Consider the following 60,948-nt stretch of genomic DNA (forward strand, 5'->3'; position numbering starts at 1 on the left):
GTACTACTACTAAAAAAAAAAAAAAAAGCTAAGGAATTGACCTTAAGTTTAAGGCTTTTCATCTTGTACTATTCTGCTGAATAAGGAATTGCACACTTTCAGAACACAGACTTGGATTAAGATTCCCAAAATTGTTCTGCAGATATGAAAGAAAACTGACTTCTATGCAACTGCTTTTGGTTACTGGAAGTGAGGTGCTTGTAGACAGCATGCTGCCTCTGCCAAACCCAGCTGAACCCAATTTTACAGAGAAAAAATTCTATGCAGGAATTTCAGACAGTTACAAGTGAATTAAAAGCGGTTTTAATTCTGAACATATTTAAAAACCTAAAGTAGATAAAATTACCTTAAAAATGGCAAGACTGAAGAAATTAGTCAAATCAAAAATGTGTTAAGTACAATTAGAAGTTTAGGTGGAATAAATGCACAGCGTGACACAAGAATGATAATGAGTCACTTTCCCGTTTCACAATCTATTTTTCCTACCTTCTTGGGATCTGATTACAGATCTGATCTAGTAATGTTATTTTTCTCATAATTTCCCCTAAATTAGCTCTAGATCTACTAAAAAAAAAATGTTCCAAAAGGGTCTGTTTGGTGGCTAAAGCCAAACAGAACCAACTCCTGTGAGAGCACACTTCTGTGCTCCCACCTGGTCCATACAATCACTTCAAGAGACACCTCACAGCTGCATGATGACATAGCCACTCCAACTGAGTATCCTAAAACTATCCCTCTGCCACAGCCAGGGTGCACCAAACTCAGAAACTCTGAAGAATTTGGTTCAACAAGTCAGACACAGTTTGTCAGGACATTTCAAATCTTTCATGATTCTTGCTCCTAAAACAAATTTTGAGTTTAATCAAGTTTCTGAGGAAAATACACTCACTTTCAACTAATGAACTTAATGGAATATTAACTTACAAGAATTGACTAAAAAAAGCCCTGTTTTCCTCTTCTTTTTTTTTTTTTATTCCATGGTGTTGTGAATAAAAGTTTTTCTAACTGACTCAGTCTCAAGATAAATTCAATACTTCAACAACACTCTTCAGAAATTAGCTGTGGTGACAAAACCAGCACATATTGCATGTATTAAAATGCTACTGAACTTTCTGATTGCAAAGGAAACGTTTTAAGATCCTCATTGAATCACAGGCACCTTCACTGGAAAAGAAGAAAAAAAAAAAAAAAAAGAAAAAATACTCTCTGTGAACTGCTGCTATCTACTGGAAATTAAATAGAAAGGCATTTGGTATATATATGTCTAGATTAAGAGTGAAACCAAGGAAAACAAAGCAGCATACTCCCTACAATACTACCCATAATATGTGCCTTGCTGACTTGATCTAATAAGAAAATAGTTTAGTTACTTGTGCTATTGCTTCAGCTAGATTTATAGACTGATTTGTCTGAACTCCTAGGCTTTGTGGGATTTTCATGTTTGTTTTTTTCTTAAATGGTCTCAGATGGTTTATTCCCACATATCACCTTCTCATCACTTCAATAAATAAGCTGCTATTTATACTAGGTGGTACAGTTCTTCCAACTAGGAATATGCCTCTTCTTTTACAAGACCCTGAGCATCAAATGTTCCAGCACATTGTGGAGGTGACACTTCAAATACCAAAAGATGCACCTCACCGAACTCCAGCTGTCACAAAGACTAGCATCAAGTTCAATGTTACCATTGAGGCTTCTTCTCTGAAGTCAATGGAGAAAGACAGACACCTCCAGAGTGTGATTCATCTCTTCTGTTCCAGGAGAGAGAAAGCATTCACTGGAAGTACCTGCCTCTCTCCTTTTGAGGTGACCAACCAGTCCAGAACGGATAGCTAACCCTCCGACACCTTCAGTTAAATGAGATGCCTCCCACCCTGACTGCCTGAAGCTGTACCTAATTACCAAGAAAAAAACAGGGCACACCCCAGGATTTTGATTGTTGATCTGGGATCTTCCAGGACTTGGTTTTCCTTTCTGCAGAAATCAGAGCAATGAGATGAAAGGAGGAAGCAGCGCTCCAGGGTCACAGCCTGAGCAGGAGCCAGGATGCAGTCTCTGACAGCCCCTCAACAAGATTAGCAATGGCAGCTTACAGCTGTACAACCTTTCACTGCTGGAGGTGTGCCTGCTCAGCGTGGTGCAGTGCTGCAGAGAGGGCCCCGAGGCTCCTTGGAACAAGCCAGTCCAGAAGCAAGGCAGCTGCCTTGACCCAGCCCTGTGTATCAGCTTTTCATCACAGCTAATTAGCTACTTTAATTCAGCACACTATCCTTGTTATACGGGCTCTACACAGTTCAAAGACAGCTTGGTTATATCTTCATTTTAGATATAGCCAGAATGCCTGGGAGCTCACACAGATTTAACTCGCTTGTACTTTTAAAGGTGCCTCTGCAACTAAAGGATTGGAAACACATTTTCCCCACATGAAAATTTATTTTCTGGAGCACACTTCAGGCTCAGGGAAGATAAGGGAGGAGACCAGTACAAGGACAAGCCCTGAACTACAGGGCTAGAGACAGTCTACCAAAACACAAGAAAAAGATATTTCCATATTCAGGAACCTCCACGACTCCAAGGTCAACCTGTCCCTAGTATTTATAGGCTCAGATAAGCTTATAAAGTAGAGGTGGAAAACAAGGGTCTCTTTCTATTCCTTCAAAAAATTTTGAATGCCAAAAATTTCAATCACGTGTTACAACTAGGTATAATTTTTTTTGGGGTTTTTTTTTCCCTTTTTGACCTATGTTTCAATTAAGAGGTTTTGAGAGGGCAGTTCCTTTGTGATCTCCAGCAATGACAGAGCTTCAGCTCCACAATTAGGTCTGGGATAGCTGAGGCATGGGCTCAGAATCACCAGAACCAGTGAGTTCTGTGCAGTGTCCCACCCTGCACAGCTTGATTTCTTCCAAAAACTGGTATAAATAGTAAAATTACCTAGGACAGTCAGTGAAGTCAGTGCACAGCGATGGTATATATGTTGTATGTCATATGATGTGTGCCCACACATCGTCTCTTTCTTCTGTTGGATTTAGCCTGCACGTTTTTTGGGAAAGAAGGTTTCTGGCTGAAAGTCAACAGTGCAAAGACTTCTTTTGCTGGTTTTTTTTCTGGGGTAGAGTTAAATTTCTTCATAGTGTGGGGCTATGTTAACAGTGTTGATAATTCAGGGATGTTTTTGTTATTGCTGATCAATGCCAAGGCTTTCTATATCTCTCTGATTGCCCCAGCAGCGAGCATGCTGGGCATGCATGAGGAGCTGGGAGGGGAAATAGCCAGGACAGCTGACTCCAACTGACCAAAGGGATTTCTGATACCATATGACATCTTGTTCAGCATAAAAAGCTGGGGGAAAGAAGGAGGAAGTGCGGGGATATTCAGAGTTGTGCTGCTTGTCTTCCTAAATCACCACTATGTGCCTTGGAGCCCTGCTTTCCTGGAGATGACTGAACACCTGCCTGCCTATGGGAAGTGGTGAATCAATTGCTCAGTTTGCTTTTCCTGTGTGCACAGCTTTTGCTTTACCTGTCACGCTGTCTTTATCTCAACCCACAAGTTTTCTCACTTGTACCCTTTTGATTCCCTCCCTCATCCCACCAGGGGTGAGTAAGCAAGAGTCTGTGTGGGGATTTATTGCTGGCTGGGGTTAAACCATGACATTTTCAGAGTATTCATGAGCAGACATCTAAATGACATGGAACCTGACTTTGATATATACATTTTCTCAGTTTCTGAGGGCAAGGAGCAGTTTAATACTTTTACAATATGTAAGGCCAAATGCTCCACTTCTACAGTCATGTTCATAGTGTGAAGAAATGAGTTGTACATTCCTCCTTCTCATAATTCCCCAGGTAAAGGGAGATCTCAGAAGAAACAGACCCTCAGCATCACCTTTACAAAAGGCTCTAAAAACAGTGATGGGGACTGAGAGGAACACAATATTTCCTGGCAATCTCCAGCTAGTATAGAAGATATGACAAAATCATAAAACACTCAGCTTCAAGCTTCATATTGCCCTACCACCAATAATGCCAGCTGAGCAATCCTCCTTTTTTCCTTTTCCACACAGCAGAAGAGAATCCATACGAGAAAGATTTGATCCTTTGTCCATTAGGAACAATAACAAAATTTGCTGGAGGTAGATGTGGGCTTTTGATGGTTCACTGAAGTTATTTCTGTGTAATAAAACTACCTAGCTTTGAATTCTGTATTCTAAAGATGATTTAAAGAACCAGTATTCTTCCATGGGTTTCTGAGCACAGTAATTCCACATTCTGAAAGCTTCCATTTTCACCATCACAATAAATATACCAGACCACTCACTGACATCCACCACTGAATATGCATAAGACTTCATCAAAGTTTACCTTGCTGAAGCCTGATACACTATGTCAATGTAATCCAAGTGCAGTTTATTTAGAACCTGTAAGAAAGGGTTCTGAGGTATATCAGCATGCTCTCTCAGCCCAAATAAGCTCAGTCACTGAATAGAGTAGCCTTGTCTGCTAATACACTCTTGGAAATAAATGTCAGGCATGCTTTCATCTACACTCAAGACTGAACCTAGTTGTCTAAAGGGACAACATAGCCTTTCACATACCACTCATCCAGAATGAAACACTTTCACCATGGTACATGAGACTGGGGAAAAAAAATAAGAAACTAATTCCAACTCTGAGAGGAACTCTTTTTTTTTTTGTTTTTAATTTACAGATTTTCACACATTACTCTCTCTGTCTTGTTTAAAATGTCTGATGGAAATTGGCTTCAGAGTTGATGACAGATCTTGATCTCATGGGACATAAGGAGACAACAGCTTGAGCTACAAATGAAAGTGCAATTAGAGTTAGTTACATCAAGCTTTAATTTTTAGTCACCCCAGAGTATCAATCACACATAGTTTATACTGGAAAATAAACACCAAGGAACACGGGTTAAACATGATGTAACTAAAAAGAAGTAAAAGGAAGCATCAGTACCTTTCTAAGCAGTTTGGGGTGGAGGGGTGATTCCCCATGAGAAAAATAAATGTAAGTGTGTTTACTGTCTTCAAGAAGGATGCTTTGCTCCACACAGAGAGTTGGTCCAAATCAGATTGATACGTAGTCCCTGAAGGAAACACTTAGCTGCACCAAATACAACTCAAAGTTTTTAAAACACAAATAAGATTTTTTTGAGAAGAGATATAGAGTTTGTTATAGGCCCTGTATAACTAAAATATTACTTCTTTGCTGTTTGGATAGTTCTAATTCTCACTACCCTCACATGGCTCCTACTAATCATTTATTGAGGAAAAACATGTGTTTAGCAAGTCATATTTCCTACACAATAATATGAACCCTAGTTCCTCAATGTTCAGGAGAAATGCCTAAGAGCAAGCATTTTGTTTATACAGAACTTGGTTAAAACTAAACATAGTGCAATTGCCCATAGTTGATGAGACAGCTCAAACAATCTCCAGCTCCCTTCTTAGTAGTGGGGGGAGAAAGGGGATTCAAAACGAAGAATTAGTTTCAGATTTTAAAATGAAATTATGTGAGCTGTCCAAACATAGTGTAAACACCACTGAATGTTAAGCCAAACAGATAATCTTCTCCTCAGGGAAAAAAAAAAAAAAATAAGTTCTAAATTAATGTTCAAGCATGGGATTAAGTAAGTAAAATTATAGTCTAACCTCTGTTCCACCAACTCCAATCATAAGCAGCCCAATTCTGCAAAGAAACAAGTACACTGCTTTCACACTGATTGCAATGAAGCCAGTGTTTGCTAGGACTGCATCTCGGGTTGTTATTTATACCACGTTCACAGTCAGCATTGACTGGCAAAGACACCAGACCAGACCTGACTCCCAGCTGGGCTGTTTGGTTTACCATCAGTTTAGCAAGACAGAAACAGGGAAGAACTCACTATCTCAATTTCTCAGTAGTTTCTGACAGTAGCTGCTGACTCCTCCTTTGCAGACAGTGGGACAAAGTCATTCCCAGTTTAATAGGATTGCAGAGTAGTTTCACTTGCAACCATGGTAGAATCATGATGAAATAAAAGAAACAGACCATAAACGAATCCTTCAGTGTGATAAATAGGAACCTCAGCCCAAGCTCCAGACACACTGTAGTAGCAGAACTGATGTAGGTCCAGAGCACCAGGAACAGCCTGAAGAGTGACGCTAATGTGTGAAAGCGTTTGCGCAGACATGAAGAGAAATCCTTTCTCCAAAGAGAACCTGGGTTAAAACAAAATGTTTTTACTGTGTGGTGATTATCCCAAGTGGCCTTGTACTAAACACCCTTCACAAACCATTTGGACCACTCAAGCCTTCTGAACTCTCTTTCCTTGCAGGTGCCCTATATAGGGTACAAGCACAGGCACACTCTCAGGGTGCTTCTTACCCTGAATAACCTTCAGTCCATGATCCTGCTCCAGGAAAGGATTTAATGGCATATATCTATGCTCTTTTAAGCAAAGCTGTAAACACAAACTTCTAATATAGTGGGATCTAAGTTATGTTTAAACACTCTGCAAAATAAGCTTTTTCTAGAAGAAGAATGGGAGAAAGGATGAACTATCAACACTCCTCCTTCCTTTTAACAGACAGGGAAGGAGGCTCAGGACCAGTCAAAATGCTTGTGGCAGAGCGTTTGGTACTAGTCTTACTGTTGGTAAGTTTAATAATTTCAACATCAAAATATTTTATGTATTAGAAGAGTAATTTTAGCATGCAACTGGATAGAAGAGTAGGCAATAAGGTGAAATGCAATACTCCAACAATAAGAAACCATGACTCCAACACTGAAAAAATGTGAAAGCCAATATAAATGTTTTACTATAGCATGCCCATTTTTTAATGTTTGGACTACTGATCAGATAGAAAAAAAAATAGCTATCAACAGACCAAGACTCTAAAAAATCAAAATAATCATTAGGGTCTGCAAAATTTTACTAAAATATTACTATTTTAAAAATTCTGAATTATGATGCCAAACATCTGTACTATTGTGTGTCAAGAAAGTGAAACATTCCTATCTGTGTAGTATCTCAGGTAAACAGAGAACCACACCAAAGGAAATAACTGACAAAACTTTCCAAGTACACCAATTAGCCACAGACATACTTTTATTATTTTTTGTTCCTTGCAGCCTGTTAGTAACATTTCTGATTTTAAAATAAATTGCTTCAAAACTTGGCTCCCTCCTTTCACTTCAAGAAAAATGGACAAGAATGGTTCAACAAAAATTCCTTCACATTCATTAAATAAATCTTTCTCTTCAGGTAGAACTCATAAAAGGACATTTTCCTTATGTCAAATTTTGCCACAAAAATGTAATTCTGGCTCAGTTACTTTAATTACCCTTCTCACCTGCTTGACCAGTTCAAATTATACAACTGACAAAACTGAGTCTTGTTAACTGAGCTGCAGTTTAGTTAGTTCAAAGGTGGCTGGGAACAATAGGTATCTTCCAGGACACGCCCAAAGAAGAGGAGAAACCTTCACATTTTGCTGGGGAAAGCCAGACTACAAAAGTTTTAGAAATAATTAAACCAGGCAGGAATAATGTTCCATTTTGCCAGATGCATTCAACATTTTTAAATTGAATGGCAGAGTTGCAAGCTCAGGATTTCTCCCTTGCTGCCTGCCAAGCAAGTCAGACCTTCAGCCCTTTCTTTTCACTTCAGTCTACTTAATGAATGGTAACACAACACAAAATCCCTGATTCAGTTCTGAGCCTATTTACAAGCCATCAGTCCAAGAAAGAGAGTAGATCCTGAGTTTTTTGCTAGTAAGCTAAATTCAAAATAAGCCCATCTTCGTCTTTAATAGACAGACATTAGCAGAGAGGTGTCATTTTCCCAGGATAAATACAATAGAGTTTTTTTAATAACTGGTGAAGCTGCAATGAGCTTCTACATAATATAACATCAAGTCTAAACATCAGTGTTGACATCCATATTAAAACTTCCAATTTTTAAAATCACAAATTATCACTTATTTTTAGCTCCAAGGAGTCAGTAAATGCCTAACACAAAATTCAGTTGCTTTGAAGACACAGGTCAGAGACCTTACTCAGGTAAGAGGGTGTACTAGCAAGCTAGGTGAAAAAAAAAATATTAAGCTTAACCTAATTTCTAAAAAAACTTCATTACATGAAAAGATTTCCAGAATGAAGCATTTGTACTTTTGTGTTGGAAGCATGTCTTAGATTTGTTTGCCATGTCAGAGAACAGATGAAGAATGACCTAACAGAAGGGCTAAATGGCAAATTATATTGTGTTGATCTCAGAAAAGAGAGACAACAATGTTTAAATCTTTATTTCAGGCCAAGGAAAGCAGAGATTCAGACTTTTATTGTGTACTTTTAGTGTCCTAAACACCTGAATAGTTCCTGTTCCATTATAGCAGGTTTTCACCTTTGCATTTATTATTGTCTAGCAAATTTCAAAGTATCTAAAGTGTTGCCTATGTTCAACCGAGACCAACAAGCAAGGCATATTTCAGATGGTGTTCTGTGCACTCAGAAGCTTTGCAAACACAGCTCATAGCTCACTATACCACACTCAGCTCTGCATAAGCAATTCCATTGACTTGAACAGATTTGTACCCAACTCCTCAAGGTCTGACTAAACAATGATCTCTAAAAGATTCTTGAGCAGACCTCAGAGCTGCTTCCACTTATAATTTTGTACCACCAGAACTATTCCAATATCCAGCATTAACTTAAAATTAATTGCACAGTACCACAGTCAGCTAGTTATCTAAATATACCTGAGGTAGGTAAGGAGTGAAGAATACACAGAAGAAATTCATCACCAATTCAGATGGATATCGAAAAAAATATATAATCAGTAAGGGACTGCATGAATATATAAGAACTTGGACCCATTTTGTGAGTTAATTATCTTGTATTTCATTATGAACAATTTTCAATCATTTCTTTTTCTCATATTGATTAATTGGGTGGAGGGAACAAGAAAAAACTTTTTAAATAGTATAAGTCTGAGCACAGAGCCCATGACCTAGTCCATAAAAATCAGTGATTTTTTTTTTTTTTTTTTTTTTTTTACTTTTCTTGACAGAATTATTCCAATGACAGACTCTAGCCAGCACCCAGACCATCTGGTAAATTTTGTCTTGGCTAGGGTCTAGGTGTGGATTTCACTGGTGAAACTCCCCACATGGATTTTTCTCACCATTCTCCAGCCCATGAGAGCAGCTCCAGCAACACAGCAGATCCCAGGCAGAGGAGAGCAGATTGCATAGCAGACCCAGACCTGGCACACAGCTTCAGGCAGAGCAGACCCTGGCAAGAGCAGCCAGCAAGTCACCAAGAATGGATTGAGGAGCAGCAAATAAAAAGGGAAGCTTCAGAGTGACCAAAAAATGGGGTGGCTCCAGTGCAAAACCAGCACAGGTGGAAACTGTGATGCTGTTCTCAAGCCAGGCATTCTGAGAATGTGCTTACAGATGTTGTGAAAGAGACCAGGAACCTTGAATGAATCTTGACAACTCATTGAGTAAATGACATATTTATTAGATAATAAGAGTAGCTCAAGAGCAGTAGGAGAAACATGCTGAAGGAGTACCCCTCATGATCAAGAGCAAGCCAACGGAAACAGTAGGAAGTAGATCCTTTTCTCATATTTCATCTTTCTCCCATGAGAATTTTTTTGGGTCTTAGAAGTATTTGGATATTTATTCTCCTTATTTGATAGATGCAAAGATAGCTGGAGTTACAAATTCCTCTTATACTGGAATTTTAGTTTTGTGCCACACATGAGTGTAGAAAAGCATGTAGTAATTAAAGACTTTGGGGCATCTACTGTCAGTCAAAGCCTCAAATCCACTCCATTTGTACAGTAGATTGGTTTTGTTGCTTCTTTTAATTTAAGGGCAATAAAAAGTTTTCTTTTAGAATGAATAACATGCAAGGCTTTGGAGCTCTGCATCCAAACAAGGCTTTAGCAGTGAAAGCATACACTCATCTTTTATTGTTGCTATTATTACTATCACTATTACTGTTATGTGATTTTCTTTCCTAAAGCTTTGTTACCTGCGTGAGTTCTACCCTTATCTATCATTGGAATAATTTATCAGTCCCATACCCATGGGAAAAGGAGAGGTTCTCTTTTCTTCTTCCTTGAATGTAATCTGCTCTAAGATAAAATATACCACCTGCTGTTTTCTATCAAATACTTATGAATAGGGAAAAAAATAACACTATATTTGATATTGTATGTCTTTGTGAATGTCACATACTTTTCCGTATAATATACAATTAAGCATACACACAAGAGAAACAAAACTAAAAATAAGGATCATGCTAAGACTGCTTTTCTAAGCAAAAACAGTAGCAAATGTAGAAATAGGTCATTTTCCAGCAGCTCCTGGCCCTACAGGTCTGCAGACAGGCTTCTGATGGGTGCTGGGAGCTCTCTGAGAGTTACAGGCAGAGGCAGGGATTGCTGGTGCGATGCAATGCTCAGCCCATGCCACAGTGGGGATCCCAGCCCTGCAGCACCTGCACATGAGCCAGCCTTTGGGCTAACACAGCCTCAGGAGCGCTCACTGACTGGGGTGCTCACCTCACTGCATGTGTTAAGGGTGGATTTGATGCTCTTGGAGGTTTTTCCCAACCTTAACTATTCTATGAGACTATGATACTATGATAACACAATGTCCACAACCCTCTGCAGCAGGAAGGAGGAGAAACAATTTAACAGACACTTAAGCAAACTAGAAAGGCCAGAGTGATTCTGGGGCTGAAGAAGAACTTTGACACATTCTGCATGCCATTTTGTCACAGGAAACATGCTGGACCATGCTGAGGATGCAAGCCTGTGCCACCGTACTTTCTTTAACATTCACAGACACACTCTGGTCCCCTACAAACACCTGCTGGCACTGAGTCCTTGTGCCTGACATACCAGTGCCCCAGCGTCCTTGGCCAGATGTGTTTATTCCAGAAAAACTGCAATCTTGAAGAGAGTGCTGAAAGCATCCCATAATTTTCCTGTTAAAAACCATCCCCTCAGCAAGAACACTCTGATAGCAGAGATCAGCACAACCACACCAGCATATCCATACCAGCACTGTGTCTAGCCTAAAGTCCTGCACCTTGACCTCTCTTTTGTCTTCAGCTTTCACCTGCCTGAATTGCCACCTTTCACTTTCTCTTACAGCTTTTTCCTTCAGCCTTGATCATCAATTTCCCTGCTGCACAAAGGATGCTGAGGCAGGGTAATGTGCACAAAGATTTATTAGCAGGATCCATGCTGATGACACACATCGACTCTAATAGACAAAGTAATCTAGAGGGAAAAAACAACAACAAAAGCAGAGAAGGGCAGAGAAAAGAACAGGAGAGAGTAAAATGCAGAGAGGGGGAGAAAAAACTCCCTGAAGGCCAGTCAGTAAGGGCAACTGTGGGGTCCCAGGTGAGCCTCATCCTCTGGACAGTGTCTCCAGGGATGATGAAGGAGAAGGACTTTTCCCCTCATCCTAAACGTTTCACTGCAACACACTTATTCCCGATGGACTGCTACTGCTTATGATGGTGTTTGCACAGACCAGAGTACACTATTATGATGCCAGCACTGTACATCAACTGATTTTTAAGCTTTTTTCCACTTATATTATTAGATAATGTTTACTGAGCATTTGGATTACTATTATCTACTTGTTGTACATGTGCTTGTTTTCTCTAATATAAATTAAAGTCTATTCATATTTTATTGATTGTAATTATCTCACAGTCTTTCCTAATATAGCTCTCAGCTCCTACTGAGGTAGCAATGCCAGAACTAGGCATCTGTCTGCAGATTAAAACAGAACAGAGCTTTCTGATTTCCAAAGACCGAAACCAGAATTTGTACCATCCTATCCTTGAATTAAACTAGTAGGCTCACTACATTTCTAGTTATCACAGGCAGGGCAGGTTTGTATACAAAAACAGACTCCAAACCAGCAGGGGTATCTCAGCAAGGAGGCCAAGGACTAAATGCACATGGTGAGTAAATTATCCTCTCATCTTCCAAACTGCTCCCTCTGGATGGCATTAATGACATGCATTAGTTGTGTGCACCAGCACAGAAAAAATGGAGGCATGTTTCTGAACGATAGATGATCACTTTATCAAGATGGAACAGGTGGACTACATAGGATGGCAGCAGCTAGACAAATAAACCAAATTGTCAAATAAACAATTTGTGAACTTAATTTCATTTCCAAGGATTAGCTCTAATCTCTCCATTTGGATTCTGTCCTCAGCTTCCATTACAGCAAGGTAAACTCACAATTGTTTGTGACATATGCAGCCTTACTGAGCCACTGACCATATTTCTCTGAATAAAGATAGGATTCAATTACTAGCATTCAAAGGTTAATAGGAGGGGAAAAAAAAAAAAGACAGAAAATTACTCAGAACATTCCAGAAAATGAACTGAATGTCAAAGACTGCAACCCAAGCTGTTACTTTCTACCATAACATATGATTAGGTGACTAAATCCACCTATCAACATTACAGATGCCTAAATGCACTGGGAGGCCACCACTGAACCTGAAAGTGAAGATCCAGAGCAAGACAAAACAAGGCAGACAAGCATAAGTACTCCAGTCCCTGAGAAAGTTACAAGTGATTTACTGACATTGGCATGGGAGGATCCATCCAATGGAAGGATAGTGGTCCTGCCCACAGGGCACCATCCTGGGAAACATGACAGGCAGTGGGGCTTCCAAGAAGCCCACTCATTCCACAGATGAAGGGAAATGGGTCCGTGCAGTCCATTCCCTGTGCTTATCTGGCAATCCAGCCATGCAAAGCACATGCCACTCCCCAGGAACAGGGCCTGAAATCTGTTTCCCTTGATTCTTGTGCAGAAGATGTTGACTTTCAGTGTTCCTTGACTCTTGTGGAAGATGGGTGACATTCCAACACCAGACTGGAAATTAGGACCACCCTGTGTATCCTGTGGGTTTCCTATATCCTCAGATGAAACATCCCACTGCAAGTGAAATCCGACACATGCTGGGGATGCTCCCTTCCCTTGGCTGCCAGTAGAGAGAGGAAGGAAGAATTCACATTAGGAAGACCAGATCCTCATTCAATGCTGGTGGCTTGTCTTATGTCAATTTCAAGACATTTCCACCCTTACTTAGAATTCTCAAAATTCATTTCCAAAGTGGTGATATTTGTAAATATTGATCTCCTGGGTTTCTTCTAAACAACACAAACTAAACCTGATACAGCAGTACTTCAGCAAATGAAAATGTTTAAGTGGTAGTGTCTTTTTTATTTCATGAAGAATATATGAACTTCATTTGGAAAAAGAACAACAGGACAAAAAATAGGTCAGAAAAATAATTTTAGAAAATTGGTAACAAAAAAGAAGTCTTTCAGCTCCCACAAAACCCCATACACACAAAACCATTAGATCTCACACTCTGGCAATGGAATAGTTTGCACTTTCAGGTACCTATAAAAAGTCAATTGTAAAAATTTTAAATACCTAGTATACTCTTAACTCAGAAGACTACTTGTGTGACATCTTTAAAAAAATTAAAATCTGTTATTCATTAAAACAATAATACAGAAAATGGGACAATTGATTTATATTCTAAGAGTCTGTACTTGCAGTTACAGACAGGGTGTATGATCATCCTGTACTCTAAATTTCACCATTACTAAAGCTTGGTATAAACCAGAAAGCATCACCCAGTTAGAAACTTTTATAAAGAAGTCTTGAAAAAGAATAAACATAAAACCATTTCCAACAAGCCTCCAGGTCCTACTGAGATGTGCACTAACCTTTGAAGAATCAATCTACACATAGTCCTCAGCCAAACTGTGCTAGTGCTTAAAACTAACAGACCCTCCCTAAAACTGTGTGATTTAAACTGTCCTGGTTATCTTAAACTTCTCAGACGACCTCCTACTGCACAGCATCACAGGAGTGAATTGGTTTAAAGCACATGACATTCTCCAAGTACAAAGTTACTACCAGAGCCTTGTTTCTGACCCAGAAACTGAGACTGCCTTTTTGTTACAGAACAGATGGTAGCAGGAAATCAGCACTAAAGCATGCATCTTACAACTGGCATTTAGCACTGTTTGTAGTTTCTAAATGTGGCTTTCCTCTAAATACATGCAACCAAAGCATTGTGAGAATTGCATTTTTGTCTTCTTATAGATTTGCAGCAAAATATACCAATATATCAGCAAAATTACTTTTTCTTCTAAATCTCAGGACCACAAACTCACTCTGGGGAACAGGAAGTCAAGCTGGGTTTTTTCCATCTTAAAATATTACTACCAGAAATAAAGGCTTCACAAGACATTTAAGTCTCAGTTGTGCTTCTGTAAATTCCCTACTTTTAAATCAAGCTTCTAGTTTTGAACACCACATCAGGTTAATTTAAATCTTAGATGGTTCTCAGGGCAAATATTTAGGTTTTGGAGTTGAGTTTGGAGGGCTAGAGGTTATAGGAGCACAGCTGATGCAGGGACTCGGGACCCTGATGCATATTGTCCTATGAAGGGTCTCTGCTAGTGGTCAGTCCCACTCAGCACACTTCAGTCTCTGAGCATAACTTGTTACAATGTCTGCTGGTTAGTCTTCAAACTCCTTTGGCCCTCAGACTCCTGACTCACACAGAATACAGAATCAACTAAGCTGGAAAATCATCTAGTCCAACCTAAGTGATGTAACACCACTATGTCAAGTAGACATGGCACTAGGAGCCACATCCAGTATTTTCTTAAACACCTCCAGAGATGATGACTCCACCATCTCCCTGAGCAGCCCATTCCAACACCCAATCACTCCTTCTGTGAAAAACTTTTTCCTACAGTCCAACCTAAACTTCCCCTGGTATAGCTTAAGACTACGTACTCTTGTCCTATTGGTGGTTGCCAGGGAGGAGAAACTGACCCCCATGGGTTACAACCTCCTTCCAGACAGTTGTAGGGAGTGATAAGGTCTCCCCTGAGCCTCCTTTCCTCCAGGCTGAAGACTCACAGCTCCCTCAGCCGCTTCTCACAGGACTTGTGCTCCAGACCCTTCACCAGCTTCATCCTTCTCTGGACACGATACAAAATTTCAACATTCTCCCTAAATTTAGGGGCCCAGAACTGGACACAGGACTCAAGGTGTGGCCTCACCAGTGCTGAGTATAGTCGAAGAACCACTTCCCTGTTCCTGCTGGCCACACTGTTCCTGATACAGGCCAGGATGCCACTAGCCTTCTGGCAGGGAACAGATGCTGAGCAAAAGCAGGCACACCCATGCTTACCTCTCCTTCCTAAGTGAACACTCGCGCTAAAAATTTACACAGCTCAGTTAGTATTCTCCTCAGAGCTTGTGGGAAACTGCTTCAGCATTGGCTTGGGGTCAGTGAATTTGGCAAAGTCAGTTTGGGATCAAGTGCAAGGTCTGGCCCACACTGGCAGCACATTCTAACCATTGCATTGAGTAGCATAAAGAACAAAGTTATTTCATGGGCAAGCAAGGGAAACTATTGCCAGACCTGCCTATGTGGGACATTTCATTAAAACTAATTTCTAAGTCCTGTCTCCAAGTCTTCAGGAAACCCATTAGCTTTAGACCAGCTCTAAAACACTGCAGCACAAATTCCAGAAAGCCCAAAAATTCTGTGACATAACATTTTTACCTGTGAAATGCTTCCTAATAAAGCAGTGTCTTGACTGAAGGGAGACCCAGAGAAATCTGGTAGACCTCCTTACTTATTTGGATGCACAAAGCTCCATAGCAATATCGGTACATTTCTGAAAAAGCTTATGGCAAGCCATGTTTATTTATTTGTTCGGGTCTACAGGTTCAAATTGCCTCAGCTAACTTATTTGGAACTAATGCCATTATAAATATTTGTAAATGTCAGAGATTATCCTCTTGGTTGATTTTGTATTACTTCCTCTTCAGTGCTTTAAAATGATACAGTGCTGTCCTATTTAAAAGTACTTTCTCCACGTACATGCAAATGCACCAAATTCAAGAGTTTCCTATTGTTTCCAAGTTTCTCAAATGGTGGCAAAAATCAACAACCTGATTCCAGAAAAAAAAGCTTCATTGTACTATCATTACATTCATTTAGGGGAAAAAAATGCAATAAATAACTTTAGACTGCAGAACTGGTAATGTTAAGGTTCTTATTGTCTATCAGGGAACAGACATAATTGAACATGCAATACCGTATACACTAAAGATCTGCTGCTGTTTAACCCGTCTACCCCAGTAATCAAAAGAGAAATGTAAATAGACCAGTAGCACTTTCTAAGAGAAAAGCCAAGTGTTTGCCTTGAAAAGAAAAAATTCTCCCCACTATTTCATCTCTAAAACCCCTTTTAGACAAATACTTAGAAAGGGAAAGATTACAAAAATTAATATAGAAATTACAAAAAAAGTAAGCCAGGTAATACAATCAATCCAGTCACAATCAACACCTACCATCATATAATGGATAGAGCTTTAGTGCTTATTATGCTCCATTTTTATTTCTGAGTTTTAGGTATATTATACTTTGCTTGAAATATAAAAAAATAGGAGCTAGAGCTGTCTAAAGACACAAAATCAACCCTTACTTTAAGTACTAGAAATTGCACAGTTCTTGTGTACTTATAATCAGTATGACCCTTACTTCTTAGAGAATGGAGCTATATACAAGACATAACAATAGGAATTCATGTATTCAAAGTTTTTCATTTTTCTGCTTTTGCTCCATTTTACATTCTTAAAAAAAAAAAACTAATAATCAAGGATGCATATCACTGTAAATACTTGATAGCACACTAAAACACAACATTCCCATTTTAATCCTAAGATAATGTGAGCAATAATCTAAACAGCAGGCCATGTATTTTTCTGTCAGACCACTTAAAGAAAATCAGATTTTACAAAAGCAAAAAGTGGCACTGGAACAAAGAAGCAAAGAAATTACTTTGAAAGAGCACATCCAGAAAAGCATTTCTATAATTTTCATTGGTCAAAAAATTGCATTAATGTTTGGATTTATCAGCTAAGGACTAATTTTGGTGATAGCACTAGATCCATTCTTATAATAGGAGTCTCACCATTTGGAAAGGTGAATGAGGTAAAAGACAGAACAGTCAGGGGAAGTAACTGAAATTATGTATTTGCCAAGACCATTGAGTTTTCTGTATTGAGCAAAACAACCTACTAAAGCAGCCTCACTCCAACACATAGTTCTTCCAAACTAGACACAGCCTATGCAAATCTTAGCACTGACATACTTTATTATATTCAGAAAGCCACTATATAGTGCATGGTAATTCCATATCTATAAAATTTTCCCATTTGAAAATTATGTTTACATTGGCAACACTCCTAATCTAGATAACCAGATGTTAAAAACAGTTCTTTGTGAATACAGTTAATTCCATACTAAAATACAGATTATATTATGATAGCAAAAGAATTTTTTTCCTGGTATAATACATCTCTTCCTTGGAAGACGTGAGGGGTTTACCAGAAAACCTTTTAAAATGATAACAGAAAGCAATACTTCTGACATCCAGAAATTATAAATATGCAAGACACAAAATAAATTCTTTATTGTCGCCTTGTGAATGAATGAGAATATGAGGGTTTTTATATGCTGGATGAGTTCATAATATCTCCCTTATGGTTTATTTGAACTTTTCCAGAGAAGAAAAATTATTTGCCTGGCCACATTTTATTACTTATAGCACAGATTAGAGAGAATCTTCCTTCCTCCCCGAGACATATTGCAGGTCTCTGTCAATGTCTCCTGAACACCTTCTTTTGTGGGAGTCTTTCTTCAAAAATGGCAAAGGTGACCCCATGTAGATGAGGGATGAGCTGCAACAAAAAAACCTTAAGCATCATTAGCTATGGAGATCACACTGTTTTAGGCAAATTACCAAAGATGAGCAAGCAGTTTGCTGGAATGTTCAAAGTATTCTCACCAAATGTAAGGAAAGTTAGTGATACATCTATGAGAAATGCATAATGTAGGATCAGCACAAATGCATACCATGCATACCAATTCAAATTGCCTTCCTAAATTCACAGAAGAGCACCTTCCTCATTTGTTTCTCTGTACAAGAATTGTTCTATACAGACAATAACTGATATTAAGAACTCTCCTAGGGCCGCTAGATTCAACGTATTATGTAAATTATGGAATTCATAACTTTTTTCCATCTAAAATGCAATTATAACTCTTATTTGTGATGTAGCAACAGAAAATCCTTTCCTGCAAGGAGATGATCCTAATCAGGTTAACCTGAATTTTGACATTGATTTGCATAGAAAAAATATTGGGACTCTGACTACTTATGCATGAAACAGCAGCTATCTGCCTCCAAGACATTTCCTACATTGGTACAGATCTGTCACCTTGCATGACTCTCCAAGCTTCCAAATCGAGCTTCTGAAGTGGTCTAATTTTCATATCACTGTTCCAAAGTCAGCAGCTATTACCCATAACTAATATAATATGACAACACTCCCCAATGTCTCACTCTTCAAATGCCCTTAGTCATTTCCATCACTCAATATTTAGAATTATGCATGCTGGGAAAATGTAGCTCATAAGTGTAGAGTCTCTTATGCACAAGAGATTCCGCTCAAACTTTTAGTCTCGATGTTTAGAGGTATTATGAACCCTGTGGATGCAACTTCTTCTAAACAAATACACTTCGAAGCAATGTTTTCTTCTATGGGGAACATCCTGGAAAATATCACAGAAGCCATTTTGGCCAAATTGCCTTCTGTTTGCCTGCTACCAATCACAGTCAGTTCACATTAGTTAAGCCATCCAGTTTACCTGAATGCCAGCAACGCACTAGAGCTAATCCTGAGCTCCGCAACCAATTTTGCCAACACGGCTCTATATTACAGAAGCGGAATATGAAAAACAATGAAGTATAATTACTGCTTGTGTTCCTCAAGGTGCGTTATCCTACTGACTTGTTCTCTCCCAGAATCAAACATTTCTTTTATGACAGCTCTTCTTCCATAGCAGAGTGAGTTAATATCCTAACACTGGGCTCAAGCACAAACAACCCAATTTTGTCATCCTTTCCCACATAAACATCACGTTGGCATGTAAACAAATACACTGAACCTACAAGCACTTTTACCTGAAATTAGTCAGGTGACAGAACCGAACCCTTCCTATTTGGAGGCGGTTGAACCTGTAGAATACATGTCACCACTGCCCACTTGCACTGCTCTGGCAGTAAAAAAGGACCTTGAAATTGGTTCAAATGCAAATGTCAGATCAAAACCAGCACTGTGCATGCATACTGCACAGTCATTAGCAAGGCACAGAGTGTGAACGATGGACACAGGTGGTGTTCCTGTGCACAGCAGACAGACCACAAGTGACTGATGGGTGTGCATGGCTAAGTAACAGGAATAAAAGGAACCCAACAGTCAGTGCTCCACCCCTTTATCAGAGGTTCAAATGTCCAGACATAGGTCCTTGCAGAGAAAGAGGGGAACAAAAATGCCCTACAGCAGCAACTCTTAGACCACCAGTGAGAGTCACTGAGACCACAGGAGCTTTCCTTATGCTTTATTACAAACTTTATAAGTCTATCATAAGCACTGAGACATGACTGGGGCCCAAAGAAGCATGGCCTAAAACTCAGCATGAGAAAACTGTCATTGAAAAAAAGTAAGCACCACCTGAGAGAACTCACCCCAAAGGAAATTAGCTCATGCTCTACCCATGATATGCAAGATTAAGTTAGAAGAGTTAAGCATGAACTAAGTAAAAGGCAGAAATGTAAAAGTGGGTCTGGGCAAAAAACTATCTCCTAAAAAGATTTGTTTCACATCACCTGACTTCTTGGCACCTTAAGGTGAGAGTAAGCATTAACAAAAGCAACATTTTCCCTCTACCTTGAAATCTTAAGACTGTGATTTTGTCAGTCAGCTGAGTGATCAACTTACCTTTCCTCCGTCATCAAGTATTTGACAGGGTATTATTTTATCAGTGCTAAAATGCCCTGATGTCTCAGTCCATTACAGAAAGGTTTCTGAGGGTAGAAGTCTTTTCAGCCTGCAGAAACATGTGCAGAAGTGTCTAAAGAATCTTTAAAGACTTTTTAAAAGTAAACCAGTCAATTTCATGTACTTGACTGGTGCTAAGTTTTTACTGTCACAGTCCCTGAAGGCATCCTCAGCACAGAGGATAAAAAGTAAAGGGCATTTAATTGTATCAAATGCAAACTTGCATGTGTCAATGTATCTACCCTGCAATAAACTAAGTTTTTGGGTTTTTTTCCCAATGGAAATAATTTAATGGACTCAAACATATTGAAGCAAATTAAGTAGAAACAGAAGACAGTTTTCTCAGAACCAACATGAACCCATTTATTTAACAATGTGTTTTTCCTTTTTGGGATGTTAACCTAACTAAAGATCACATAAATTTTGCTTTGCTTTAGTTTTAAGAGTTAGAAAAGAAAGCAGGCAAAAATAGAAATGGCAAATTTTTCAGATTATACTTAACTGAAAACATAGCCAAAGATCATAGCAAATGCAATCAAGAACAGAAGAGTATTAGACTAAGCAAGCAGACAGCACATGCAGTTAATTGGGGATAAATTTAGAATGAGACTTGCAGCAAAAAAACCCACCCCAAACTTTCTAAAATCTCAAAACTTTTTCTGTTGAACAGGAAAAATGCTAAGATAGGCCAATATGGAGAAAGTGACTAAAGAGAGCAATATACATGGCTAATAGTTAATACGACCATATATTTTTTGTAATAAAAAAGAAAAGTTTGTTCTGTAAGTGGGACTACTTAGTCAAGATTCAAAATTTTGCCTATAAACAAAGTTCATAATGGAAGTAGTTTCTGGTCCTAAGAAAAAGTAATTTTTTTAAAAAAGTGGAGACACTTCAGCTGAGATAGAAATCTAGAGTGTTAAATAACTATGAACAAGATCTAAAAGTTTTGGAAAATTGTCCATTTCTTTCCCCAGTGTGATTAAATTCAGTTAGTGCTAATCTTTCATTAGAAACCCTTTTTGGAAATAAATGATGGACAATTTATTACACACTGTTCCTTTTCTATGACTCTATAGAATAGATAATAAATTTATTGCCTTTTTTTTTTTTTTAATCCTGTTGAAAATATACGAGGTAGCTTGTTGCCCCTTTCAGCACTGACTCACCTACAGGAAGACAGCAGTTTTGTCACCCAGGAGAAGTGCTTGAATTATTGATCTGCTCTCGGTGTGGTTGATCCTACATCTAAGTAAATATCCCAGCATTCATCAGCAAATCACGCAGCATGCTCTATTCAGCACCTACCACTATATTATCTTTTAGGGACACCCACAGAGATTCCATTAGTCCTATTTCCAGCTTTCAAAACTTGCATTCAGAAACTTCTTAAATCTTCCTTTCCTCTGTGGGGATTCTCAAATTCAGATATGAGGCTTAAAGGAAAGCTCAAGTATGTTTGTGGAAAACCTGAGGGGAGATAACAGATTTTTTCAGACCACCCAGAAAGCTGGGATGCCTCATCCTTTTCTTTAACCACACTGACTAAAAATCACACATGACAATAGGATGTTAGCACAGAAAAAGATAGCCTTCTAATTTCACACAGCTTTGTGAGAGCATTATTCTTTCACTGTTGTAAAGCAGAAGGAAAAGGCACCCATACCTATTGCTCCTGAAGAGGTTGCTGAGATATGTGTAGAGATTCAAACAATTGAGACTGATGCTGCAAATTGCAAAACAGTATCTCACTGAAAAACATAATGAGCTATTTCAGGAAGCCAAAGTGGGAACAGAGAGTGTTTCAGTGCATTTATCTAAGCAATCACAATTCAGACTTCAAGCAAATAGAAGCAGTAAAATAAGTATCATCAAAGAAACTCACTTGTCTAGGTACATGTAATAAAAAAGGATGGATGTGGTCCTAAAGAAAGGGTGCTGATCCGTTGGTTGGTCTTCACCAGCATATTTTCTTCCTTAAGTCCCAGTAGTGGACAGGCTATATAATATTCTTTTCAATACAGAAAATGCAAATTCTCTGCAATACAGAAAGTACATACAGCTGCTAGGGGTAGAGGCAAAGATGGACCTTCACCCAGAAATCAATTATGTTATGGTTAGCTACCTCTTTCCTCATTAGCAGCACTGGCTCTAGAACAAACATCTGGTCCAGACACATGGATCTTTAACAAAACATGGCAATAATTTGTTTTTCAATTTCCCATAACATCCAAATATATAACCAAGAGCACAGCTCAGAGTAACCCTTATCCTCTGCATTTTCCCTCTGAAAATGGAAAAAAAAAAAAAAAAAGGAAAAATTAATGCAAAATTAATGCAAAAAAAAGAAAGCACAAGGGAGGGCTCAAAAGCAGCAGCTGAAAATTTTCTATCTTGGCTGATAGAAATGTGATAGTTAGGTATCTAGGTCTGTAACACCCACTTCAAGAGATCCTGGTGCTAGTCTGGGCCTTTGAACACATACAGCACATACCTACCACTGTTGACCTGTAATTCAGCACTGAATTCTTAAGTAACATTTTCTAAGGGAGATAGAAAGTGCTGTTTTTCCCATTTTATTGACTCCAGAACTGAAACAGACACCTCAACAACTAATTTGAGACACCCAAAAGAAAAGTTATTACAGACAAGCTTTCACTGCAGGAAGTCATGGAAAGTCCATGCTCTTAAGTAACAGGAGACACTGCTTTCTGCCTTCAGAGTGAGTTTCATCACTAACATTTTCAGCACGAATACTTAACACTCACTAAAATGTCACTGTCTTCTTTTGCTTTTCTTTTTTTAACAGGAAGAGTATCCCCAAGAATACATAATACATCTTCTGTTCATCTCTGCTCTTAATCTTGTAGCTCTCATGGAAAAGTTTAACCCATATGTAATTTCACTTGAGAGTTCTTGCATGCATTTCCTCTGGCCATACAAACAAAACTTAGACCCAGCCATGGATGAATTGGAGCCCAACATTTATGTACATAGAAACCTATGCAAAATGATCCAAAAAGAACCTCAAAGAAAGGATATCTCAGAAAACTGAAGTCTTCTGAAAATGTTTTGGTTTAGTACAGGCTACTAGGGATATCCACTTTGAACATAACTTTGTTTAGACAGCTAAACAAAGGTAAGAAGAAGCCTTGTTCCTGAGTGGGTAGGAAAGAGGTGACAGTAGATGGCACAAGAAACCAGTCAGGAAAAAGGACAAGTTTTCCCACCACTCTACATCACTCACTTAACTTTCTCCTAAAAGGACTATCTGTCATGTTAACTAAAATCTTCTCTGTACAATGAATCCTCAACCACTGCTTACTTCTTGATATCAGTTGGGTGCTATCACTCCAAGCAATCTTTTTTAATGTAAATATCTAACAGGAATGAGAACAAAGCAATCAATTCATACCAAACAGACCACTAAATCTCCTGGAGAAGACAACTTCAAACCACTATTGATATAGCTGGAAAAGGACTAATGATTTAGATAAGAAAGATGCTTTATGATATTGGCAATCTTTTTGCCCTCTACTTGCCCCCACTACAGTCTTTCTAAAACTTTCATCAGGGAAGGAGGTTAAGGAAAGATGGCTTGTAATGCAGTACCAGATACAGTGCACCAAAAACTTCAGCTTCTAATCACATTTCATTTTTAATAGTCATCTCCCAGGTTATTTATTTTTCAGACAGCAGCTTAAGTTATTTGAACAACTTTGTGAGCAATTTCCTTTACCCCATTTCTTCAGACATTTGCAGTAATTTCATAGGTGATACCTCTTTACATTATTTTCTAGTTCATCACTTTTACTATCATTTTGACTCAGAGCTCATTTCTTTGATGTACAATCATTTGTTGTGAGAGCACAGGATATCAAAGGACAGAAAGATCTTCATCATCTAATGTGCAGCACGATCTACAAGTCAGAAAGAAATAGTAAGGTTATTATTTATGCCTCCTCTCAACCATCTCTCTTGCACAATAGTCAGATTGCTACATTCAAATTCCAGCACAAAATTCATTTCACACCAAAGAAGCTCCATTTAATACCAGGCAAGGAGCCTCGTGGTGTAAAATTCTGTAGTCTACATTGTACAGAGTAAGAAAAGGCCAGCTCCCTTTGTCCCAAATTGTTCACTGCTCTTTAGATTAACCTGCAACACCATCCAGAACACAGCATTTGGGTCCTATATGTAACATTTCTTCTTTTTTTTTTTTTCCCCCTCCTTGCTCTGGTTTATTTTTGTTCTTTCCTATTTCACTTGTTCTTTTTGGTGGAAATCTGTTTTAGCCAATCAAGACAGAACCTCTTTTTATTTCACTGTTAATCCATGCCCTGAAAGGTGGTTGATTCAGGTTAGCCTGGGTTTTGGGCTGCTTGCAGCAATGGTATAATGTACCTGTCATTCTAATTCATGAAGCTGAAAGATAAAAATCAGCACCAACAATAAAAAGTGCAACATCAGCTTTTGCTGTTCTCTTCTCTTCTGTGTCTATTTGTCTTGTTTGGTTCCCAGCAAAATGATATCAGAGCATAAACTTAGGGAAAACAATATCTTGAATCCATTGCAAGTATATTTTCTTTTTCCAAAAAAGACATTTGATAAAGTCTATAATTCTATCTATAATATAGTTTAACTAGAAGAATTCCCTTTTAAAACCTTTTTCTACACAAAGGAAAACAATTAGGGGATGCTGATTAAATGAAAACTTCTTACTTTTTACTGTATTACATATTTTTACAGATTTTGTTTTAAAATGTAGCTTTAAAAATCCCACTTAAATGATACCTCAAATTTTCCAACTATTTTTCTTCCTTTTTTCCATATCTTTATTAAAAGACCAAAACAAACTGCAGTGCCAGTTGTGGACCTAAAAAGCCAAGGTCTTCATGCTGAAATTTCACTATCATACAGTGAGTCAGAATAACATGAGACCATTTAGGAACACCTACCAAAGTAACACCATCAAAAATAAGAGGTTTTTTTTCAATTATGCCAGTAGTATGCATTTGTGGGGATGTGGGTATTAATGACTGTAGTGGTGAAAGACAATATTGATTTCTGATTAAAACCTGACCATTATAATATTGGCTTTGTCTCCTTTGAAATACCTGTGACAGTTCTGACAGCAAATCTCCATCTAATATTGCTTACCTTTCTTACATCCACTCTTGTTTTTTGCCACCTTATCCTACACTTGCAACACCAGCCATTCCCTTTACATTCAGCCACAGCAATGTTTTCATTCAAAAGGCATCCTAATGACTGCCTTCCGCATGAGCACATAAAGGATATTATTCACTCACACAATTGTCTAATTTTCCCCTTCATTTAAAATTATTGAGTTTTGGGGAATGCTGCAATATGCCAGTAATCAGTTGTGTATGTTCCTAGGTGAAACTACCACTACTGCCTCTCAAATATGGTATCCATGGCTCCTCTCCCCAGTCTTGGTGCGAGACCTGGCTGTATCCGGCCAGCAAGCTGGGACCATCCCAACTTCTGCTTCCCTCCCATATTCTTACACTCCCTGGGAAATTAGGCATGTGGGCAGTTCAGAAGGAAGGTATTGGCATTCCAGACCTGGAACTATGTCCAGATGACAGCAAGACAAGTAGTGCAGAAAACACTGAGGCAGCCCTGCCTCAGTTTCTGTGATTGGAGGTTTCCTACCATTACTCCTCGGTGAGACTTGACACAGCTGAGATCTGCTAAGGCATTCCCTCCAGAGCTCATCTCTCCTAAGAAAAGGCTGCTCCATGTAATCATCCATCATAAATAACTACTGTCTCATAATAAATTCTATGTCAAGGCCTCGGGTAAGTAACTGATTGATCTTCCTATGATAACCCTTGCTCTCTCTTATCAACTGTCTGAAACATTTTTTAACATCGCTTGTTTCTTCCTGTTCAATATAAAGTTACAAATCCATCCAGATTGTGGAAAATAATAATGTTTTTCAATGTCTCTGCAAATGTTTAGCACACCTGTGGGCTCTGCAAGATAGCAAGAACAATAACCACTAAACAGTAGCCTCCACCCCTAGAATAGCCTGCAAATGTTAATGCGTCAGTGTGCAACATATCCTTCCATTGCAATTCACAAAAAATAGAAAGAGACCAAAAGGCTAAATAAACAGAAAACAATAGGAAGTTCTTCTGAATATGAAATTTTGTTCTTCAAAGCCAGAAGTCCAAATTATCTGCAGGGTTTTCACCATAAATTAAGTACACTATTTTATAATATTCATCTAAAACTAACTCCATATTGCTACTTCACAAGAAAAAGATAACAGTATGATTCTACCCAACTTTACATGTGTGGATGTCAGGTATAGCAGTATTATTTCAAACTCTACTTCTAACACAGTAGGTAAAGCTACTAGAATTTTGGCTGGCTGTACAGAATTTGAGCACAATGCAGAAGTTTACTTAAGTGTGGCAGTACTGAACATTGCCATCCTGGCACTTACTGAAGCACGGGGTGTGCTCATTTCCATATCAATGCGACACGCTTCTCCCAGACAAAGCTGTTTCACACCACTGCAGCTATTTGAACTTTGGAAATAAATGGAAAGGTTTCTGTGTTATTGTTAAAAAACAATACAACTTATATCCTTTGTGCACAGGATACAGTTAAAGAACGCTGTCCTTTGTAGGGCTGTATTAGTGATTTTGGGCAAAAGCAACGCATTGTAACAGAGCTGTGTTGTGCACGAAAGACAAGCATCACTTTAAATTCAGAACACAGAGTTGCACAAGTAATAGTGATGCCTTTCAGATTTAGAAGATTATATTCACTGCAACTTTGCTAGTCTGCTGAATGAGCCTATAGCAAAACCTGGGAATCGACAATAAAATGAAATTTAAGTGATTTGTCCAAGGTCACAGAGAAACACTGGAAACAATTAACAGTCTGTCCCACTTGTGTGCCCGTTCATGTTTTGACAAGACCAAATTCCTTCTCCTTACCCCACAGAGAAAGAAATACTTTTCAGACTGTCACAAATCAATACTAAAATACACTGTACTATACAAAACAGTACGCTGTAGAGCATTAGGAAGGAAAAACAAAACCTTCAAGAAAAACCATATCAAAGGACCAGAAGCCTTGTCACATCACATTAAAACCCAGGGTCCCATTGCATCCAAAAGGGTATTACTGGGAAAGAACCACATCTTCCCTGCAGCGAAAGCAAGAAAATGGTTCAATGCTGTAAAACCAAGACCATTTAAAATCACTACTTTTAGCTAAGAGCAAACCAACTATTTTTAAACTCGAAGCTTCACAGCCATGTAAAGAACTCATTATTGTATATGAATATGACTCCTCAACCTAAATGCCTGTAATTCATGGACAATACTTTTATTTAGATTGAAAAGAAAACATGTAGTCTACTAAATTAACAACAATTCCTTATTCTCTGCTCCCTGGCTTTTCCTTACAATGCTCTTTTCACAATGATTACAGGAAAGAAAAAAGAAGGCAAGAAAAAAGAACCTTATTCAGAAAAAAAAAAAAAAAAAAAGTGTCAGAAAGTACATTCAAAGATTACTTGTCAACTTGCCACAAGCTGAATTTTATTTCATCACACAACAGCAAATGAGAACAATTTTTTTCCCATACACTTTGAAGAGTAGGTGCTTTTAAGAAAACAGAAATAGAAATGGTGCTGGTACCTTTTTGTTCTTCAGCAACAGCAGGATGGAGGGTCTCTAAGCCCACAAAATCACAGAAGGGTTGCTGATGAAAGGACCCTCTCAAAATCACCTAGTCCAGCCCCTGCTTAAAAGAAGGGTCAGCTAGAGCAGGTAGCTCAGGGCTGTGTCCAGTCAGGTTTTAAATATCATCAAACAACTACTTCTCTGGACAATCTATTCCAGTGTTTGATCACCCTAACAATAAAAATGTGCTTTTTTATGTTCAGATGGAATTTTCTCTATTTCCATTTGTGCCCTCTGGCTCTTTTCCCGTCACTGCAAGCCACTGAGAAGAGCCTGGCTCCAACTTCTTTGCACACTCCCATCAGGTATTTCTGCACGTGGGCAAGGCATCCTTCAACCTGCTCTTCTCCAAGCTGAACAATTCCAGCTTTCATCTGCAGATGAGTGTCTGCCTGAACTTGGCATCGGTGAGGCTGCACCTCAAGTGCTGTGTCCAGTTCTGGGCCCCTCACTTCAAAAAAGACATTGAGGTGCTGAAGTGTGTCCAGCAAAGGGCAGCAAGGCTCATGAAAGGTCTAGAAAATTAGTATTATGAGAAGCAGCTGCATTTGTTCAATCTCAAGAAGGCTCAAAGGGCTCCTCATTGCTCTCTAGGACTCCCTGAAAGGGTGTTGTGGTGAGGTGAGGGCCAGCCTCCTCTACCATGCCTGGAGTGAGAAGAACAGAGGGAACAGCCATAAACTGAGATGGGAGATTCAGATTAGAAACTAGAAACATTTCTTCCACTGTTAAGGTAGTCAGGCACTGAAGTAGGCTGCTCAGGGAAAAGGAGGAGTCATTATCCCTGGAGGTGCTCAAGTATCTAGATCTGGTGCTGGATGATCCAGTTTAGTGTTAGGTGGACAGTAGGTCTAGATGATCTTGAATGTCTCTTCTAAAATTGATGGTTCTATGATTCTATTTATCATTATCAGCAGTTGGTGATCATAACTACTTGTGTATTTTAAAGCTGAAGCAAGATATACCCAGCCAGGAGAGGGGCCAAAAATACTAATGGTAAGGATGAGAAAGAGGGAAGAAGGAAGGACAGTTTTCTAGGCATTTTAATAACTGCTACTGGCCCGAAGCAAATGTTATAACTTAGACTATTTTAAAGTTCACATTTATAGTTCATTCGTCTGAAAATTCTGCCCATAACATCCATGAGTTTCTCTACCCACATGCAATCCCTGAGAGAAATGTTCCTTATAATTCAAAGCAGACCTAGTCTCTGGCTCGCAGAAATTTTTTAACTCCTTAGAGGCTTCTGCTTTCTTACTTAAGGACTCTCATCTAAGAGAGAAGCACAGCGGGCATACCTGAACAGAAAACTAAACAAAAACAGTGAATTGCCCAGAATAATACACAACAGCTGAACCCCACATGTGAACCTGTTATTCCATAAAAAGCCTATCAAGTCTACGATTATTCCACGAATGGACCATTCTCATTATTGGAACCAATTTAGGTGTAACAGGATATCATGAGTAAGGTTAATGACAAGCATCAGAAGATACTATAGAGGTGTTACCAGGCTGGGAGTAATCAGTTAGGTGCCATAGAGGTAATCAGACTCCTACACCTGAAGTCAGGGTCAGGGGTCAAGTCTGAAATTCAACACCTGAACTAGAAACCATAAATATCTACAGCTAATAAAAAACGGCCTTTGGGAAAGCCTAGTCCTCAGCATTCTACACTAAACTCTGAACAAGGACTGCAGGCTTCCAGGAGCCTACACTGCACAGGCAAGGTGCCCCACAATGATTTCAAAGCAAACCTGAATACAATCAGCCACAGAGCAGTGAAACACAGAGTCAGACCAAACCTGCAAAGCACCAGCCCACAATGGAATCCAAATCCTCTCTCTTACCTCTCCCCAAGTCCTTTCTAGATATCTGAAATGGTGTATTTCAACCTCCCAAGGACAGGAGCTCTCAAAGGATGTGTGAAAAAGGTCATGGTTCTTTAGCTTTTCAAAAACCAAGGTCCTTCTGAACATGTGCTGACATCACACAGGCACAGGAAGTATTAAAATGTAACAACCACGCACACTGATACACCCCCTCTGAAGTGAAGACATTAGAATGACAGAACAACTGCTGGAAGTAATTACAAGGATCACAACTTAGGATCTGGATGCCCACATGAAATTCCTGCTAGTACAAAATTCCCAGTTTTGTTGCTTAAGTCTACTTTCAAAACATCCAGCTGTACATTTCTAAAATTGTGCAGGTTTTAGAATTTGGAAGGAACTAAAGAATTGCCTTCAGAAGAAGCTCCATCACTTCTAACACTGAAGGCTCTGCAGCTGAGAAAGAAAACTGGCTGTTTTGTCATAAAACAAATATTCTTCAAGTCACAGATTTCTCAGTATCCTTACAGAGAAAGGTCAAAATCTCATTGGAATATAACGGGATTGAATGAATGCATTCTAAACTACAATGGAATTTAGGTGCCTACATCCAATTGGAATGCAATTAGATTTGAGTACCTAAATCCCATAACCTAATTGAAAGTCTACCCTCAGTGTTTCACAGGATCATGGGGGCAGGCGGGACTTTGAAAACATATCACATTATGACTCAACTAGAACACAAGAAGCTGCATTTAACTCAATAAGATTGTCTCACCCTTCTCACCTATAGGATTATTTTCTTGGGTTTTATTCTTTTACAACAGAAGGTGGCATTGCTGATCTACCAGTGTTACACAATTAGCAGATCTTGCATTCTCCTTCCCAGCAGAGAAAGTGCTGGGAAATTCACAGAGGTTGCATAAAGTTCGCTTACATTAATAGGCTTTCCTGATTCTGCAAGCCCTAGCCCCTAAACAAGGTTAAATTAAGGTAGTGAGCCAGCCAGCATGAGCAAAAATCATGGGTTTGGCACACAGGGTTACAATGGCTGCACAGATTTTGATCAGGCCTATAACACATATACCAATACTTTGGAAAACTAAATAACTAGCAAATGGAGGCAGAACACAGGCGACATCTGGTACCAATATATGGGGGGGGGGGAAAGGCAGTAAATACTTTTTCCACTGTTTTACACATTCAGCAACAAGTTTTGTCGTCCTTTCCCCTCAATAAAGGAGAATTGCAGGGTCTTGCCACAGGGTGGCTCATCACGCCTGCGATCGAGTCTCAGCCCTTTCAGCTTACACAAGCAGCCGGAGCAAAGCCGCTCTTTCTCCCAGCCGGATTGCCACAGACCGAGCACACAGGAAGAACAGCTGCAAAGCAAAAACCAGGAAGAGCACAGACCCAACTTTAATTCACCTTAGCCCTGCATAGCTTCTCTGCCGCCGGTGAGCCAACAATCATTCCTGATGATTTTGCGGGCGGGTAGAACCTTGTGACGCGAAGGCAATGAGCCCACATTCCTCAGCAGCCAAAAATCCCACTGACTTCCTGGGAATGTCCAAATGGCCAAGAAAATTCAGCCTCACGCCTTACTCCTATACCTGTTCACTGTGACAAAATAGATCTTGTTCTCTTCAAAGGGTATGGGATAGGAATCCTGTTCACTCAAGAGTGCCATTATGAAAACTGACTTCACTATCACCTCGGGGCCAGTAAAAATTTTGTGCTAACCTCTACAATAAAATAATGTCACAAACTGTTAGGAAAGCAGACTAGCAAGCTGAAAAACGTGCACTTTGAACTATCAAATGATTCTAGATGTGAAAAAAAAACACTTCATATTTTTAAAAAAGGAGCTTCATATAGGTAGGAAACTCTCTAAGTAACTATTTACAGTTAAATTCAAACATGAACATGTAACTAAATTATTGTAACTAAATTATTGTAATGATCAAACATGATTAACTACTATAAAAAAGTGAACAACTAGAAATTAGACTTCTCTGGTTTCTAACTTTTTTTTCTTTTCTACTGCTCTACGTTAAGGAATAATTTCATCCTGAGTAAGACAAAGTTTAAAGTTAGTGTATACTTTGCATATTTGGTTTGGTAGTGCAATTTTCAAAACGTAATTTAATCAATTTCCTCAGATTTAATATGGCATTTTAAAACCTAGTACATTGCGTCTTTCCAGTACTACATATTTCAAATAGAATTGGATGCAAAAAAGTTCCCCATTGCATGGCTTCTGCACTATTCATTCACAAATGCTTTTTGAATGTATTAATTCTACTCATGATAAATATGAGCTACCCTGCCAAATCTGAGACTATTTCTTGAAAGTTCAGCATCCAGAATAACCACTGAGTTCAACATTAATTCCAGACAGCCCAACGTGGTGCTGAAATAACATGACAGAGCAGGAAGGAAAAAAAAAAAAAAAAAACCACTAAGCACAGAAAAAAGATTCCCTAACATTGTAAGAATATAATCTCAAGGAAAGAATCACAGCCCCCAGGTCAGTATTTACTGACACGGGCAATGGCCCAGGCCTGTTTGCAGGCACAGCCCGGGTCACCCCACAGCTGCCCGTGCCCTGCAAAAGGTGCCGAGTTTATGATAAACGAGCAGAGGAGTTGAGCAGCACAAACAAGAGGTACAGTATTTTCCAGAGCCATGAACACAGGGGAGATCTGGGGGAGCGGGTATTGCATTCCTAAATTATGTATAAAGAACGTAAAACGCATGAAGAGCTTTTTAACAAAACTTGTGCTGTGTTCATCTTCTCCAGAGCATCACACTGCTGCTAACGCACCCTAAATCACTAAGAGATAGCGAGGTACTGATTTATTCCCACCGCTATTTACGAACACTGCTTTCCACCCCCCCATCACCCAGGAAATTCCCAGATCCCTTTCATCCGTGAAATTTCACACGGCGCTCCACAACCACTCCCGCTGCGCTGCCCTGCGCACACAACTCGCGGTTCAGCGGGGCTTTATGGCAGAGCCCGCACAGGCTTTGGCTTTCCTATGCCCTTTGGCAGAGACCGGGGTCTCTCCTGTGCCCAGCAACCTGGAATGCGGAGACCCCCGGCCCTCGCGCGCCTTCCTTCCCTACGCTGCGGCGCAGCCACCCTCAGGGGGCGACCCCACCCCGCACGACTATACCGAGACACTCAGAACTACAAACCCCACACCACACCACGCTCAGGCACCGGAAAGCGGAGCTCACGCTAGCTGGCAGGGCACGCCGGTCTTTGTAGTCCCTGTGCGGCCCCGCCCCTCCCGCATCTCTGGGCGGGCCCCGCCCCCTGCTCCGCCCCCGCGCGGGGCGGGCCCGGCGGTGGCGCGGCGGAGCGGGGCGCGCGCGGCGGGAGCAGGTGAGCCAGGCCGCCGTGCGGGCGGGCGGGAGCGCCAGCACCGGGAATTAGGGGAGCGGGCACGGAGGGAGTGAGGCAGTGGGCAGCCCGTGCGGGGAAGGCCGGGGGAGTGTAACCTCGCTGCTGCCCGTCCCACGCCGGACGAGAACGGCCCGCGCCGCCTCCGCGCAGCTGTCGGAGCTCCCGCGCACCTGTGGGGAGGCGGCGGCGGGCGGCGGCACCGCGGGCTCCGGAACCCCCCGTTCCCCGGGGCGGGGCGGGGCCTCGCCGCGCCTCCAGGTGTTTACTTGGCCGGTCTCCGCAGCCGTGCGGAGGTACCGGGAGGGTTCCCGGGTCTCGCCGGTGTCAGGGGCTCGGGGCCGCCCCTGGAGTTACGTAAAGCGGCGGCGGCGCTCCCCGAGCGTTGTGCCTCGGCGGCGGGGCCGGGCCGGGCCGGGCGCTGCCCCCGCGGTGCCGGCCGGTCTGGTTTGGTTCTCCTCGGGTTCAGAACCGTCAGAAGTGGCGCTCCCTGACCTGCTGGTTTTGGGTGCGAGGTGCCCGCAGTTGTTTCTAGTTCCGTAACAAACTCTTCGGGGCAGCAATTACTCCTCTGTGTGTCAGGTGTGATAAATAGACCCCCCTATTCTGAGTCCATAAGCAGGTAAAAAAATGTTGTTAGGTAACTTGGCTGGAGTGGGCACAGAATGACTGTTTAAAAAATCGTGAAACCTAAGTTTGGAAGTTGTTTCTTTATACCACTTGTTCTGTAGCTGACTTTTCTCAGTAACACTTAAATCCTAAACATCAGAGATCAGCTTGCCTGCGTTGTCCAAACAGAGGCAGAATATATGTAACCAGATCACAAATAGTATTGCATAGCTAAAAGTCTTCTAAATCCAATTACACCTGTTAAGTATGGATTGTTTTGTTTCTAATCTATTATCCTGGAATCGTGTGGCTTGCATCTTTCTCACTGAATATACAAGCCATTAGTTTAAAAAGATTTGGTACTGCAATAGCTGCAAGCTGCAGGCAAACCCTTTTTAAGTGGTTTTATTACAGCCTGTTTGCTTCTCCCGCAGAAAGGGAGGTGGCTGCTGTAAACACCAGGATAAGTTGGTGTCACGCTGCTGTTGTAGCATGTGACAGCCAGGTTCCCGGGACTGTCCTATCCTGTTTCAGGTCTTGCAGTTCAGCGCTTCCAGCAAATGTTCTCTTCCTTCTCTTTTCGTTCTTAACTCACACCTGGGAATCAAACTAAACAAAATACATGTCCCGAATAGGAAGCAAATTTCTTGCAGAAAGTCAATTAAATAGCTAGACAAGAAAGTGCAGTAGCTGGGGTATCTCATAGGTATCATGAGCAGTTTGTTCTTAAAGTTGGTATGCTGCAATGATTCTGCTGGTTCTGTGCAGCTGGCGTGGGAGCAAAAACCCTCCCTGCTGCGCCAAGGTAAGTAGGGGGTGACATGGTTTGTCTAAAACGATTCTTTTTTTTAATGAAATTGTTCTCAGTTCCTTCTATTGCGTGAATTGGCAGTAAACTGTATTAGTAGATAAGGCTGGATTCCTACGGTTGTGAACCTTGTTTGAGCATTGTATTTTTTTCTATTATTTAGTAGCCTTCATAAAGTGCAGATTGATTTGATTTTGAACCCTGTTGTAAACATTTTACATACTAGGAAATTGTGATACTTCTACAGTTGAAGATGGATTTACTGTGTATTTAAGAATATATATGTGTTTGTGAGTCTAGTAATGTAATATTTTTGTGTATTTCTTTCAACTTTTCTTACGAAAAAAAATTTCAAGTTAAGTGGAGCTGTGTGCTATTTGCTCACTTGACCTGACATTTCTGTTACTCAGGGAATACTTTCCTGTTACTTTTTAAAGTTAGAGGAATCTGTGTGTGACACCAGTAGCATCAGACCCTTTTATTTGTCTGTGGGCATGCTTACTGTGTCAGATTGAGTCAAGAATGGCCTTCAGAAGAAAACAGTGTCATCACCACCGTTAATACTCATCGACTCGCAATTTGGGGTGGCCTTGCAGAGTACAAAAGAGACTAAACCAGAAAATGTACCCTGGGAGCAGGCTTAGTGTAGAACAGCTGCTAATGAGCATCCAGGCAGTGGTACCGAATTAGAGCTGGTCTGAAATGAAAGCTGCTGAAGCACATACAGTGCAGGCATTGGCCTCTCAACACCAAGGGCTTTATCCTCAGGGTGGTCTGTGTTGAGCTCTCTTGCTTGTCAGATTGGTGCAGCTGCTCAGAAACTCGTGTGCAGTTAAGAGTAATGTGTAATAAGTAAACAAGCTCAAGATAGTAAGTTCTTGACTGGCATTTCACTTTAAAGGAAGAAGTTCTTCTAGGAAGGACTGTTCACAGCTATTGTAAGTGGTGAAAATGTCATTGTGCAGTTTTAGGTTTGGTTAGGTTCTTTTCATGAAGTGATGAACAGAACAAGGTTTTTTTGCATCTTAAAATTCCATTAACTCCTAGGTTGGCTTCAACAGAGAGCCCCTGAGATGTGAGTTTGTTTTCCACTCCAGGTTCACAGTCACGCAACAGAGGGTAATCACTTTTTACATACAGATTGTTTGATTTTTTGCAGTCTGGACTCACTTAGGTTCTTCCTTTTACAGGATTTTAATCCTGTACCTCCCAAGAACATAACTGGGTGGTACATTGTTTAAAGGCATGCTCTCAATTCCTTGTGCTGGTAGTATGGAAGAGTCACTGAAGTGGCAAGTGAAAAAGTAGTTACCTTTTTTAGTGTTTCATTTAGATATTGTTCAGAGAATATTGCTAGAGAAAATTTGTCAGACAATGCTTCACACCTTGCATTAAAAAGAAATTATTGCAGAGCTTATTTTTCAAGGCAGAAAATAGATTTTATTACTGAGATGTGGGTGAAAAGAGGGATTTAGATATGGTGTAGCTCCAGGAGAACATCTTGTCTCAGGGACAGGTGTGACTTGCTTCTCTCACATGGAGTGAGGCTGAAGCAGGTCAGATGTCTGACACGTGGCTTCACTCCCACAACCAAGCACAGGACTGTGCTGCCACAGAAGCTGTTGGATACTTCAAATCCCATCCCTGACCAGCTGAGTGAGTCAGCAGGGGTTTGTGATACTGACAGTTCAGCTCCCTCAGATGCTGCTGAGTGCCCAGCCTCGTTCCACAGTGAAGCAGAGATATTCTGAAGAAATGACTGTCAGTTTGAAATTGTTCTCCTGGTCAAGTTAACTGAGTTCTCTGACTGACAGTGTGTGAAGATTTCCTGATGTAGCTGAAAGGATGACTAAGTTTGTTCTTTCCTTCACTCAAGGAATTTGTTCTAGAGAATTTTTCAGTCTTCCTCATGCTGGTTCATTTAAAATTTATGTCTTTATTCCTGTGCTCTAGGATTAATTTAGAGCAAGACAGGGAAAGCATCACTTCATAGTCACAATTAGGAATCTCATTTGGTTTTACTGCAGTAGATGATTGATTGTCTGATGTGAATCAGGTTGGTGGTTTCCCATTTCACAGCTTCCTGCAGCCTCCTGGTTGATTAGTTTATTCGTGGGTAAATGGATCATGGCTCAAATCCTGTTAATCCAAAGAGGTGGCATTTAATTTGCTTCTTGTAGGAGCTCTTCTTTGAGTACTTTGTTAAAATGAGGAGATGGTGCTTTTTTGGCAGTTTGATACTGCTGTCTTAATTTTATTTTGCTTTTTTTTCCCAGAAATATATACACATGCACATAAAAGACTCATTTGAAATGCTTTTGTTGAAGAAAAAATACTAAATTTTTTATTTATCTCTTTTCTGTACACTTTTTTTTCCCATTTTAATCTTCTGGAATGGAAAACTACCTGCTGTAACAACCCTGCTTTTGATGTGCATGTTTGTAAAACTTAATTGCTCCAATTCAGGCTCCAGAAAATGTGCACATTTTACATTGTGACAAATGTCTGCAGCGTTATATACAACAGAGTTGTTTTGAAAAAATATTTTGCATTGAAAATAGATCCATTATGCTTCAGTGAATGTGTAATATGCAAATATGTTTTCACCTACGTTGTTTGCTGTCATGTCTTTTGATTCATGTCATGTATATTGTTGCCTGTGTGTTTGGCTCACATAGTCTGCAGTGGATGTCTTACAGAACCTATTCTGAGAAAACCTCCTGTACTGTTTAGATGAAACAGTCACTGAAACTACTTCTTATATGCCAGAAAACTTGCTGACTCTTTGGATAAAACCAGATAACACTTAATTCTTAAAAGATGAAAGGATTTTTCTCTTTTGTAATCTTGCTTTACCTCTGCCATTTTAATTTTAGTAGTTGTGGAAAACAGAACTTTTGTAAAGCTGTCTGTCAAAGGGTTGAGATCTAACCTAAAAGCACCATTTTATATGAAGCCAGATTCTTTGTGAAAATGTTTTACCATCAGTACTGCTATGTACCATCTCAGAGCTAATACAGATTTTTTTCCCAAAGCTCTGTTGCTTTGATGTAAAAATGACAGCAATATTTTCTGTCCTTAATTGCAGGTACTGTTCCTGAAAATAAGAGGAAACATGGTTTACACGGTGAATGAAGCTTAAATTCCTGGACCAAAAACTGAGGGCTTGTTTTCATGAAGGATGGCAACACCATATGTTCCTGTTCCTATTCCTATTGGAAGTTCATCATCCAGCTTTACAAACAGAAACCAAAGAAGTTCTTCCTTCGGGAGCGTTTCAACAAGTTCGAGCTCCTCAAAAGGACAGCTGGAGGACTCTACAGTTGATAGTTTTAAAAAGATGAACGTGCCTGACCAGATTGGTTCCACGTCATCTGCGTGTAGCAGTCCCCTTGTTAGGACTAAATTTACAGGTCTGGATACGTCCATAGAATACAGTACTCAGCCTGTAGAAGAAACAGAGCAGAATGAAGATTCCAGGACCTGGGAAGATCGACCATCCACACCTACTATTCTGGGCTATGAGGTGATGGAGGAGAGGGCAAAATTCACTGTAAGTTTTGGGCATAGCATAGTTGATCCTGTAATGACAAGATAGCAATTGAATGTGCTTTGAGTTGTCTTTCAGGATTGAATCCTGCAGTTCAGGGATGTTGCCAGTTTAGCTTCAAAGTACTTCCTGACAGGAAAATACCATTCTTGTTGTACAGGTGGGAAAACTGGGACTAGCAAGCTGTCTTTCCTGTAATTGTGTATATAGAATAGAAGGAATTAATTCTGTTTCATGTATCAGTTTCTGCTGGAAAAGTCAGGAATTCCTTGCAGCTACAATTCCTTGTGAAATTGAACTTGAGTAAGTTCTGTGTAGTTAAACTTCTTGAGTAAAATGCAGTCTTCTATTTAACATGAACGATAAGAAACCTTGACATTAGCCCTTTGTAGTTATAAGTAACTTAGAATATTTCTGTTAAAGTGCAGACATGTCAGTTTCACCTTCTTGTCCAGCTCAGTTTTTAGTAAGGGGAAATCTGTTCTGCAAACAGACTGGGAAGTTGCTTATGCCATATCTTGTGCCAGAACAGCAGCTTAACTGGTTTGTATTGATTTTCCTCAAAGTGCACTGTAGCTGGCAGTTCATTTTTTTTGCATGCCATAAATATATCCACTTCCAATGTACTCCTATATTTGTTTTTGTGCGTGTTGTTGAAATATTTCTTTGAGATAGTACAGCAGTGCTTATGGGATTGATGGCTGTTTGTTACTGATTATTAATTATATTACTTAAGATGAACAATATTAATCAGAAATGGATAAGGAGAAGGAAATAGCAGACAAGCTTTTTTTTTTCCTCCTATTTTCTTTTAGATTAGAGAAGTGCAGAATCTTTATGACAGTTAAAATAGTAATGAAAACAAGATTTTTTTAGCAAAAAGTTAAGTAATGATGCTTTTTAATTATTTGAGAATGATACTCTATCTTTTCCTGAGATTTTCAGCTTCTAACATCTTCGTGCATGTTAGCATAAGAGAAGAGCAAAATTTTTTTTCATGGGTAAATTTAAAAAATTGTTTTAAATAATAGCCTTCAAAACCAAACAACAGTTGATATTGTTATGTGTACAAGGATTAGTCTGCAAATGCCACAGAATCATTTAGGTTGGGTAAGACCTCTAAGATCGAGTCCAGCCTTTGGTCACCCCCTTGACAACCAGATGATGGTACAAAGTGCCACATCCAGTCATTTCTTCAGCACCTCCAGGGACTATGACTCCGCCACCTCCCTGGGCAGCTCATTGCAACATTTAACCACCTTTTCCATGAAGGAATTCTTCCTGCTGTTCAGCCTGAACATCTCCTAGTGCAGCTTGAGGCCATTTCCTCTTGTCCTGTCACTGGTTGTCTGGGAGAAGAGACTGACCCCCACCTGGCTACAGCCTCCTTTCAGGTGCTTGTAGGGAGCCTCCTTTTCTCCAGGATAAATGTCTCCAGCTCCCTCAGCCACTCCTCACATGACTTACCCTCTAGACCTTTCACCAGCTTGTTGCCCTTCTTGTCTTTCTTGAAGACATAGCCAAGACATAGTCCAGTGTGCCTGTAAGGTGTTCTGTATTAACAATGACAACTTTGTCTCATTATTGTATGTGGAAGGCCAGGTCACAGTACAAGTGAAGCATTCTTCCACTATAAAATGCTTGGATGCATTTTTGCTCTTCCTGTTTTCACTTCTATTGCTGAGCTGGTTTCTGAAACCACACAATTAACTGTTTGTTTTCAGTTGCATGTTCTGCATGCAGTTTGCTGTTGTGCATTAAAGCCAGCAAGTAATTAGTCCTAAGAATTTTAGTTGCTTTTGCAATCAGTGAGATTTAGAAGACAGTGGGAGACAGTGGAAAGCAAATTAAATCCCATGTAAAAGAGAGGAGACTCAATTGCTGGATTCTTTTTTTACTGTTGGTCACATCTCATAGTTTCCAAAAATAAGAATCTGATTAAGCTGAATGATGTCCAAGTTTTGGGAGTTAGATATTAGTGCATGTTAGAGTACATGGTTGCTGAAGCTTATGGGAGAGAAAACCTAGGCTGAAAAATATCTCCTTGTAAACATTTAGTCTTAAATGAATTTGGGCTCATGGAATGTTCAATTAGCAGTCTTTTCCTTTTAATTTTCCTTTTTCTTTTTGCCAAGTAGAAATGGTAATAAAATGCTGAATCAGCCAGAGAATGTTGCCACATATGGGTGTATTTTCATTGATGATTTTCTATTTATAGAATAAAGCAATTCATGATTTAGTGGAATAAAATGAATTTGTTGAATTAATTTGTGTTTTTTCCCAAGATCTTGTATGAAGGAACTGAGAGGTGTTTTTGTAATACTCTATTCTTACTCACTAATTGCAGACCTTAAAGAAAAGCCAAAAAACACCCAACCACCTTTTTTTTAGCTTTTTCAGGAAAACCAAACATGTTTGTCTCAGGTTTCCCATAATTTTGAGGCTATTAATCACAAGTTGATTGCACTCCCTGTTGCAGTTAAGTTCACTGTAATTGGTGAACTTTTTTTTTAAAGTTATCTAATGTTCACTTGGAAATCACTCCATTTTTTTCTTGTATACAATGCTTTTGCAGAACTTAGAGTAGAATACAAGAATAGAATACTAATTGGCCAGTAAATTCACACACATATTCCAAAGTTTCTTGTTCTGTGTTTTATTGTGTACCAGTAAAGAATCTTCACAATTTTGCATTTAGTTATTAATTTTATTTATGAAAATAAAACTGTTTATACATTTAGTATGACAGTAAAGTAATAAAATATTTTAATAAGCATTTATACATAAAATACAAGGCAGAAAATTTATATTTTAATGCTAGTTTTGTAAGCATGTCCTGCAGCTTGAATTTTAAAAGCTAATAGCTTTTTCCTCTGTCAAAATCCATGAGAACACAGATGATGTGTCTTGAAATTGAAATTGTGTTTAAAACATAGATAAGAGAAGTACTTGCTGAAAAATTGCTTTTGATTTGCACCATAGTTATCTGTATTTTCTATAATTATCTGGAACTTAATATATTATGGAATACAAAATAGCTAGAAACAGTCTCAGACCTGTACAGAAGTTGGCTAGCACTGGGGTTATCACATGTTGGGACTGCAATAAGAAAAATAGACTTATCAGCTAAGACAACCTGCTGTGACTGCATGACATACTGGAGAAGATTTTACTATGTAACAGAATAGAAAATGTTTTAAATAGAATTTGGTAAAATAGTGATCATTTATCATTGTGATTCTAGAAGTACCTTTTTCTGTCTTGTATTATATTTTTTACCTACAGACTGGGAAAAATAACCCAGTACAATTGCAGAACCTGTCTTTCCCTACATTGGAGAGAGTAAGGTTATGACATTAGACACTCTTTAATGTCTTCTAGTTAAAGTTGTGTTGTTAGATCATTGTGTTCAGGCGTTGGAATATTAATCCTCCTAAAAAGTAATTGTAGTATTATTATCATCATTGTTTTGTTTCTTTATCCATTTGCTTTTAAATAGGAGTATGGTACTGCTGTGCTGTTGTCTTGCTAAATCTGATTCAAATATCCATTACTTCAGTTACACAGTGATGGTATAATCATTCTGGTGCAGCTTTCTAGTGAAATCATATTTGCCTGGGAAGACTAAACCTAATGTTCAAGACAAATGCAGTGGAGGATGTAATTTTATTCTGCATCATTTCTCCTTGTGAAGCAAGTCAGATGAGACATTTTCAATATCACAGTACTTGATTATTAACAATAATCAAATACTTGATTATTAACAGTCATCTTAAAAATAGAGAGGCCTCCAGGATCAATAAGTAAAACTGTAATTTAGCAAAGGTTAAAAGTAGATCATGGAAACACACTTCCCTTACTTTTTTGATAACCAAGCCTTTTGTTCTGCTGGGCAATACATTCTTTCTTACAGACAGAAATAGTTGTATGTATTTAGGAATTACAGGAACTACTTCCTTAAATTCTGAAATTAATTTAAACTCCTTGTACTGATAATTGCTATTTGCATTTCTTTAACTCTAATTGAGATATTTTTATCCACAAGTTTTGTTTCATTAAGAAATAGAGAATCATTTTAGCCTTCCAGACAATGCAGTGTGAAGTTTTGCACATTTTTCCTATATTTCTGTCTTTCCACACAGGTATACAAAATACTGGTGAAAAGAAGTCCAGAGGAAAGCTGGGTGGTTTTCAGACGGTACACAGATTTCTCCAGGCTTAATGACAAGGTGAGAATTATAAACTGGTAAATTCTCAGCTATCTTAACCTCACTTCTTTCATGTCTTATATTTTTGTTTTATCTTCTATTTTTTTTTCTGATTTTAATGCATATAAAACACATACTGTATTAATGACTGGAAAAATATGATTCCTCGTTTTTTCAAAGATACATTAAACAGCTGATGTAAAGAAGATGTAACAGCTTCATCTGAAGCTGTTAATGTGCTTCAAACTTTATATTTATTCCTAGTTTATATGATAAAGGAATTAACTCTTCAATATTTATCCCCTGCATGGAAATAGAATTAGGGGCTTGTATTCTCTTGTAAGAATATCGAGTAGTTATTTAGTTCTTTTCTGTGTAACAAACTCTAGTTTTGTTCATCATAAAACTGAAGTTTCATGAGCATAAATATGTTTTTTGTATGTTGGTCAGTCTTCAGTTGTTTTCAGTGTCTTCAGAGTTAATAGTGAAATACAATAGCAGATCTTTAAAGATGGAGGAAGCACCAGATGAATAGGAATTCTGGGCCAACAACTTAATATTTTTAGAATACTTGAAAAAATACTTGTCTGAAAAGCACAGATTTTTATGATTGGTGAATAGTGTTCACCTGTCAAAAGCAGAGAAACAATTGCCCTTTTCATTGCCAGTTCAACATGCTTTCTGCTAGAATGTTCTTCCATGTTTCAACACGAACCTTATTTCTTTACCCATTGTGAGGGATTTTTTGTACAGGTTATCACTTTGAGTTTGTGTGCCTAATCAACTAGTAGCTAAGTTCAGCTGAAATTTTGAAAATGGACTTGAACTTAAAAATTTCTCTGTGTTCTTGGTTTGACCTATTTGAATATCTTCTAGGCTACCTTTGAAACACCAGTGGTGTCTAAAACTAAATTGCTAAATGTGAATTAGTTCAGAGATTTCTTTCTGAAGAAATTCCTGTTTTAAATACAGTCTATCTTAAATTAAGGAATGTCTTGATATTGGCAAAAGCCTAACTTCTTTTGAGACAATGATCTTGGTATTTCAACTCAGATTTTGGAAGTCAAGTCGTACAGCAGTTTGCATTTTCATCAGCTATATCAGGTATAGGTCAAGAATTGGCTTACCTCCGTTGACTTTTAGTGTGGTTGTCAATGGTTTGAAACTTAAAATTCCAAAATAGCTATTAGAATAAATATTTAAATTTTACACATAGTCTTTGCCATCAAATGTTTGGCAAAAATATTTGGCTTTTACCATTATTTCTAGGTATTAGTATTTCTGTTTTAAGGAAAAAATCTCTATTTTTTTTTTAAATTTATGTCACTGTCTGAAGCTTTTTCACCTTTCAGTACACATGTAAACCATTTACTCTTTGTCTGTAAGACATTATACTTTTTATAATAGAGAAATGTCAGCTCTAGGAGCTTAAACATACCACCTTTGAGGAAATAGTAGAGAATTACAAAATAGTAATATAGTAATAGTTTGAAAACACATAATGAAATGGCCAGTCTTAAGAACCAAGAAGTTCACCCTGTCTCCCCAAGACTGTGACTCACATGATGTGTAGTGTGTCACATAGTGATGTAGGACGGAGTAGGAAGGGTGCTGGATCCAAGCAAGCAATCACAGCCAGAATAACTTATCTGACCCATGGGTTTTCTTGCTGTGTCTGAGGAGTGCTCAAGAAAGAATGCCCCAGGACTGTGCTGTTGAAAATGAGTCCACTGACAGCAGCTGAGTCTTACATTCTTCATCCACAAAAGGAGTAATCTGTGGGTAGGTGTACTCTCTCCTTAGAATTAAATTACGTGATCCATGTGACCAGACAAATGAAGTAAAAGTACCATTAAGGAGAGATCTGTGTGGTTGAAAAGCTTTCCCAGCAATGGTTATCTGCAGTCTTCTGTACAACTAACAGTTTGTTACATTCTGTGGATCTGTGGGTTCTGTCCTATTCAGATACATTCTTATGTATAAGGTGTTAATGATAACTTGGTAGGAGGTGAAGGAACTTCGGAGGACCAAAGATAAACTTAAAGATATAAAGAAGGGTCTAATATCCAGACGGAATTCAGTAACAGGAAAACATACTTAAGTAATTAAATCCAGAAATAAAGAGCAAGGCTTTGACCATAAACCATTCTGTAAATAAGGAAACAGAATTTATCATGGGTTATTTGAATAAACAATATTTGTCATGTTTAAAAAGCACCTCGTGCTGTAAAACAATAATTACATAAGCAAAGGTGATCCATTAATGTGGTTCTTCCTTCAGAGTGTGTAGAGAGATTCTATTTGAAGTGCAGTATCTGTTCTAAATTTTCTAAAACTTAATCTGGTGAAAGAGCTGCCCATTAGAATTTTCTATCACTGAAACATTCATAATAATATAATCAGTGTATTCAGAACATCTCTGACAGAAGTTGGCTAGATCCTGTGTTGAGAAAAAATGATGAAACAATTCTTGTGGCAGCTGAGATATCAAATTTTATAAAACCTATTTGCTTTTTCATGTTGGTTGTAAATCCTCTCCCAGATTTTTCTTTGTCAAGCATAACTTTGAAAGATTGTTTTTTATCAAAGTGTTAAAGTTTTTTTTATTATCATGCATATATTAGAAGAATAATTGGCACCCTTGGAGAGGTTCATTGTTGTTTAATTTTATGCTTTCGTCCACTTGTACATTTTATTTCCGAATTCAAAGAAAAAATCTGGGTATTTCTGATGTCAACTATACCTCATTGCTATTTAAGTAACTCAGAAATGCAGTTTTGCACATTACTAGGGGTTGAGCCATACTTGCATATTGAAAAGTTATTATTCTGGGTGTACAAAGAACTACTAATTACAAGAACTATCTCATGCATATGTTGTAATTTATTCTTCTACCCCCCAAGAAAGATAAGTTGCAGAGTTGTAGCTCTGAAATGGGGTTTTATTCTGTATATATGTATATGTAGTAGTTATTATCCCTGAGCACTTTAGAAGAAATACCACTGAAATTATTATTCATTTGATGCTTTTTGTTTTCAGTTTTCTTAGGTTTACAGACTCAAATGCTTTAAATAGCAGACTCAGACATTAAATAACAAAGCAAAGGTTTTCATTCCTATTTTTATGTGTTAAATTTGAGGAAAAATACAAAGCACTCTATTGCATAAGGCAGCAAGAGACAGAGCTGTGTCCGCAATTTAAGCTGTAATTTAGATTGTACTTATGGTTGAGACTTACCTTGTGCTTGAACTTAGCAGAAGTCAAAAATATCTTGTATATCTGAGTAAAGTCAGTGCCAGTGGCAAAATCAGTATTTTTCTCAAATTTTTTTCTTTTCTTTGTCTGTAATTTCAATTTCAGCTGAAAGATATGTTTCCAGGCTTTCGGTTGGCCCTTCCACCAAAGCGCTGGTTCAAGGATAATTACAATCATGACTTCTTGGAAGATCGACAGCTGGGGTTGCAGGCATTCCTCCAGAACCTAGTAGCTCACAAAGATATTGCTAACTGGTAGGTGATTAACCTTTGCTGGTTCATTTGTGGCTTTTTTTCTGTCCCTGCTTCTCTTATAAAACTCCTAAACTCCAGCAATGTACCTTCAGGCAGTGTGGTGAGGGATTTCAGTAACATTCATGTTGTGCATTTGGTCATTATGTGAATTATTCGGTGTCCTTTTAAATTAGTCCCATCTTAGCATAAAGAAAAGTGGAATTGCAGTATTTTGTACAGGGATAACTAAAAGCTGTAATATTTGAAATGTTAGAATAGTCCCATGTTTATTCCTAAAACATTACTTTTCTGATTTTAATGCAGAATTGATAATATTGTTAATTTATACTAGGTGTGTTAGGCTTCCATAATGGAGAGTACCTACACTATTATGCAATTAGTTCTTAAAATGTGTATTAAACTACAGGTTTTTTATTGACATGACATGAAAATTTACAGACTTCTGTACTTAAGTAAATGTAAACTACAAATCAAGAAAGTCTTAATAGTTTAGAAAACCTGATGTGTTTAAGCCAGCAAAGCGCAAAGATTTCTTTCCAACAGTATCTTTTTTTTTATACAAAGTGGGAGATTCTTCCAAAGCAGGAAAATTAATAGAATGTAATTCTGACAAATGAAATGTAAAATAATCTTGTTACAGACGAGAAGAGAATTTAAGTAAGCAATTTGCTAGAGGCAAAGCAGTTAGTTTTAAAATCTTTGCCAGGACCAGAAATAAAAAAGGTTGCTATACTAGAGATTCTTTGAGGAATGAGTCTGAGAACCTGTCATCATCTGAAACTTCATTCAAAAGAAAGAGTAAGAAGTGTTCTAAAGCAAACCTAATTCTCTCAAGAATTTTCAAGGAACAAAATTTTCAAATTCTCATGTTGGGTGTGGGACTGTGAGACCATATAGTGCTCATAGCTGCTTTACTTTTTAGTAGAAAGGGTATTACTACATTTGACATGTTTTTATAAGACATTTAACTGCTGAGTCTGGAAAATAGGGATTTTTACATGAGTCTGACTTTGGTACTACTTGTAGTAAAAAAAACAAAACTCTCAAAGTGGTAAGCAGGTAAATAAAAATGATATCATGTTTCCTGTAGAGACAAACAAGTAGTTATGACAGGGCTCATATAAAATGGTTAAAAGACAAGGGGAAAAGGACTGATGGAAATTTAGGGGTGGTACCAATAGAATGTTAGATCACAGTTGTGGACACTGACGTTCAGGACATCTTGAAATTACCTGGGGAATGGAATGAACAATGAGATCACAAACTATTGTAGAAGGATCCTGAGGTACTGAGTGACTAACATCAATTTTTGTGTCTTGAAGTAGAAAGTGGCAGTAAGTGCACCCATACAGATATATGAACTCAGCTGGTTTTGCAACTTGGAAAATAACTATTGGTATTGATACCACTAGTTTTCTGAATCAGTTCAGTACTCAGCAGTAGTCAAAAAGTTTCATTGAAATCATTAGAGGAACTTAAAAGGGGAAAAAGAAGTTACTGCTCTGGGAATCTGAACTGTACTTCCACATAGTTCAGTGCTAAAACACAGCATTCCCTCTCAAAGGAGGTGTCTGTTAGATGTACAGAGAAAACAAGCAAGAACAGATGAAGCTGCAGAAAAACTCCCCTGCAAGAGTTCTCTTTAGTCTGTTGTCTTAGGTGAGCAAACAGGGTGTGTGAAATCATCAAAGGGGAGAAGGAAGGTGAGTACAGAATGTTAATATTTTGATGATTCATAGTCATCCTAGCGTATGTCATGCTGAGTAGCAAAGCTTTGTTGTGAGATGTCAGAGACAAAGCTTAAAGGCTTTAGAAAAGAAATTGGGCTCAACTTATGAGTTTCTGTGTAAGTAGCTATTAAATATGATTATATGGGTGAGGTATGCAGCTGAGAAGTTTAAAAACTTCCTAATAATTAAATTACATAATAATAGGTGTGCTAAAAAGAATCAATCTCATCCCTAAATGTAACTTTTGTTATGCTGCTGGAGACACACTAGTGAATGGAATGGACTTGCTTAAATAGATCTGAAGTCTTTATGTTTCATATTGTTGCAGCTAGTTCAGCATTTCAGCAGGCTTGTTTGTATCTTAGTGATGGACCATATTGGACAAAATAGTGTTTATCATAGTTTAAGGCAAAAAACTCCAAACTATAACTTTTAGGCTGCATTGTTTATCAGATACAAAAAGGAATTAAAATAAAATGTTTGTGGAATCAGTTTGTCTTTTGGCTAATGAAGAGATGGTTAACTGAAATGGTTTGTAGAACTTTTGTCCGTGTAGGGCTCTGCATGAAAACAAAATTTTTTCATAAATTTTATAACCTATTGATATGATTCTAATGTTTAGATCTATGGAAGGTCTGAATTCTTCAAGAAGTGATTAGAATGAGGGAGATTTGATCCATCTAATATATTTACCTCCTTACCAGAGAATAAATTTACTATTAATGGGAATTAATACTTGTACCTCACATGAGCAGTGGTGAGCATTTCACCCTGTTTTCTCCTTTAAAGCTCACCATTTACTTCTCCCATTTTGCAAAGAAGTCAAACTGCTTGGGTCAGACCTAAACCAAAAAAGCCTTTTTTCTTTGTAGAGAAGTCTGTTTTATTTCTCTTTATATACAGTATTGACAGTGGGAAATTTGCTCTTCAGGGATAGGAGACCTCATTTGGTATATGTATTTTTTAATAAATCTAGATTCACAAAGTATTTTCAAAATAAAATGGAGTATAATATATGCAGGTGGCTAAATTTAGAGTTTGTGTTTTATAGACTACTCATGTTTTATGTTGTATTGAAGATTCAGTGAAAGATCAAACTGAAATCCACCCACAGAGTTAAGTAGTGGTCAGGAAAATTTCATGTAACTCATGAAGTGGGAGAAAGAAGTTTAACCTGCTAAACAGAAGCATCATCTGGCTTTATATAGATGACAGAGCTGTCCTGTCTCCACCCTGTATAAGAAGCTTGGAAGGGAGGAACTCGGTCACCTTGAGTCAGGGATCCCATGTGCTGCCCTGCCCCTTGCTGCCCTCCCTAGAGCTGGCACGGCAGCCAGCACACGAGTACAGCAAGCTCTGTCACAGGACAGGAGAGATCCCTGTGGTACTTTAAAGGCAGAATCTTCCATTCATGAAGTGAAAGGAAGAGGTATAACATGGAGAGGAGAGCAGGGTCAGAGCAGAATCTCAAAGCAAAGATAGGCTGTGAGTAAACGTTCATGCCATCAGGTGCCTATTTTAGATAAAGAAACAACAAAGTAAATATTCAGTGTATTTGAGGTAAGTGCTCTTTAGAGTCTTTTTAAAAATAAAAGTGATAATATAATGAATGATTAGTGTTTGAAGAAATTTCTGCTCATTTTGCTTGCCACAGCTGAAGCTGGTTGATTAGGATGGTAGGTGGATGAAAGTTTCCTTTCTTGTGTTTTTGCTTTGTGAAAATGTCAAATGCAGAATGATTGGAAAACATGCCCTCACCTTTTCCATGGGACCCAGGTGGGAGGAAAAGATAGGAAATTAAGTTTGGATTCACATTTTTCATTTTTGTGCACTCATTGCAGTAGGAGCAGATTTAATGATTTATAGTAGTGAGAACAAGCAAAGCATTGCTCCTAAGTTACTGCTTGCTAAATAATTGTGAATACAGTGTTCTGATTCGAGGTTATTTGAAGAAGAATTAATACAACCGAGAAGGAAAGTCTTAAAAAGGTGGCTGAAGGGACATGTTCCGAGATGTTTAGGAGTTCTGTGAAAAGTAGTCTAAATTTGGAAGACAGAATGAGACAGATGCTTAAAATACTCTGTAGTAAACCACAGGATTACACCTGCTTCTTTCATCTGGCCTTTGCAAAACAATGCACAGAGAGAAATGGCAACTGTTACACAAATCCAAATGGAATGCATTAGTTTGAAATGTGTATTCAGAGATGGCTGTGTAGTAGATCCATGACATATTGTCTTCTATTATTTTATAACCTATTATTTATATAAAAATATACACTGTATATATAAAAATTACATAATGTGTATATGTCAATGGATTATGATCTTAGAAAAATGGAGACAGGTGTACAGATTGCAATACTTATGCTTAAATCCCCTGATACTACCTGAAGATCTGCATATGGATTTTGACAGCATACTTTTCATCCATCATATAGTACTAATTTTATAATACTTATTTTTCTCCAGGAGAATTTTTCAAACCTTTTCAATATCAAAGTGATAAACTTGCCAATTATCATATAGCAACAGATTCTATGAAATTTTTTAAAAATCATGAAAAATCGTGTTCTAAAATTGCTTACTCATCTTCATAAGTTACATTCTAAATACTGTCCCTGGTCAACACATACAACTGAGGCTTAATAGCTTGTTAACCATTTATTTGTTATTTGTTGTGAATACTTAGGAGTAAATTTGAGGGTGTAACTTTTTGTGTCACTTAAAGAAATACCTCCATTTTGTGATCATTTTTAAGTGTTGTTGCTGGTTTTGTACTTCCAGTAATTCACTGTCTTTTGTTTGGTAAAGCCTTGCAGTGAGAGAATTTCTTTGTCTGGATGATCCTCCGGGTCCTTTTGACAGTCTAGAAGAAAGCAGGGTAAGTGCTAAGTAGTAGGATAGAAACAGAATGCAAGAAGCAGATGTTTTTAGCATATTGTTGAATCTGTGTAATGATACAGAATTAAACACTTTCTGTTCTTTCACAAAAATCACAAAAGGATGTGTTTCTAGAATGGGTGTAGTCTGATAATTGGTACACACTGATTGTCTTTGACTGCTGTACTTCATCCCTGTCCCAAAATATAGATCATCTTTTTTGCCCTTTTTTGGGACATGGATGAAGTTTGCTTTGTAAAGCAACTACTTATATAAGGCACCTACTGACTATAAGGAGAGATTTTATAAGTTTATTTTCAGCACATTGTTACAGTGCTTATACCTTAGATCTCAGGTTTTGCAGGAAAATGTTTCTTGCTGTAAAATCACAGTATCATAGAATCAAGGAATGGTTTGTGTTGGAAGGAACCTAAAATATCACCTACTTCCAACACCCCTGTCATGGGAAGGGATGCCTTCTCATGTAATGAATGCAGTTAAATTATTATTTCTCACGACTAAAAATAGTGTTCTTGCAGAAAACTAAGTATTGTCAAGTAGTGTTGTAAACCAGCAGCCTTTCAACAAGCTTATGAGCACAATGAACAAATAATAAGTGTGTTTCAGTCTGTTTTCTTAGAAATAAGTTTTACTGACATGCAGAGCAGTATCAAGGTTGTCTAGAGCAGATGATCTTAGTTTTCTTACTTTATAGAATAACTGTGTTTTTGAATTGTACATACCTTGTTAGTCTTACAGAAATTATGAATGTTAAATGATGCTCATTCAACTAAATTTATATCTGCCAGTTTGTTTTGCATGTAAGTAGGATTGCCTTGGTTCTTGTTACATTGCTATGTGCATGTGAAAGATTCAGTATCTTTTTTGTGTCACAAGCTCATATTTGATTTCTGTACAATCTCTTTTCATTACTGATATTTAAGCTGATGAATTTTTTTTAAATTACCATAATTGTTCACATAATTTAAAAAAATTTAAGTACCTTCTTCATTGAAATTTCAGTCATGCATGCTGTGGTGAAATCTGCATTCTTCTTCCACTGGAATTTAATCAAACCATTAAAATAGCTGTGCTGTGTAGTTTTAGCTATTACCCATTTCTGTGAAGCTGTTGAGACTGCTGTTATAAAATTCTCCAAGAGATACCCCACCTTATTTATAGAGTGACTGAGGTTGGAAGGGACTTCTTGAGATCATCTATTCCAGCCCTCCTGGCTCAAGTAAGGTCAGCTGCTGCAGGTTGCTCAGGTCCATGTCCAGTCAGGTTTTTAATGTTCTACAGAGGAGACTTCACAGCCTTTCTGTCCAGCCTGCTCCAGTAGCTGACCACCAGCACAGTAAAAAGGTGCAACCTCTCAGGTCTCATGGATATAAGTATATCCAGTTTGTTTAAGTGCTCCCTGATCTGGTCTTCCCCCCCTGCAGATGAGTTTGTCTTGACCTTCCATGTGGCTGCAGGGAAGGAATTACTCAAGGCTGTTTTTTCCAATCAACACAACAAGTCCATGGTTTCCCATCTTTATTTTGTTGATGATGTACTTGTAGAATCCTTTTTTTGATTCTTTTCACATGCCTTGCCAGATTCAGCTCCAGGTTGTCCTTCACTTACATAATCCTGTCCCTATAAGATCAGACAGCAGCCTTAGATTCCTCCTGTGCCATCTCTCCATGCTTTCACCACTAGTAGAGTTGCTTTTTATGTCTGAGCTCAGGAGACTCTTGCTCATCTACACAGCCCACCTGCAACCTTGGCTTGACTTCCTACTTGTTGAGCTGTACTTACTGACCCTGCAGATGGTGATCCTTAAATATCAACTAGCTCTCCTGGACTCCTCTTTGCTCCAAGGTGTTTTCCCATGGATTCTTCTTTAAGCAGGTTTCTGAAGAGATTTGAAGTCTGCTCAGCCTGAAATCCTTGGCTGTGGCCATGCTTTTTATCTTGCTTCTGATTGTTAGGAGAAATCCTAAACTCCTGCACACTAAAAGCATCTATATCCATCCCTTACTGTTTGTTGCTTTTTTTTTTTTCTTTCCCTGAACTGCCTTATAAAGGAAAAGCACCAAGGTTCATGTACTTATTCCTGGAGTTCCTTTTTAAAGATATCTCAAAACTTCTGTTTTGCCTTTCTATTACCATCCAAAGCATTGCAGAAAAAATCTTGTTTTCCTAATAATGGAAAATATGGATATCTTCTATTTGGTTCATGTCTATTCCGTTATCCCAAGGACTTGCCAAAACACATCTTTTCCAGGGGAGAGATACAGATACCTGCTCCATTAGAAGCTGATTAGGTCAAGAAATTTAATCACAGAAGAGTAGGCAAAATATTCACTAATTTTTTTTTTTTGGTCATATCCTTGGTAGTTGTTTCCACAGCTCTTTTCCCAGCAATCTCTGTTTCATGATCTGAAGAAAGAAGCAAAGTTGTCTCCTGGTTGTCCTTTCAGAAATTCAGGAAAAATTAGTCCAGCCTGGGTATTAGAACTGTTCCAGATTCCAGGTGTCCAGCTATCTAAAGAACAAGATAGGGAACAGTGTCTACTGAGCTTTCTTAGCTTTGGTTCACTTTTCTGCTATTGCAGCATCCTTCAGAATATACTGATGATTTCTTACTCAGTTTTGAACAGTGCCTGTGTTTGCTTGGGAAGCTCATACCCAGATTGCAGATAGAGATGAGTTTTTCCCAAAGGCTTTATTCAGTTCTCACAACAATGAAACAGTTTCCAACACTTGTGCAATATTTTTATCTATTTTTGGTGTAGGAAAATTTTCATGTGCATACATCTAAAGATTGAAATAATAAACTTAATTATATTCTTTAGGAAATTATGAACAATTTTCTGTTAGGATATCAGCAACCTTGAATATTTTTACCAAGAGCAGAAAAATTTACTTAAGTGACTTGGCTGAAATGGGATGACTGCTTAACCAGAGTGATAGCTAAAGCAATCACTATAAATGCTGTGTCAAGAGTAAGTTGCATGACACATGTTCTTGGCTCTAGTAGACATGAATAAAGCTATGGCTTAACTCATGACTGGTATTCAAGTGCCTGTCAACAAAGATAAATTTGCTATCTGAGTCTAAAATAAATTAAAATTCCATGGAAAAAATATGGTTATTGAATTGAAAACTCCTCATTTGTTTGTATTGTATAATTACAGGAAGACTTAACATTTTAAAGATCATGAGACTGCTTCAGTTAAAGCAAAGGATAGTATATTCTTGATGTTTGTAGCCTGTTTTAAAACTTCAGGACAAACAGGATCTTAAAAGCATTGCTCTTAATTGAGCTTGTATAAAATGTTTATATTCAGTAGACTCTGAGTTGGTGGTTACTTGCAGGTAATAGCAAGCCAAGAAAGCCTCCCATGTGGGGCTCTTACTTATAGAGCACATGTAAATTATTAAGTCAGAGCTGCACATTACTATTGGAAGACTTGTGCTTTCCAGTAATAGATGAGGAGGCTCTGTGCCAGCTCTTCTGTCATTTCCTGTATTCAGAGGATGTTGCATTAGACACTGGCTCATCACGTTGGGTTTTGCAATTGCTCACTGACAGATCCATCAGGGTGTGTGATACAGACGTGCCATGCTCAGCAGAGAGCCAGCATATTTGTCATGGCTGAGTAGTTAGTGTTCACAGCATCCTATTAAAGGTTTTCAAAATTTTTTTTTTCCTGGTCTTCTGATTGTCATGATTTCCTATTTGTCACAGGTGTTTGGTACAGAACTGTATAGCTTTGTCTTTATCCTGGGTAAGGAAAGAATATGTATTTAATCCAAATGTTCCTCACATCATGGGAATACATAGATACTTTGAAACAGACTTTCAAATCATGTGGAAACAAAACTTACCATGAGAAAAGGAAGCAGGAAGTTCAGTTTATGTTCCATGTAGGCAAAAAGGTTCAAAATCAGGAACTACTCTTCTGGTATCTCTCTCATTTTGAGACAAATAAACTATACTGATGGTGGGGTCACACAACTGACACCAAAAATGGAGGCAAGCATCAGCAGTTTATTACTCTACAGTATAATTCATACCTTTCCTCTGTGAATTCCCACAGACAGCAACACTGACTCCTTCCTCTCTCTACTGCTGGCCAACCCACTCTTATAACACACATCCCTAGTGGACACAGCTGTGACCTGTTAAGGGCAAGGCTGCTTCCACTCTTTGGTAATTAGTGCAGCTGCAACTCATCAGGGTGAGGTTGCCCACAGTACCATCTCCATTCTTTTACAATCCATTCTCCCACATGATATGATTAAAGTATTTGCATTGCAGTTTAGCATAATAAATTCATCATTCAAAGCAAAGCAACCTTATTAAGATAAGAATTTTTTTTTTAATTTACATCGCTTTTTATAGTAATCAATCTGAAGACAAGCGGCTATAATACTGTTGCAGGTTGATATTTCTAAGAGAAAAGTCAGTAAAGGCAGTTCACTGAAGTTAAATTGAAGATGCACTTAAATTTGTCTTTTAGGCTTTCTGTGAAACTCTGGAGGAAACAAATTATCGCCTACAAAAAGAACTGCTTGAAAAACAAAGGGAGGTTGAATCACTGAAGAAATTATTAACTGAAAAGCAACTTCATATCGATGCTGTTGAAAGAAGAATTAGGTATGTAGAAATTTTAAGGGTTTTAGGACGTTATCTCCATGAAAGCATTTTCTCTGTCTAGTCACAAGAACCAGCTTTAGCTGTATCTTGGAAACCATTTTCCCTACATAACTACACACAAAGCAATATTTTCAGTAAGCTCTTTCTCATATGCTGGCTAAAAGCTATTTAGTACAAATGACTGAGAAGCTTGTCCTATCTTTTCCCTCTAAAGTAACTGTGATTGTTTCCTAATCCTTTAACTCCTGTAAAGATAGAGCAAGATTTTGTTCTGCTTTTGAAATGCTGAAAATGTGAAATGCCCTGCTAGAGATGGGTGGGAAAATTGCTTTGAGTTATAAAATTCTGTCTGTACTCAAAGCTTTGACAGAGCATAGTGATCAAGCAGTTATATATCTGTAATAATTTAATTTTGTTCTGAATTGCTTGGAATGAGGTGCTGTAAGCTCCATTTAAATAGCATGGGAGATTGTCCACTTAAACCCAAGGGAAAACAGTACCTGTCTGCTAAATTCTGTAGCAGGAGCTGAGGAATTGATGTTGTGCTATCCAGTGTCCCATTAGAGCTGCTGAGTCAGTATTGCGGCATTTTCTTAGCAAAAGAGTGAATTCCTATGGTCCCATTAGAACTTCACAGAATTATAGAATTATTTAGGAACCTTAAAGATCATCCAGTTTCTGCTAGACCAGGTAGTTCAAGGCCCCATCCAGCCTAGCCTTGAACCCTTCAGGGATAGAGCAGTCACTTCTCTGGGCAACCTGTTCCGGTGCCTACCACCCTCACAGTAAAGAATCTCTTCCTGACATGAGATCAGATGAAAAAAGATCCCCTCTGCATGTGTGTCAGACCAGAGACAGAGAAGAAATTTATTATAAAAAAAATTGAAATAACTTTTAATACCTGAATGGGTTGCTGAGTCCAGCATATCCAGGTTGACTAACAAATCACACCTTAAAATGTGAACTACCTTTGGAAAAGGCTTTAAATGCAATTATTGTGGCTGACTGAAAATTCTGATCAGAATACCATATTCAGTTTGTTGCTTACTCCTGAAGGCAAATAAACACATTTGGAAGATCCTTCCCCTGTTTGTTAAGAAAGTTATGACATGCTGCTGCCTTAAATAGTGAAATAGTCAGGAAAAGTTAAATAACTTGCATTTGGCTAAAACATCATGATAGGAAATTGTGTGACAGAAAATAAAAAGGCGTGAATAGCAAAAAGGGACTTGATATTTTAGTGTTTTCCCTGAAGATAGATTACATTTTTTAAATACTCAAACACACTGCTAATTTCCCAGACCTGTAAAATTAGTGAAAGTCAGCCACATCGTGTCTGAAATCTTGATGAAAAATAATTTCTGTGACTTCTGGCTGTAAAAATAAACAAGATGACAAGTGTTTTCAGTAAAGAACTTCAGCTTGTCTGATGGTAAATGAACCCAAAAGAACTGTGTCTGTCTTTGGCCTTGTTGAAGTAGAATTTTTATTTGATGGCCTAGCAATAATTAAGCATCTTATGCCTACATGCTCTAAAGGCCAAGTACCTACAATGGATGTGTGGTAGAAGAGGACAGGTCCTGAGAACTGCAGGATTACTATTACATTATTGCTGGATTTGGCTCAAACATAGGCTGGTAGTCATGTTACAGAGTGCCGCTAAGGCTTTACATAAAATGCATGCATTTTATAAATGCATTAAAATAAAATAATAACAACAGTAGTTAGAGCAATTTTAAACAAGAAAGAAATACAGTAGTATCACTTTAAATGCAAAGTGGATCACAAGCTTTTGTTTCCAATTCAATGCTAAATTGATGTAAGTTTTCCACATAGAGAAATGGTTTGGAAAAAAGGATTTCTTTGGTCAATCTACGTGACCATTTGTAGCTAAGCTACCTGGACCATTATCTTGTGTTGCCATTCAGAAAAAAATTGTCTTTATTACTAATGGAAAGATGTATTGCTTTGAAACTTAGTGTGTGGTTTTGTAAAGTTACAGTGAGAAACTATTGAGGAAATCTTTTTGTCATCCTGCTGTCTTCCTTTTGAATATATTTTGGTTATAATCCTTCCGCCGTTTAGGCAAGATATGTGTGGCTTAGTCTGAATGTAATTTTTTACCTTAAGTCATACTCACTTCTCTGGGACTTGAATTTTGTGAAGCTACCAAATTGTCATGCAACCAGAGAATGATGAAGTGGCCTGGGTTGGAAGGGACCTGAAAGATCATCTAATTCCCAACCCCCTGACATGAACAAGGACACCTTCCGCTAGACCAGGTTGCTCAGAGCTCCATCCAGCCTGGCCTTGAGCTTTTCAAGGGATGGGGCATCCACAACTTCTTTGAGCAACCTGTACCAGTGCCTCAGCACTATCCCCATAAAGATTTTTTTCCCTAATACCCAATATAAACCTACCTTCTTTCAGTTTGGAGCCATTCTCCCTTGGGGGACAGTCCTGTCACTACAGGCTGTTGTAAAAAGTCTCTCTGCATCTTTCTTTTAGGTTCCCTTCAGGTACTGGAAGGCTGCAATTAGGTCAGCCCAAAGCCTTCTCTTTTCCAGGCTGAACAATCCCAATTCTCTGAGCCATTGCTCATAGGAAAGGTGCTCCATCCCTCTAATCATCTTGGCAGCTCAGAGATTTAGAGGACTGAAATTAATTCAGGAATAAGCAGCTGGAGCAAACGAACTGTTTAAATAGCTATCCAGTGCAAGCCCTGCCATCTCTGTACTAGTCAAAGAAATGGGGCATGCAGGAGTGAGACTGAAAGGTTACTTTCAGTCTTTTTGCAGAAGTTGCCAGGGTTAAAATGAAACAAAGAGTTCTTCAGTGACAAATGTTTGCTGTATGGATTGGTGGTACTCTGTTCTTATCTGTTGTAGGGATTTATCTTTAGGAAAAATGACTCGTCAAATGTCAGGAGAAGAAAGTGAGTGCAGTGGTGAGGTGGAGTCTTCTGCAGTAGAAGCAGACCAGGGTACCCTGGGTGAGGACAGCTGGTAAATACTATTATTTTACTTGTATTTTAGTTATTCTTAAAGTATGTGTTTTGAAATGCTTAGTCTTGCATTAATTCTGCACAGCTGAGAAATTCAGCATTTTACTGCACCTCTCTGCTGCCTAAAGGCCCTCAGGATAGATAATTTTAGATCTGGAATAAGTGATAAGTTAAAAAAGCTTTGTCAGTGTCTTGTGGATTGTCTGCCTAAAATGGCTATAGAAAATCATACCAGTTTGCACTTATTGATCTGTCTTTGCAGCTCAGACAAAGAGAACCATGAGCCATGCTGGAGTGGCTCTTTGGCTGGAAATTCTGTCCCAGAAATTGAAGTTGCTGAAGTAGCCTATACCACGGATGAAGAATAGCTGAGCAGCAGCGGCTGTTACCTGAGAAAGGTTCATGTTAAGGGTGTGTCTGTGGGTAGGATCATAGAGTAGCTGTGAAGAATTCACAGCAAAGAGCAAGAATGCACATATTGAATGTTTACATAAATCCTTACAAATTATTAATGTAAGAAATATATCCAGTGCTGCTTTGATTTCAGTTTGTATCTAGCCTTTATATATTTAATATATTGAAGTCTAATAAGGGCTAAAAATCAGCTAAAGTTTAGGTAGTGTGTGTATACACAATTTGGTTGACTTTCCTAGCAGAATGGCAAAAGTTTCACATTAAATCATGGAACACATCTAACTCATATGTCATATATTGCCACTGTTGTGACACATTTGGTGTGTTCATCTGTTTGGTATTTGTGTTTTCTTATAGCCATAAAATAATGCTTGCTAAAGTAAAAATGGACTCATTTGTATAGGAATGGAAAAAATGTTTGTTTTCAATTCTAAAATTGAAGAAAGCTTCTCTGGAAGTTTTATGCAATGCAACAGGAAAACTTCCAGTACCAAGAGAAAAGCAGTTACCCAATGGGATCATAGTTGGACGTTGTAAAATGGTCATTTTTGCTGAAAGAACTGATCTGAGACCCCCAAAACACTGTGTATTTTCATCCCAAGATAGCATGCTGTAATACTTTTTGTTCAGTAATGCTGCTTTGAAAATCTGGGATATCTTTGTTATATACTTGTAACATGTAACAACAAAACCTGTAAATTTGCCTTTTACTCAGAACACTACCTCTTACCACCTTGCTAATGCATTCATGTTTGTTTAAAAATATTCCAGATTATATGGAGGCTACTGAAAGACATGTAAAGAAGCCATATTTTTTTCCTGCACAGTTGATAACTAGATTGAATCTAGTTGCAGTGTATTTTTGTTTCAATATATTGTACACATGGGGATGTTGTTTCCTATGTTGTATAGCCTATTTTTCAAAATGTATTAAGACAGGAGATGCACTTTATAATTAAGACTCCATTGTGCCAAGTTCAGTTGGCTAATTGGTTGAGAAATGGGAGTTGCAGGGAGAGGATTATGTAGTGCCTTTTTGTATTTTACTTGTTCATTACTGCAGAATTTTGTTACAGCGCTCTGGGTCAGTTCTGTGGAATCTTTGATACAGCATTTTTCTGTTCTTCACTTATTTCCTGAAAGTGCCTTGTTTTATTATGCTTTTCCAATAGAAAGAATGCTGTTTTGGTTTTGTTTTGTTTTTTTGGTTTGGTTTTTTTTTTTGTTTTTTTGCCCTATACCACCCACATCGTTGTTTAATGTTGTCAATATGCAGTGTCTTTGTGCTGGAGTTTTCAAAGGGAGCTTTGTACTTCAGGCTATGCATACAATGACCTTTATGCAGAACTGTATAAACCTTCCTGGTGAAATAAAACTATGGACAAAACACCTGTCTTCTTTTTTTTGCATTGTAGAAAAAAACACAAACATTTAATGCCTTGTCAAGTAGAAGGATAAAATACCTCAGAGATTTCCTGCACTTACTCAGCCTTGGTCTGAATCCTATTTTTACCAAAAATTGTCTGCATGAAAATGAATGAGAGTGCTGTGACACCAGAAACCTTACTGTACTTCTGTTGAAGGTAAAAGTAAAAAAGGAACTGATTTTTTTTTCAATATCCTGCATAAATCCTCATAGATGTTGAGTGAACTCAATAAAGTTTTCGCACATTATTGAAAATACATGAAATCTTGTGTCAGATGTCACTTATATATTTGAAAAGATCAAACTTAGTCTATTAAAATATTGTTGGGTTTACAACTATAAAGATTTAAAAAATATTGAAAAGGTGCTTGGATCATACATGCCTGGGATTTCTGAAGTACAGCAGGTAAATCTGCAAATCTAGATGTTAAAGAAAGTATTAATATAATTTGCAGTTTAGTCATGAGAGGGCAAAGAAATGAAAACTTCAAGATTTAAAAGATACTTTGCTAACCCAAAGTATTTAGTATCCTATGAATAGACTTTTTTTTAAGGGGGACCTTGTTGCAACTAAACTGAGCTGGAAGAAGTGAATTTGTTCAGCAGCAGCATGGTATCACTTCAGCTATGTTACTGGTTAATGAATGGTTGTCCTCCCTGAAGGACACGCAGAATTTGAGGTGGACAGCCCATTGTGGCCTTCAACATCTTGATCAAGGTTTATTTCGAGTCAATCCCATAGTGATTTTTTTTTCTGCTGCACTGTTTGCATCCATTCTGGCACTATTTTACATGTGTTTCCTTCATTTTTCACTCACTGCTGCAATTTCAGTACAGAAGAAGCCAAGTTTCCAATATTTTATTTGTAAGAATTGACAGTGGAGTTCTGTGCTCTGCTGAAAGTGCAGAGGAATATTCAAACTGGAATTGTAGCAGAGTGATCTAGTCACAAGAAAAACAAGTAACAGGTGGTTCTTTTCTGTTGATTGTTGATTCTATTAAGGTGATTGCCTTAATAGCTCAGCCACTGATGTACAACAAGGTTTTCCCCTTAGTTTTAGATTTTAATGCATAGTGCGTAGTTTAATTTTACTGGGGCCTTGCATTTCTTTAATACTGCATATTTTAATCCTGAAGGATTTTTTATCCTCCAAAGCACATGCAGTCTGCCCACA

At 38.4% G+C, this 60,948-nt stretch overlaps 1 protein-coding gene across 3 annotated transcripts; it reads left to right on the top strand.

The window, feature by feature from the left end:
* Window positions 1-32,903: 32,903 nt before the first annotated feature.
* SNX16 (sorting nexin 16) lies at window positions 32,904-59,734 on the top strand. Of its 3 annotated transcripts, XM_041464490.1 has the most exons (9): window positions 33,005-33,603; window positions 34,359-34,395; window positions 37,487-37,951; window positions 42,091-42,177; window positions 45,517-45,665; window positions 50,210-50,279; window positions 54,793-54,929; window positions 57,818-57,934; window positions 58,196-59,734. In XM_041464490.1, exons 3-9 carry the CDS (start codon window positions 37,580-37,582, stop codon window positions 58,299-58,301), a joined length of 1,038 nt encoding a protein of 345 aa, XP_041320424.1. In that variant the 5' UTR covers window positions 33,005-33,603; window positions 34,359-34,395; window positions 37,487-37,579; the 3' UTR covers window positions 58,302-59,734. The 3 variants fall into 3 exon arrangements, with proteins under 3 accessions (XP_041320423.1, XP_041320424.1, XP_041320425.1); XM_041464489.1 differs by lacking the exons at window positions 33,005-33,603; window positions 34,359-34,395 and adding an exon at window positions 32,904-32,963; XM_041464491.1 differs by lacking the exons at window positions 33,005-33,603; window positions 57,818-57,934 and having other exon boundaries at window positions 33,653-34,395.
* The last annotated feature ends 1,214 nt before the right edge of the window (window positions 59,735-60,948 follow it).

This window comes from Pyrgilauda ruficollis, unplaced genomic scaffold (assembly GCF_017590135.1).
Source record: "Pyrgilauda ruficollis isolate IOZ18807 unplaced genomic scaffold, ASM1759013v1 scaffold18, whole genome shotgun sequence".
Taxonomy (NCBI): Eukaryota; Metazoa; Chordata; class Aves; order Passeriformes; family Passeridae; genus Pyrgilauda; species Pyrgilauda ruficollis.

What these genes read in the sequence shown, in the direction of transcription:
- SNX16 (XM_041464489.1), top strand. Translation starts at nt 37,580, where the DNA reads ATGGCAACACCATATGTTCCTGTTCCTATTCCTATTGGAAGTTCATCA. An exon ending in TCTCCAGGCTTAATGACAAG is followed by an intron (nt 42,178 to 45,516) that starts GTGAGAATTATA and finishes TTTCAATTTCAG; the next exon opens with CTGAAAGATATGTTTCCAGG. An exon ending in GCTGTTGAAAGAAGAATTAG is followed by an intron (nt 54,930 to 57,817) that starts GTATGTAGAAAT and finishes TATCTGTTGTAG; the next exon opens with GGATTTATCTTTAGGAAAAA.